Here is a 71,465-nt window from a genome sequence, read left to right as displayed (position 1 = left end):
CCATCCACATAAGCTTGAAGGTCAATGACCCAAGGGTTTCTGAAAGGTTTAGTCCTCTCCCATGCCCCAAGCCAATTGCCAATCTAGGGAACGAGCGACATGTCCTAGAGGAATATGAAGGTACGGGGACTCGGGGGCGTTTCGGCAGGCTTGCCCTGGAAGTCAGTACGGTGAGTCCAAAGAAAAATCCCATGCCCTTGACCAAGCTTTCCTACTTCCAAGATGAGATAGAGATTAACGGAAGAAGGATCCAGCAGTACCTGACTCCACTCAGGACCCTCTTGTCCTACAACTTCTTGAGGAAGTAAACAAGTTGAAGGCCGAACGTCAGGCCGAAATACCTGACTGGAACCAACCTAGGCCTGGCCCTCTTACAAGGAGGATCCTCGACAGCCCCTCCAAGCAAAGACAAAGTAGAAACTTGGCTTAAACTCTACATTGGAAGGAAGGACCCGATTGAACACCTCAACCTCTTTGAGTTCACCATGGCATACCGGATGCACACTGATGAAGAACGATGTCTTCTCTTCCCCTCTACCCTCTATGGCGGAGCTCTGAATTGGTATTGCCGTCTTCCACCTGAGATAGTAGACTCATTTGAGGAACTGAGGAAACTATTTGTCTCTCAATATATCTTCCAGACAGATCGTTTGCATTCCGCAGATGACTTATACATTATTCGCCAGAAACCGGATGAGTCACTATGAAAGTATGCTGGCCGCTTTAGCCATGAGTATTCTCACTGCGCTGAGGCAGATGACAAGACCGCCCTTAAAGCCTTCACGGCAGGCCTACGCGATTGTTTCTTCAAGTACATGATCAATGCTAATACTTGGAAGACTTACTTTGAGGTAATGGCATAAGCTTATAACCATGCCTCCACCGAGGTAAGGACATATCAAGGGAAACTCTCTACAGCCATCCCTTATCAGCAAATGGGGAGTAGAAGTCAAATCCAACCGAATGAGAAGACCTCAACCTTCCAAACAACAACGACACTTCCCCCTGCCCTACCTAATACCTCGCCAAGTCAACATGCGTATCATTCTCAGGGCAAGAAGAAAGACTTCCATCCTCACCAGTCTCATTTTAATAAAAAGAGTAAGGGGCACTATTGCGATAACCAAAGGTATCGCCACGATAATACCCGCCCCCAGGCAGTCAATGCAATGGGCCAAACACGTGTCAAGAATGGTCTTACCCCAAGGTATAAGACATACACACCTTTGAACGCCACATGCACGGCCATTTATCCCAATATAGCTCATTTGATACTAAAGCCAAGGCCGAGGGAGCCAGATTTCAAGTCCACGAAGAACACAGACATGTTTTGTGGTTACCACGAGTATAATGGTCATGATGGCAAAAAATGTATCACCCTCCGTGATCATATTGAAGCTTTGGCACATGAAGGAAAAATTGACCAGTTTCTCCTTCACTCTCCAAGGGATAACCGTAACCAACGCCAAGTGAATGTGATATATTCCATAAGCAGTGGCACACCCATATCTGAATCTTCCAACAGGGCCATGAAAACAATGAACGAACGTTGAACCCTAGCCACCAAGTGTTTCACGTGGAAGACATCAGGGGAGGCAAGTATCAAAAGCCTAACTAGGATCCAATATGTTTCTACCATGAGGAAGAAAGAGGTATCATCTATCCTCATAACGACCCACTGATTGTGGAGGCTCACATAGCCAACTTTGATGTACGACGAATTCTGGTAGACACGGAGGCGTCGGTCAATATCATGTTTGCTGAATCTTTCAAAACACTTAATGTAGCCGAACACTTGCTTGATCACTCGATTTCTCCTCTGATAAGCTTCTCTAGTGATGTCGTGCAACCTTTAGGGAGCGTACATTTAGCCTTCACCATCGGTACAGGCCCGTACACAGCCACCATCACCACTAACTTCTTGGTGGTTGACTGCCGAACAACATACAATGTCATCTTTGGGCGTACAGGCATTAATGATCTCAAGGCCATGGTATCCACACATATGTTGTTGATGAAATTTCCAACCCCCTATGGCAATGGTTACATCAGAGGAGATCAACTTAGTGCACGATCATGTTACAACACTTCAGTCAAGCAACAACACTTGTATGTACCCAAAGAAACACTTTCTATACATGACCAAATTATCAAGACTAGTTCGGACAAAGCCAACTTGAATATTCACAGTGGTAATAATCAACCTGACGATCCTCGAGATGACTCTTTCACCCAGCAAGTACAACCTGCTGAAAAGTTGGAGAAGGTCTCTATTTTAAAAGATTATCCAGATCGCATAGTGAAGATTGGAACCACTTTGTCACCACCTATTCGGTTGGCATTGATCTCTTTTTTGCAAGAGAACACTGAAGTCTTCGCCTAGTCATACGAGGACATGCCAGACATCTCTCCCGATATCATCTGTTATCGCTTGAGTATTGATCCCAAGACCAAGATGGTGAGACAGAAGCGAAAATCTTATGATGTTGAACAATATGAAGTAATGAAGGCAGAAGTTGAAAACCTCAAAAGCATAGGTTTCATCCGTGAAGTCAATTATCCAACATGGGTAGCAAATGTGGTCCTTGTTAAGAAAAATCCGACCAAGGAAAGTCTCTTGCTTCAAAAGATCTTGTGGAGAATGTGTGTCGACTACACCGACTTAAACAAAGGATACCCGAATGATAGCTTTCCCCTTCCTCTCATTGATAGACTTGTAGACTCTAGAGCAGGGTGTGAACTCTTGAGCTTCATGGATGCTTACTCAAGGTACAATCAAATCCTCATAAACCCTTCGGACCAAGAACACACGGCCTTCACCACTGATAGAGGACTATATTGCTATAAAGTCATGCCATTCGACTTAAAGAATGCAGAGGCGACTTATCAAAGATTAGTCAATTCAATGTTCGCTGAACAGGCATAGAAGTTTATGTTGATGATATGTTAGTCAAAAGCAAACATGCTGACCAACACATTGCCAACTTGTCTGAAACCTTCTCTATCCTGAAGAAGTATCGAATGGGGTTGAACCCCAATAAATACGCTTTCGGTGTGGGCTCTGGAAAATTCTTGGGGCTTCATGATTAGCCAACGAGGTATTGAAGCTAACCCCGAGAAGATCAAAGCAATCATGGACATGAAAGAACCAGTAACCTCAACAGACATCCAGAGCCTTACTGGCAAAGTGGCAGCCTTGACCAGGTTCATCTCTAAGGCCATAGACAAATGCGCTCTTTTTTTTAAAACACTTAAAGTAAGTAATAAGTACATCACGTGGATCGATGAATGTGCTGAAGCATTTAAGAACCTCAAGGAGTACATGAGTAAAACCCCTCTGCTTTCCAAACCTGAAGTTGGCGACAGCCTAATTGTCTATCTATCTGTCTCAGCTTCAGCAGTTAGTTCCGTCCTCATTCGTAGGGATGGTAGTATCGAACGACCTGTCTACTACGCTAGCAAGGCTCTACAAGATGCGGAGACACGATACTCCAACATTGAGAAATTAGCTCTAGCATTAGTCATGTCTGCTCGAAAACTTCGCCCCTATTTCCAAGCATACTCCATCATCGTGCTTACCAATCACCCCCTTCGACAAATACTTCAGAGTCCTAACACTTCAAGGCAAATGATCAAATGGGCCATAGCACTGAGAGAGTTTGACATCTCCTACCACCCAAAGCTAGCTGAAAAGGGCCAAGCAGTTGCAAATTTCATTGCGAAATTCACTTATCTCGTTAACATTTCTCCTACACCTGAGGCAGCAGCTTCATCACCCCTGGAAACCCGGAAGGTAGAACCAACACTCCCAGTATGGACTCTATATGTTGATGGCTCATCCAACCAACAGGGTTGTGGAGCAGGACTAGTCCTGACTACCCCTGACAAAGTGGTAATGGAGTATGCTCTTTGCTTCAAATTCAAGGCGTCAAACAATGAAGCCGAGTATGAGGCCCTTTTAGCAGGCTTACGTTTGGCCAAACACCTTGGAGTTAAACAAATTAATATCTTTAGTGACTCCCAATTGGTGGTTAACCAAGTCACAAACAACTTTGATGATAAGGATAACTCTATGGTAGCGTATCTTGCGCAAATGCAGCTTTTGCTCAAGCACTTCCACTACCAAATCTCACAAGTCCCTCGAGCGGCCAATAGTCATGCAGACACTTTGGCTCGCCTCGCCTCAGCAATGGAAGACAAGATTGGGAGAAAAATTCATGTCGAATTATTGGCAACAACACCAAGCACCATGGTCACAGAAGTGTAAAACTTGCAACAGGGGGATAGCTGGATCACCCCAATTTATAAATTTCTTATTCATGACACTCTCCCAAATGATAAAATCCAAGCTAAACAGATTCGATACAAGTCTATCCGCTACCTGATCATTAATGACTAACTCTACAAGTGAGGTTTTAACCTACCATACTTACAATGCCTCACACCTGCGGAAGCGAAAATTGTCCTTCGAGAAATACATGAAGGAGTCTGCGGAGATCATGCTGGATCTCGATCCCTAGCACACAAGGCTTTTCGCCAAGGATATTATTGGCCAACACTCCACTAAGATGCCATCAGAATATCTCGCTCATGTGATAAGTGTCAATGCTACGCAGCTATTCATCACTCCCTCCCGAGCCTCTTACTCCTATGATCAGCCCTTGGCCCTTGGCCTAATGGGGACTTGATTTCATCGGCCTAATGCCTGCAGGAAAGGGCAAGGTCCGCTATGCAATCGTTGCAGTTGACTACTTCACAAAGTGGGCCGAAATAGAACCCTTGGCAACCATTACTGAGGCAAAAATAGAAGACTTCGTATAGAAGAGCATCCCTTGCAGATTTGGCATTCCTAATACGATAGTCACGGACAATGGACGACAGTTCGACAATAAGAAGTTCAGGATGCACTGTTCTAAGTTCAACATCAACTTATGTTTTGCCTCCCCAGCTCATCCCCAGTCTAACAGACAAGTTAAGGCCATCAACAAAATAATCAAGCGCACTTTGAAAACCAGCTTAGACAAGGCTAAAGGTTGTTGGCCAGAATTTGTACCCCAAGTTCTTTGATCATACTGCACTTCATATCGAACTTCAGCAGGAGAAACTCCATTCTCACTTGCCTTTGGTATAGAGGCTATTGTCCTAGTTGAGCTTGAGCAAGCAACGTTCCGAGTCCAGAACTACATGCAAAGTGAAAATGACAAACAACTCACCCTCAACTTGGATCTAGTCGAGGAACACAGAAACCAAGCTCACTTAAGGAATGTCGCCTACAAGCAACGCATCTCCAACTACTATGACTCAAGAGTCAAACCTCGCTCTTTCAAAGCGGGAAACTGGGTATTGAAGAAAAGACTACTCTGCGACAGAGTCCCGAGTGAAGGCACGCTTAGCCCAAATTAGGATGGACCGTTTGAAGTTATTGGCATCAGTCGTCCTGGTTCTTACAAGCTCAAGAACTCCGATGGCAAGACCCTTGGCCAGAAAATTCTTAACACTGAAAGCCAGAGAATCCTTAACAGCCAACTCATCAGATCGTTTGGAAAGTAGTCTGTTGTCTTTGGGAGTGAAAAGATTCTTGGTCACCACCGCAGCGATCATATCATTCTTCATCACAGAGTCCCCAATAGTAAGGGGACCAGTAGGAGATAAGAAAGATGGACGCTATATGTTATCCTGATGAGAATGGCTACCTTTTTTACAACATTCAAGTCCAAACGACGGTCGGACGGGCCAGACATTCTTAGAAAAGATGAAGAAAAAATAAGGTACAGTAAGTCTCAAAAATACGAAAATAAGGGAAAAATTCCTACAAGCAATAACTTTCAGAATGGACTCCTTGAACTTAATTGGTGCTCCTATAAAAGAAAGAGCCAGATCTTTAATAAGGCTGCTTGTTCAAAAATCGAAGAGGCACCACTCTCCAAATTTTGAGAAGCGGATTTCCTGAGTTAAAATTTATTAGCAATCTCACACGCGACATCAGTTCCTCGGATACCAAGGACAACTTTGCCAAAGAACTCTGACAAAGTTAATACAGGTAAATGTTGAAGGCCCAGTTACCCTACTATTACCCACAAGGATAAAGGAACAACACCATTACTTGATTATTGGAAAATCCTTATGTGTGCCAACTTCTGTGCTCCGTGGCAAAGCGGACTTGCAAAAATGCCCAACCTTTCTTCACATCTGAGAAAACACTCCCAACAAGATTGCTTTCCCAAAAAATCAAAGAGGCACCACTCTCCAAATCTCGAAAACCATATCCCCAACAAGATTGCCTGCTCAGAAATCGAAGAGGCACCGCTCCCCGAACTTCGAGAAGTCGGATTTCATTGGATAAAATTTGTCCACAATCCTCACACGTAACATCAGCTTTCTGGATACCACAGACCACTTTTTCAAAGTGCTCTGACAAAGTTAAAACACGTGAACCTTGCAGTGACCACTGCATTGCTCTGACTGAGAAGGGTAAGGAACAACATTACTACTCGCTGTTAGGATAATTCCTATATATGTCGACCTTCATCTTCCACAGCCAGGTAGACCTGTCAAATAAAAAAAAATGCTCAACCCTTCCTCACATCCGAAATGTCACTCCCAATCTAGCCTTTCGGAATACTCTGTCTCCTTCTCCCTCGACAATACCCATGCCAACTAGCCACATCAGAGCAAGAATATCTCATATCATAAGGGTTGAAAGCAAGAATATCCTATATCATGCTTTTTTCCTGTCTTTTCATTTGCCCTTGCTTTTACCTGCAAGACAAGGAGAAATAATGCAATCAGTCGGAACCTGAAATCAAACTTCCGATCTAGAACTGATTGCCCGGAACTTTTGCCTGGTCACTTGCCTAGCATTGCTCTCGAGTACTCATCCTCAACTGTTGTCAAGGTCACGAATTCCTTCGGCAAATACCTCAGAACAATTGGTACGATATTGGCTCTTTACACTGAAGCTGCCAAGCATGGAGGAGTCACTGAGAAGTGGTGCTCTGAAAGACCATTTAAATGCAAAGGTTGCACACCATTTCGGTTATACAAAATATTGAAGCAGAAGGTTTAACGGCGAACTAGAACAGATCACTACAGCACGATGCCCTTCTTGTGGAACCGCACAATCCAGATGGAAGAGTCTAAGTCAAATCCAAGCTCGGCATCATTGCTCTAATTGAAGAGATCGAGAAGCCTCAACAGCCTTTTGCTAGCACCATTGTCGAAGAACAAAGCTTCGCCATACCACATCTACTACTTTGTCGAATAGCAAAAGTATCCCATATCATCAGGATCGAACATACTCCAGGTTTGACAGACTTGTTTTGACCCTCAAATTCTGGAGTCGGCTCACTCATTTGGAGGAAACCAGTAAACCCTCCAGCCCAGTTCAAGAATACACTTGTGGAAAGTCAAGTACAACAAAGTGCATGCCGATTCATCCATCTTCTCAAAAAACAAGAGTACCTCATATCATCTCTCTCCCCTGTTTCTTCTCTTTATCCTTGTTGTTGAATGAGAGACAAAGAGAATGAGTACAATTAGTCGGAACCCAAGATCAACCTACTGATCTGAGACTGATTGCTTGGAACGCTGATTACCTACCTTGTCTGTCACCTCCTTCGGTAGATCTCCTCGCTTAGAGACTTGGGGGATTCTTACTATATGGTTTGTATCGCACTTGACCAAACCTGAAACTCCAAGTAAGCTTCAAATGAAAATGATACATTACCTTGTGCGTCAACGCCAACTATAGATACCACTCCTGGATAAAGGAAAAGTACTTCCAAAAGAAGATGTCACATCTACTTACAGGACAGAGAAGGCAAGTGAAGGCGATACCACACTTCGGTACTTGGAAGTTTCGTGATTACTCATTGGCTTGGATCTTGCAAGTCCCCAACCGAGGAGCTTCCCTCACTCGGGAACTTAGGGGAGCACTATTTGTACCATACTTGAACAATCCCGAAACTACTAAGCACCAGTCAACATCATACTGTCAAGGACCCACAAGACTTTTCCTTCAACTAGGAGGCCAATCACAACGCGACACATGTCGGTATCAGAGGCCAATCACAACACGACACGTGTCAATGTCAGAACAAAACTAGAAAATCTCTTCTATAAAAGAGGATCATTCTCCCACAATAATCCCTAATGTCATTTGTACTAAACTATTCACTAGAACTCGCTAAAAGAGAGCTTGAACCTATGTATTTGTGTAAACCCTTCACAACTAATAAGAATTCCTCTACTCCGTGGACGTAGCCAATCTGGGTGAACCACGTACATCTTGTGTTATTTGCTTCCCTGTATCTATTCATTTACATACTTATCCACACTAATGACCAGAGCAATCTAGGTCACAAACTTGACACTTTCTGTTGTATCAAAGTCCTCGCCGATTTTGTGCATCAACAGCTTTAAATGCTATTTGGTTTAATTCTGTAAGGAACGGATGTTATCGAGGTTTTTCTCTTTAATGTATTGTTTCTTTTGGTTAAAAAAAAATGTAATTGGTTAGCTGCATTTAAAAAAAAATAAAATAAGAATAATGATGGCAAAAAACAGTTTACCTCCGATCCTTTACTTTTGGTTTTTAAAGTAGAGTGTTTCATTATCAAGGCCAATTAAATACAAGAGGTATCATATGAATACATTTGCTTTAATAACTAATTTCTTGATCTAGAGATAATTCACACAAATCAAAAATAATTTTAAAAGCCCACACGGTACCACAATATATAGACCAACATAACCAAGGATCCCTAAGGGCTGGTTTGGTATTGCTGTGCTTTGAAAAAAAGCTACTTCTGCTGTGTTGTGAGAATAAGCAGCTGTGAAATAAAGCAGCAGAGTGTTTAATAAATTTTTTTGTAAAAGTGCTTGTGAAAAAAAAAAAAACAGTATTATAGTGTTTGGTAAACTTTTATGTAAAATAGATGTGAAAAAAAGCCGGTTTTTCAAAGCTGGGTTTTGCAGCTTCTTGTTTTTGGCCTTTTTTTCACCCAAAACTGTGAAAAAAAGCTGAAGGTGGATGTTTACCAAACACAAAAATAGCTCCCAGCTTTTTTTTTATACCAGTTTTTTTCAGAATCACCTCAGTACCAAACCAAACCTAAGTCGATCAGTCATAAAAACAGATGAAAGCAATAGACTAAGCAACAACGCCCTCACATAAAGCCATTGGAAATAACGAGGCCACCACAATCACCGAAGCAACACAAACAAATCGTTGACGCAACACAAAAGCTACTAAACTAATTCGCTTCAAGCGCTACAAGGAAAATTAATACATAAAAAAAAATAAAAAAATTAAAAAAAATTAAAAAAAAAACTAATTAAAGGCGGTAAAGTGTCCACAATGAAGCAGCGGTTACAAATGTGACATGCAGTAAGTGTTGTAGGGACATAGGGTCGAAAATAAACAGAGGCTTGGGTGGCAAATGACTTCCATGCCAGAGCCACCCTCGTCGCCACCGCATCACGAGCCTATAACCTGCATAAACCGTCATCGCCATCGCCTCACAAGCCTATTCCCTGCCACCACCACAAGACCCAAAAACCAGCTGACCGAGCCATAGCCTACAAGGGCAAGGCAGGAAGCCCAAGCTACTCGAGAGGGAGCCGCAACAGCTTTAGATGTACAAATATAACCGTTACGAAGACTCAAACAATCACTTTCATAAACCACGACTAACACGCTCAATAGTTCAAACCAATATAATTAGGCCAAAATCATTAGGATAGATCATAGCCTGACTGAACCAAACTAGAGAAACAAACTGACTTTTTTTTTTTGGTCAAACATAGTGACCATATCCTTAATTATTGTTAAATTTGCCTTATCTTGCTCACTTTTCTGCTTTAAATTTTGTTAGGAAGTATGAAGTTTCTTTATTGTTTTTAAAATTTCGTGAAATTGCTTTGTTGAAGAGAAACAAAGATTAGGTCGAACCTGAGTGACCGAGTCCACTTGTTGTGATAAAGACCTCATAAGAAAGAAAGGAAAAAACAGTATTATTTACACCTCATAATTAGGGTAAGTTTTTAGGTGCGTTGTACGCAGACCACTTGATAATGGGACCATATTCACACGTATGTGAGACTTTTTTATTTTGAGTCCACCTATTATGAGTTGGCCCCATCTAATTATCTCCAGTGTCGTATGCAAATGTTCGAATATTAGTACGATAATTTCCCATAAATAGACCCGTCTTAAGATTTTGTGTTCAAGGTGGACCATCATTTTGTTTTTCTTTAGTTTGCAATACCATTGAGATTCACTGTATATAGCATGCGCAACCGTGGAAAGTCATGTAATGCTCCAGTTCTAAAGATAAGCACACAACACGTGAAGGCTTACCAAACCTTTTCTTGTAACGTGCAACTGTGCAAGTTGGCGGGTTGATAATCACTCAAACCCTATCCACTATATTATTCAATTCGGATTCCTATAGTTTGAGAAAATTGAAACCTCAAATCTCTTAGAGAAAAATATGTGTATTAAACTTTGAAAGAGTTTCAAGTTCTAATTCCGAACTATAGGAAGCAAAGTGTCACTAAACAAAATCTAGCTCGTGATTCCATTAACAAGCTTAAACCTCTGGATTAATATTATTGAGCACACACCGCTTAGTACTACAGTTTGGTGGTATTCTTCTTCACTTGTAAGTGAGAGGTTTTAAGTTCAAATATTGTAAATAGCGAATTTGATTCCAAATTAGGTTGCCCACTGTGTAACTTAGCCCAACGCCGACTCACCTCAGTGTAAAATATATCGTTGAACTTAAAAAATATATCATTGAGCACACAAAACATTGGGAGCTTTTAGTTTAAATATTTAAAAAAAAATCTAAACTAAAATACCGTATTTTTAATTTAGGTACTAGTTGCAAAAGTTAAGCTAATTTGTTAAAATGACAATAATACCCAATCCTACCAATAAGGCCATATCTATTAACATTCCCAATGAATTGTGACCAACATGCAAACGTAAAACTTTTTTAGAAGAAAAAAATTCCACTGTGTAAATCGTTTAGTGCCTAGGGTATAGTTCTCGGATTGGGCTGTGTCCAAAACTCGAGACCTACACCCTAAGCCCTAAGCTTCCCTTAAAGACATTCTAAAACTCTAAACTTAAAATGATCAACCCCAAACCTTATGGACCTTCTTAAACATTAAACCCTCAAAGTCAACCCCGGACTCTGAGGAAACTGAGAGTGCTGCCTTTGTTGGAGAACAAGTACGGTGGAGGCGGCCCAACTATAGGGTATTAAAGGTTAATTATGACGGTGCCTAGTGTGGGAAGTCCTTTAAAGGGAGGATATAGTTAGGTTATGAGGGACTTTGCAGGGTTGTTGCAAATTTTTCAACAACACGGCTATGGCTGAAGTTGTGGGGATTCGAGCGGCGTTGATGGTATGTAGCGAGATGGATTGTGTTGTGGTGGATATCAAGTCTACTTTTCAATTATTCATTAGAATGCTTAATGGGGAGTATGCTATGTGCTAGTTTGGAGTGTTTTATCTATTATATTAGATACTTGGTGTCTCAACTAGGAGATGTGAGGTTTTTGTTTGTCAAGCGGAAAGGAAATGTCGCTGCTTATGTTGTAGCCTCATATGTTACCTCACATGGAGGTGCTTTCTACTGGGATGCTCTTGGTCCCGAGTTTCTATTTAATATTCTTACTGAAGATGTAAACGTTTCTATTAGAATTTAATAAAATTTATCATTTGACCAAAAAAAAAAAAAGAACTCAGATGGTAATCTGCCATGTCTTTTATCATCTCATAGGCTCATATGCAATAAAATTTGTGGCTTGTCCTAAAATATTTTATTGGACTTGGTAGTTTTCCTCAAATTTGGTATTTTCCTTTAAAACCTATGCTGATATTTAAAATGAAGGGTTTGTTTTAGCACCCCTAAATACTGTTGATAACACCTCACAAAAGAATGTAAAATATATAATCACTATTTAAGGTCATAAGATTTTTTATTTAATATATATTTTTAGAAGGGTCGAGAAACTGACTATGGTATAAAATTATAGAGTAGGGTAATTGAGAAACAAGAAATGCTGCGTTTTGCAAGATGTACCCAAATTAATAGGGCTTATTATCTTTCTTGAAATGGCGGTGATTTCCTTAGGAACTTTAGTTTATACGTTTATACATATCAAACAAGAGATTAAATTAAATTGAACTCCAAAAATTATATATTTAGATGGAGACCCAAGAAGAAAGAAAGCAAGCTTATGGGACGAACACACAATTTTATTTTATTTTCCATTTTGAAACAAACATACAGTTTGTTGTGGGTGGAAAGTGTGGGATGTGAGGGTAGTACTGAAAAATATGTGTAGTGTTTATTAAGATAAATTGTAATTTTAAAATTACCTGTGAGGTGTATTAAGTAAGTGGGGGTGTATCAACAATATGTGAGTTGTGAATAAAACAACCCTAAAATAAATTTACCTCACAAATGAACTATCCAAAATCAAATATGAGTATTGTTTTATATGAAGTTATAATTAAATAAATGTAACTTACATAATAAGTCTAAAGTCTTTGTTTTCTTTTTAATAAAACCAAGATTAAATATCTAAAGTTTAACATATGTAAATTATGCATATATATAATCAAATATAATTTCAAAAGTTAATTCTTAGATTTAACTAGTACTATGTCTAGTGACATTTCTCTTCATCTGCAATAAAAAAATTAAGTTCAATTGTTGTAAAAATTGTTGGAAAGAATATCTTTTCATTCAATGAATAATTAGATTACAAGATTATTGTATATATATACAACTCATTTACACATGCCACTACCAATCACTCTTTAACTAACAAACCACACACCTCAACAAACAAAACAAATGTCCAACTAACTCTAAGTGTTATCCAACTGAATCATTTACACAATTACCCTCAATATCCCCCCATTCAAACTGAGCTGAGGATTACGAAGGGAGAGTTTGGATCGTAGAAGTTGAAATATGTCCTTAGAAAGAGCTTTAGTACAGATATCTGCTAGCTGATCCTGTGTGCAAACATAATGAACAGAGACTTCTTTGGCCAAGATCTTTTCTCAAATATAGTGGTATTCAATCTCAACATGCTTGGTACGAGCATGAAACAACGGATTCTTGGCCAAAGAGATAGCAGAAACATTGTTACACTATAGTTGAGGAATAGAGGGAGGTTTGTAGCCAATATCAACTAACAACTTGTAGATCCAAGTGATTTCTGCAGCAGTGTTGACAAGTGATCGATACTCAGCCTCAGTGGATGAGCGAGCAACAATGGTTTGCTTTTTGGCACTCCAACTAATAATGGATGAGCCTAGAAAGATGCAAAACCTCCAGTGGACTTTCTGTCAATTGAACAACTTGCCTAATCAACATCGGAGAATGTTGTAATGGATGAAGTGGATGAACTTTTTGAAAACCACAATCCTGATAGGAGCATATTTATACAACTTTGTTAGCTTGTTTCTTTGCATTTAGTAAGTTAGTTTCTATTTATTATAGTGTTTTAAGCTATTTTCGTGTGTTTGTAGGTTTAAATGACAAAGTTGGCAAGAAAGTGCAATTTGGTGCTATTTGGAGCAGTTTTAGGCTTGGAATGGATTGCATATGCATGGAGATGGACTAATTTGAAGATCAAGAAAGGCTAGGAATGTGATTAACATCTGGAAGAATTAAATTGAAGACTTGGAAGATAAGGAATCAGCTACAAAGAAGGAATATTATCCAAACTTCCTTATCTTATCCAAACCTTATCCAACCTTATCTTATCTTATCATATCCTAATCTTTTCCTACCTTAATTCCAGATTCAAAGAGGACTCCTTTTCACATTAAATCACCTAAATATCAGGTTCTAGAAGCCCTATTTTCGTGCCCTAAGTTTATGTCACATGTAACCCTTCTAGAAGTTCTAGAATCTGCCATAAGGACCATTCCTTGTCCTCCTTGGAATCTGATTGAAAGTGTCCTTGTTCTTTGGTGATTTGGAGTCCTAATTCCTCTCCTTTTCAGCCCAATTTTGTGCCTTCCCTTCACCCTATAAATACATGATGCCGCAACACTTATAAACCACCACCCTCTACCCCAAATTCACACCACACCATCCACCATACCTCAAGAGCCTAAATTCAGAAAATCCCCATTATGCGCAGCAAGGAAGGAAGGCGAAGCCACCTGGAGTGTTTCTAGGTGTATTCTATCTTTGTTTTTAATGTTTAAGTTTAATTATCTTTGTTTTGCGAACATGAGGAGCTAAACTTGTTATAGCTAGAGGAGACTTTGAGACCATGATTATATTTGCAACATGAATTGATTACTTTTAGTTGTGATTTCATAAATTGTGAATACAATTTACTTAACTGTTTGATTAAGAAGTTATTCTTATGTGTTGATTAAAAGGGCCCGCTTAGTTTGCATGCAGGAATTTGATGCTAGAACATAAGGGAGTTTCACCTAATCGTTATGAACTTCTATTCATAAGTAGTGGAGGTTGCTAGTCACAATCGTGTTAAGTAAATTCCTGGCAAGAGTATCATGCTTTTCATAGTTAAGAATGCCTTGTCAATGCTTATGATTTTCACAAAGCTTAATGATCTTTGATTGTATCTCTATTATGTTGTTCATATAGGGAACTATTGAAGAATAATTTGGTTGCCGATGCATATTCCATCCAATTCAATGACATAAGGAAAATCTGAGGGTTAATTATTGCTATTCACAGTTAATCTAGGTTGTTGAGGTTCATGGTTTATTGGAAAAGCAACTGGAAATCAATTTGTATGCAAGTGTGTCATGTGTGGAGAAAGACCCTTTAGCTAGCTTATCACCCATATTTTTCCCTAATTTTGTCCAAAGTTATTTAAGTCTTTAAATCTGTTTGTTTTTACCTTAATTTCGTCCAAAATCCAATCCCCCTTTACTTGGTTGTGTCTTTTAGTTAGAATTTGTCCAAATTTATGTTTTTAAGTGTTTTGAGTTAAAGTTAAGTTAGAATTCGTCCAAATCACCCTTTAGAGTCTAGTTTGAGTCTATTTGATTGTTTTGTGCTGTTTTAAGTCTTTTTAGTTTGTTTTGAGTCATATAAGTCTAGTTAAGTGTTTTTTAGTCTAGTTTAGTGTTTTAGAGTTTAATTTAAGTAGATTAGCATCCCTTCTAATCTTCAGCTTAGAACGATCCCTACTTACACATACTACAATCATAGGATTTTAATTTGAGTGTTAGAATATTTCACATCAAATCTCATATCAATCAAGCCCTTAAGATACCTGAAGATTCTTTTCACTGCTTGAAAGTGAGATTGCTAAGGACTATGTATGAATTGGCAAACAAGATTCACAGCAAAGGAAAGATCGAGCCTTGTCCAGGTTAAGTATTGAAGAGCTCCCATTAGAGATTTATATTCTGCAGAATTTTCCAATAAGGGAGACGTGTGATCCAATTTGGAAGTCCTCAAAAGAGTGCCACAAGGTTTGCTTCATCCATTTTTGCTTTCTTCAACAGATCTAGTATGTATTTGGTTTGAGAAATGTAAATGGCCTTGGATGATCTTTTCACCTCAATACCAAGAAAGTAGTGCAGAGCACCCAAATCCTTGATGGCAAACATAGAATTGAGCTAAGTTATGACCTGTTTGCAAGTTGGAGGTGAGGGTCCAGTGACAGTGATGTCATCAACATAAACCAAGATAAACACCATTGGATTTGTTTTGACAAATAAAGATTGATCGAATTGAGAACCGGTGAATCCCAGAGAAGTCAAATCTCCGGAAGTTTTTCATACCAACCTCTTGGAGCTTGTTTTAGTCCATAGAAGGACTTGTGGAGATGACATATATGAGTAGGATGAATAGGGTCTTCAAAGCCAGGTGGTTATTGCATAATCACAGGTTCAATGAGATTACCATGCAAAAATGCATTGCTTACATCCAGTTGATCGAGAAACCAGTCATGTTGTGCTGCCAAAGTAAGGAGAATTCGAATTGTGATAGGTTTAGCGACTGGACTAAATGTCTCAGTGTAATATAAACCTTCTTGCTAGTGAAAACCTTTGACAACTAAACATGCCTTGTATCTGTCAATAGTACCATCAGGTTTCCTCTTAATCCTGAAGACCCACTTGCAGCGTACTATATTGGTAAAATGACAGTTGGGTACTAAAGACCAGGTTTTAGTTTGTTTCGGTGCAAGGAACTCATCTTGCATAGCTTTAACCCAATATGGATATTTGGAGGCTTGAAGATAAGTAGTGGGAACATAATCATGGGAAATGTGAGAATGTAAATGGTGGTGCTCTGTTGCAGTGAAAGCTATAGGCTTGTAAATACCAAATTTTGATCTGGTTTGCATTAGATGAATGTTGATTGTAAGATTTGGAGGTGGTGGAGATGCACTGGTTGAAGAGGCTGGAGAGAATTGAATATGCTCAGGTGGAGAGACTTGAGTATGCTTTTGAGTAGAGACACTTAATGATACATGAACAAGTGTGAATTTTCTTGTAGAAAATGTCAACTGAGATAGAATAGAGTGACTAAGAGAGACATTGGATGATGTTAATGTTGAGCTTGCTGCAGGAACTTGCTTGTGAGAAGGAAAGCTTAATTCATAAAAAAAACATGTCTGGAAACATAGATCTTGTGTGAGGTAAGATCTAGACATTTGTAACCCTTGTGATTAAGACTGTAACCCAGAAAACACATTGTTTGCTTTTAGGATCCAACTTGGATTGAGAATAGGGCTGCAACCAAGGAAAACAACTGCAACCAAATATTTTTAGTGTCTCATAAGAAGACGATCTATTGAACAACAATTCCCATAGAGAAGCCTTGGATGCAGTTTGCATTCTATTGACCAAATAAAATGCAGTAGCAAATGCATGATCCTAATAGATATGAGGAACTTGAGATACTATTAATAAGGTCCTTGCTGTCTCAACTAAGTGTTTGTGTTTGGGTTTAGAACAACCATTTTGTTATGGGGTGTGAGGACAACTGAGTTAATGATTGATGCCACGCTCAACAACAAAGTTGGAAAATTAGGAGCTCAAATATTCACCACCAGAATTAGATGGCAGAGTCATAATTTTGATACACATCATATTCTCAACATGAGCTTTGAATTTTACAAAAATACTGAAGACATCAGATTTGTATTGCATAGGAAAAAACCAACAATATTTTGTAAAATCATCTACAAAGATGACATAATACCTATGGTGATGTACAGAAGAAATAGATGTTGGCCCCCAAACATCTGTGCGAAGTAGTTCTAAAGGTTTACTTGTATGACAAGGTACGTATACAAAAGGTAGTCTAGAGCTCTTACTTAACGCACAACCAGTACAAAATGTGGTGTCTTTATTACCAGAAAGAAAAATACAAGACTGAGAAGTCAACTTATTTATGATCTTAGCAGAGGGGTGGCCTAATCTTTGATGCCAGACATCCCTTGAAGCATTAACAGAGGTAGCAAATGCATGATGATTATCAATCACAAATCCAGAGTCGAGAGGTTGAAAAGGATAAAAGCCATTTCTCACTGGTAAGATTCTGGCATCAAAGATTAAAATATAAGAATTGGCAAAGGATAAATGCATGAAGAATTGGCATACCTTTGCCATCTCCAATATAAACTTGCTTAGGTCTTGTGTAAGATTCTGGACTCTAGAGATTGATGTACGAGTTGGTTATGTGATTACTAGCGCCAGAGTCAACAAGCCATGTTGGAGAAGGTGCATTGGTACTGGCAACCATAGTTGAAAGAGAAGAGTGACCAAAGAAATTTGGATTCATACGCCGAGGACAATCAAATGCCTCATGCCCAAAATGTTGACAAATTTGGCAGGGAACTTTCTTACCGGAGGAGTTGAAGTTGGAGCGACCACCATGATTGTACCTTTGATAGCTTTGGCAAGTGGAATTCTATTGAAAATTGTTGGATCGAAAAGTGCCTTGACTCTGAAAATTTATAGGTTTGAGAAAAAGCCTCAACCTTGAGCATTGTTGCGATCCAGACCACGGCCTTAGGAAAAAGGAAAATTGGAGTTATGCGACAACACAAAAGCTTGAAAAGTAGGTATTGGAAGAATACCAGAAGAAGAAGAATGAAAGGCTTGAAAAAGCGAGGACTGAGTTGTTTTCTTCCAATTGGTCAATTGAATCTCTTTATTAAGAAAAAAGCCATGGAGTTCATCAATTGTTTAGAACCAAGGCGAAACTCAATCGCATCAACAAATGAATCATACTCTAGTGGAAGGCCGTGAAGTATGATAGAAATCAACTTGAAATCTTCAATCGAAGATCCGACACTAGCAAGAGCATCATCGATCTCTTCAATTTGTTGAAGGAATTGTGCAGCAGAGGAATCTTCTTTAGTTAGGCTTCAAAGACGAGATCGGAGCTCATGAATGTGCGATTGAGAGGTTATCGCAAGTCTCGATTCCAATTTAGCCCACAGTTTTCCAGAAGAATTGACTCCAATAGTGTAAGGAATCAACGAATCAGAAAGTGTGGAGTTAATCCATTTGAGAATGTTCTATTCATTCTCAAACCGGGTAACATAGGCTGGATTCAGAGTGCCATTTCCATTTGAATCAGTGAGAAATTGAGGCGGTGGAGCAATCGAGCCATCAATGATGCTAGTTAGAGCGAACAAGGCACTCCTGGTCAAGTAATTCAACGTGGTCAGCTTGATCGACACCAGAGATCCAATGTTCTAAATCATAATTGAAGGAGTTTGAGATGCTCTAGAGAAATTAGGGCTTGAATCGATGATCGGAGGAGGATGAATGTGAGAACCAAAGTCAGAAGAGGGAGAAGCCAAAGCTGCAATTGAAATTTACAAAAGAAATTAAGGTTTACAGGTGCAATAAGCTTCAAGAAAGAGGAAGCTTGGGGATGAAGATTTGCAAGAAAACTGAGCAGCAAAGGCAGAGAGGATCTAGTTGCTAGACAGAGACGGGTGATACCATGTTGGAAAGAATATCTTTTCATTCAATGAATAATTAGATTACAAGATTGTTGTATATATACACAACTCATTTACACATGCCACTACCAATCACTCTTTAACTAACAAACTACACACCTCAACAAACAAAACAAATATCCAACTAACTCTAAGTATTATCCAACTGAATCATTTACACAATTACCCTCAATAAAAATAACAAGTTCGATAGCACATTATTATGGGGAGTCGGGGACCCATTATGTTGATTAATCCAAATCTTCCCACTTTTTTTTTAAATTTTTTTTTACAAAAAATATTATTTACACTATGAGGGTGGGAGAGTGAGTTAAGCCTCACAATGGGTTAACAATAATGAGGTTCAAATTCGTCTTTGGCGAGAACCAAACCTAAGACCTCTCACTTACAAGTGAAGAGGAATACCGGTAGACTGTAATGGTATTCCTCTTCACTTGTAAAAATGAAAAAGAGATTACACGTAGATAGGAGAAGTGGGGGAAGAAGGTCCTAACCTAAGGATCGGGAGGTTTGTTAATATCGACCGAAATAATATTCACAAAGACGAACAAAGTTGTAAGGAGGTGGGGTTCCTAAAAGATGTGGTTTTGTATAAATAAGAGAATAATTTATTTTTTATTTTGGCTTAATTATGAGAGAATAAGTTTGAAATTGAGCAGAGAAAAAAATTAGGTTTTATAAAGGTAGAAAAAGACAATACAATGGACTAGACAAAAGAAAGAAAGAAAGAAAGAAAGAAAAAAAAAAAACCAAAAACCAAAAACTGGCCACTTGGCTTTTGTTTTTCGAACACCCAAGTGTGTCATCTCCCTTGTCTTGGGTGGATTTCACACGGAAAGTGTGAAGAACTCAAAAACAAGTGGGAAGCATAACACGCACAAAAGCTAAGGGAAACAAACACAGCTTGCACCACTAGTTGGAAAATAAGACAAGGGGAGATGGATCTATTGCATGCCAAGCATTGACAAAAGAACCATGGTTCTATTTATCACATTCCATATATAGGCAAAGTCAAGAGGATAAAACCCTAGATGATACTAATCCCAATTATCCCTTGGCTTGAGGGATTGGACTACTACTTTAATCATTATCCCTTATCTTTATTCCAACTAATTGATAATTATCCTTTGATGTTGGCTGTTGGTGGAATCACGATTCAGTTTAGACGTTAATATTCAAACTTTCATTCGGATATTGATGTCGGATCGTACAATTTTCTTCTCGGCCGGTCAATTGACAATGTTTAGCATTTGGCATTATCAATTAACGACACAAGTTTTTGCCTTAGGTTTAGAGTTCGGATTTTAAATGTTGAATTTATATAAGGTTTTAAGTTTATTCTATATACCAAAAAAAAAAGGTAACTGAACCAGAGCAAGAATTGGGGTCACACTATAATGTATCAAAAGCAAGTTGCGATTGACACTTATTATACAATTAGCTGGCTCACATAAAGCGTTGAAATGAAATTCATAAATTAAAGTCCTACTAAAAGATTTTTTTTCCATTTGTTTATATATCGATTTATCAAAACTTATTGTGTTGTAAAAGAGAATAAAAAAGGGTTTTAAGTTACCAACATGGTATGTTTAAAAAAAATAAGACATGTTTGATATTGTTTATGAAATAACTGAAAGTATTTTAAGGCAACTAGTACTGATTATAATAGTCTTTGATAGAAAAATATAAAAATATGGCATAAAAGTACTTTTTGAATGCTGAGTAAAATTACTTACTAGTTGTTTTCTAGACAATTTCAATTTAAAATTTTATTTTAAATTAAAATAGAAAAAAAAAATTATTATAAATTAATAAAATGATCATGGGTCAGGTACCTACTTTTTTCCATTTTTTCCAATATTCAAATAACGCAACAGATTAAGCTTCTTTTTATCAAAATGATTTTATAGCATTTTGATTTTTTTTAATCAAATTTTTTGTATGCTTCTAATAAAAGTGTTTCATAAAAAGTAATTACTAAGTAAGTAATCCCAACTAGGCTCTCTTGAGATTTAGAAATAGAGAATAAAAAGTACAAAGGGTTAAGGTTTATGGGCGATGAGACTTACTAGTACAAAAAAAAAAAAAAAAAAAAAAAAAAAAAAAAAAAAAAAAAAAAAAAAAAAAAAAAACAGCAACAACAACAACAATAAAAAATTTGAGAATAGTCACTTACATTATATGTGTACATAATGAAGCGGGTAAACAGCTTGATGGTGACTATTGGGACCAATTAGTCACTAATATGTCTTTTACCCACCCAATTAACCACTAATCGACCTTTTATTCATCTCATTTTGTACAACTAATTTTACTATTTCATCAATCATATCACTTGGTTTTAAGTTTATGTCAAATAAGAAACTCTTTAATAGGGATTCGAAAACCAATTGGTAGTCATTAAGGGCTCGTTTTGTAGGTTGGATGGGATTATGCATTAGAGATAGAATTGGATTGGTAAAGACATGTAAGACATGATTTGTAATCCATATACAACGATATATTAAATAACCCAATTTATTTTGTATTCAACACCAAACATATGAGTAAGAGACCCTAAATTCCTACTGCATAAGGTCCAACTTGAAAGCTTGAGAATGTTTGTAAAAGCAATATTATCATATGGTGTTAACAATTCATGTTTTATATCATAAATAAGTGAATGAGTTTATACTTTGTAATATATTATGAATAATTTTTCACATTTTATAATATGTGTGAATTAATAAATGGGAAAACTAATAGAAAAATGATTGAAAACTTTGAGTTTTAACGATAAAGATAAAATAAAGGATAAAGTGAATAGTACCAGGATTGACTTTTTAGTGTAAAAATATGGTTTTTTGTTAAAGTGAATAGTACCGTAAACTTTTCGTTAAAACTCCCATAATAAATCTTGCCACAAAAAGGTTCAAAATAAGGAAATGGAAAACAATTTATCCAAATGTCCAAATCTCTCCCAATTTGCTATTGAGAGGTGACGAATCATAGACTGCATTCTAGAATATTTTAAAGGGAACTTTAATAAAAAACTCTTGGTACTGTTCATTTTAACAAAAAATTATATTTTTACATTAAAAAGTCAATCTTGGTACTATTCACTTTACCCTTTATTTTGTCATTATCGTTAAAATTCAAAGTTTTCAAGTCATTTTCATTAGTTTTTCTATAAATAGGGATATGCTCAAATTTAATGTATTTTATACGTTAAAGTATACTAAAATTTTAACTATCTTATTTATAAGGTATTTTAATCAAAATAGTTCTTGAAATTGATATCTCCTTACTTTGATCTCTGAAATTTGAAATTGATAGAAATGATTCTTGAGTTTCTCCACCACCAATCATTTTGGTCATTTCGTGAAAAACTTCGGTTAAATAAGAACCAAAATAACAAAAATATCCTTAATTTAATAAACAATGAATCAAAATGATTTGACAAATTTTGAGAGTATTTTTGTTATTTTAGTCTTATTAAACGGAGAATTTTCACAGAATGACCAAAATGATTGGCGATGGAAAAACTCAAAAATCACTCCTATCGATTTTAAATCTCAGAGATCAAAGTGAAGAGTTATTCTGTGATGACATGTCCCTAAGTTTCCATGTAATTTTCTCCCCAAGTGTGTAAATTGACGTTTATGCCCTTTTTGGCAAAGTGGAACTTGATGTGGACATAGTTATTCGAATCAACTTTACTCCCACATTTTCTCACACACACACACACACACACACACACACACACACACACACACACACACACACACACACACACACACACACACACACACACACACACACACACACACACACACACTCTCTCTCTCTCTCTCTCTCTCTCTCTTTCTTATTCTTCTCTCCCTCACCTGTCACTCTCTCTTCTCTACAACAATCTTACACCATAAAAAAACTTCACAGATCAAACCTCAAACCACCACCATTAAACTCCACTCATCCCCACGAGTCCATTCATACAAACCGATACACACACACACACACACACACACTCTCTCTCTCTCTCTCTCTCTCTCTCTCTCTCTCTCTTATTCTTCTCTCCCTCACCTGTCACTCTCTCTTCTCTACAACAATCTTACACCATAAAAAAACTTCACAGATCAAACCTCAAACCACCACCATTAAACTCCACTCATCCCCACGAGTCCATTCATACAAACCGATCTTAAAATGGACGAGTTTTGAGCTTCCAACTTGGAGCAACTCGGAGCTCCAACTAGGGTGGAGGTTCCCCGTCAATTTCCAGCTCGTGTTACAAAGTTTTGGGAGATTTGAAGGCCACAACACAACTCCCCGTGACCACTAACCTAAGTTGGGATAGGAGCCAACGTCAAAACGTGCAGTTTCAAGGAGTTGAAAATAGGTCCAAGACTTTCGAGCTAATTTCAGTCCATTTTCGTCCACTTTTTGGACTTTTAAAGGTATAGACTTGTTCTACTCTTGATAAGATTCATTTCCATGTAAAGTACGTCAAAAATGGTTAAGAAATGAAGAAGATATGAAGTTTTAAAACTTTTCTAGAATCTAGTGAAAATTCTCCAATTTCCAATGAACCAGATGACGGCAGCAGACGATGGAGGACAACCGGAGAAGAAGGAAAATATTTCATTAAAGTTAACAGAATATTCTGAAGCTGTTAGGTAACGCCGTTAATATTTAATGGAATATTCCGTCAAATCTGACGGAATATTCCTTTGTCATCTGTCAGTGTGTCAGGCGCGTGGCATGCGCATGGGTGCACGTGTGGCCGCAACCTAGCGGTGCGTGAGGGCGCGTCTGGCCTCCGAGCAGCGTGTGCTTAACGTGTACGGGTCCGTGATGTCGAGTAGAATGTTTTCGTATATTTAAACCCTCCGTTTAAGCAAACTATGGGGGATTTTCCTAGCCTTTTAGTGTATGTCCTAATTAATTTATTAGTAAAGTTATTTCACATATAGGTGAGACTTACCCCGAGAAGGTACGAGGACAAATAAGGTTAGGAGGCTACGATTCATCAATGTATCAGTGAGTGGACATTTGTTTTTATATATTATATATAAAGTTTATAGTTTCCACATATGCTTTTGGATTGATTTTATGCATGTCATGCCATGTTCTATTTAATTTTAAAAATGCCATATTATTGTTGAGATTTTTATATGTTGTCATGGCATGTTCACATACATTATACTTGCTCATCATGCATGCTTGGACTGGTGTTGTACTCGCCTAGGCTAAGACCAGGCTTTATGTGTATGTTCACATCGCACCGCACACTAACCTTGGATTCATTGTAGGTGCCAGTCCTGTCATACAGGTTGCAATAGGCAACTCGGACTCGTATGTGATGAGCCTAGAGCCAGTCTTCACGTGATTGTAGTACTATAGTGTATATTATGATTACACCCAGTTCTGTTCGTATCAGATTCCCTCTGCATGAACTCGTGTGTTAGCATAGATTGATGAGCACTTGATTTTATTATGCTATTGCTGAGATATTATGATTGGTGTATTCCTGGATTTATTATTGATTTACATTTGATTTCACACTTATAGGTAGTATGATTTTCTGAAAACTATACATGTTTTACCACGAGGGGTTAGTATGTTCAGAAAATAAATATGTTTTATAAACTTTTGTTTTTACTCACTCACCCTTCTATTTTTCGCCCATCCAGGACCTAATTAGCTGAATACCCTGTGACGTACGAGGAATCTCCGGGGTATTTTGACATTTCCATAGATAAATGTAGGGGCTTTTTCCCGATTGTGTATTAAGTACTTTAATTAGTTTCGACTGCACTACTTATGTCGTATTGTCATCTATGCTCTGAACAATTGTGTTTTATAAGTTTTTCCCACTACTGCGCACTCTCTACTTTAGATTAAATAAATGTTAGTTTTGTTTTAAATTTATCCATATTTTGCTTATGCATCTTTTCTTTTTGGTTACGTCATTCTCGGTTATTCGCCAACATGCCTCAACTCCGGTCGGAATGTGTCATATTCCAATCATAATATTCAACTGCATTAAAATAATGTGAAAAATGATGAATGATCTGTAACAGTCATGGTAGAAATTAAGCAAAGGAGGCAAGTGGGCATCATCCCCAACCCCACTCCACCAAATCTCGACTTTAAAAATCATCCACTTACTCAGTGGCTAATAAAACAAAAGCCAGCAGAACCCATCCACTCAACCCAAAAAGCTAGCTACCCAATAAAAACCATCCCCACTTCACCACCCAACAAACCAACCCAATTCCAAGCCAGAGAGTGGACTGTCACTACACAATCCTTCACCACCATGTAACCCTACACAAAATTTGGGGACAATTTCCAACATTTTCCTATTATTTTACTAATAAAAAAAACTGACAAGGGCTTAAAGCACTTTTTCAATCCGGAATTATAAATCACATTTAGTACTAATATTGATAAAATCAGTCTAGAAATAAAGGATTGAAGGGAATCGAGCTAAAAGAATTAGGCTAACTTTGTCTTCAAAACAGACAACATTTAGCCCCAAGGCAAGTTATGTTTGGTAAAAGAAAAACAAAGTAAAAAAATATGTAGGAGAACAAAATATGGCCGAGGTTAGAGATGAAAAGTTTAACCATAAAGTAGTCTTTAAAATATTTTAAATGTAAAAAATATAGTTAAGGGTTACGTTTAGTCTTTATGATTGAAGATAAACTTACATTGTCATTGTAGTCTTTATTTGTAATTTTTTATTTACTTGTAAATTAGTATAAATAGACCCAATGGAAGAAAAAAAGGGCTTTGGGCTTAATTTTTGGGACTAAAAAATTGTCCTGTCGGTGGGAGAGAGTGGACTCTCCTCTCATAGTTTTTTGATAACCCGCCAAGCTAAGCTACTTTTTTCACACCAAAAGCCTCTCTCTCTCTCTCTCTCTCTCTCTCTCTCTCTCTCTCCTCAAGAAATAAAGAAAAGCACTTTTTACTCTCTCTCTGGAAGCGTCTGTCTTGTATTGCCTTCTTCTCCCGGTGTCCTCGTTTATTTGTAGAGAAAAAAGAGAGGAAGGAACGGTTTGAGGGATTGAGAGATTGAAGGGAAACAATACTTAATCGGAAAATGAGCAGCGGCGGCGGTGATTCGATGGAGGCGGAGTACATACGGAGGCACCACAGGCACGAGCCCAGAGAGAACCAGTGTACTTCGGCTCTGGTCAGGCACATCAAAGCCCCTGTGCATCTCGTAAGCCTCTCTCTACTCATCTCTCTCTGGACTGTATATCGAGCTTCGAATTGTGGTTCTTTCGATTTTGGGTGGTGTTGATTTGTTTGACTTTTTGTTAAAGATAGGATTTTCTTGGTGGGTTTGACTTTTTTTGGTTTTGGAGATCTGGGAAATTGTGGACTATGGGAATTTTTGGGGGTTCTTTTTTGTGTTTTTTCTTCTGGGTTTTGTTATTTGGTTCAATTGGGTCGGATTTGCGTTCAGATTCGAGTTTGATTGTTTGTTTCAATGAATTTGTTGTTGCTGAAATGTAATATTTGTGTAGAGGATGGTAATTTATGGCAAAATTAGGATGGTAATTTAAGTAATTTTGTTTTCGTTTGTGATGATTTAAGAAAATTGAATTCCAAGTGGTTTGGCTTAATAATTCTCCCCTTTCAGTTTGTTGTAATTGTTTTTGTAGTCGCTGAAAAGTGTAAGAAAATCCTAAGGAACTATGAAAATTTGAATAAGGGGTGTTTCTTTTTCTTTTTCCATTTTTTTTCTTAAATTTTAGCTTCCACGCAAAGAAAATGTTTCCTTTTTTGCACTTGCTCTGTAGCCAAACAAATTGTTAGTTTTTTTAATGGCAAAGACCTAGTGGAAGCTTGACGCTTGCCTTTTGGGTTCACTGTTGCTATGTTTACGATAAGACTAATTTGTTGATTTAGTGGTGTGATCAAGTTGGTGTCTTTGATCAGGTGTGGTCATTGGTGAGGAGATTTGATCAGCCCCAGAAGTACAAGCCGTTTGTTAGTCGGTGCACCATGAAGGGGGACCTTGGCATTGGGAGCGTTAGAGAGGTGAATGTTAAATCTGGGCTGCCCGCAACGACCAGCACTGAGAGGCTGGAGCTTCTTGATGATGATGAGCACATTCTTGGAATCAAGATTGTTGGCGGTGATCATAGGCTAAGGGTAAGAAGTTTTCTTGTGCCTTTGCCTACTGGTGTGTTCTTGCTTTTATCCATTTGATCGTCAAATAGGAAGTAAGCTTGTCTCTGTTGCTGTGTGCCTGCTGTGTTTTATGCCATTTCATGTATGTTCTTTTGTGTCTGTTCTTTAATCAGCAGAATATATTTTAGGGTTCTCTGTGTGTGAATAGATAATGAGTGGCTGTTTAGCTTGGAAATGCTTTTGATAATGTTTCCTTTTGAATATATTGATTTTCGAAATCAAGTTGTCAATAATTGATTTGTTTCACTTTCTATTTTTAGAAAGAGTGAAGGTAGTTTGTTTTTAACTGGTAGCAACAGCTGCTTGTTCATGACAGCCATGGTCACTCAGACGTTGATGGGGCAATATGTATGGATAGGTCCCATCCAATTACCTCACATGCTATGTATGCATGGTATGAGGAGTGCATGTAATATGTGCCTGCAAATAGGGTTTAGGGTTCCTTAGTGATTGCCTGTAACATTCTCAACGTATCTCAGAACTTAATCTTAAAACATGTAATATTGGTAACGGCAACATTTGTCTGGTTTTCAGTATACAGACAACGCTGCCAGCATCCGGCCATCACATGCATGAAATATGTATTTTGTCAATTTATTTGCTCAAATTAGTTTACAATTTTTTCATTGATGTTTGGAAAATATTCTTTTTACACCTGTATTATTATGTGGTACACGAACGCCTTCCTAACCTCATTTCTATATGTTCTTCGAATTTGCAGAACTACGCTTCAATTATTACTGTACACCCTGAGGTTATTGAAGGAAGACCGGGGACACTTGTTATTGAATCCTTTGTGGTGGATGTGCCTGAGGGGAATACCAAGGATGAGACATGCTACTTTGTTGAGGCCCTGATCCGGTGCAACCTCAAGTCTTTGGCTGATGTCTCAGAGAGGATGGCTGTCCAGGACCGAACTGAACCTATCAATCATTAGTGGAGTTGGGGAATGGCACAGGAGCACGATAGGCTATAGGTAAACCAAGCATGTGGTTTTTTTGTCTCAAATGCTGTGTAGAGATAGTCGGAGCTTTCCTTCCATTCACAGAAGTTTTGGATCTTTTGCATTTCTGACTGATGAACATCCTTCCTACCCTCTTTCCAATTGCTCTCGCATATATTCTTCTCACACTGGAAATGATTGTGCGGTTTCTCGTATTCATGTCTGATGGACGAGCTTTATAGGTTTTTATAAGCTCTCCATGGATGGAAAGGGAAAGCTACTGTGAGTTTTATTGTTCCTGTGTTTCGTGCATGGTGATACTGATGTTAGTAGACTCTGATCTGTAAATATTTATCTTGGAAAGAGATGGTATCTATGGAATTGGGGTTTTCATGTAGTGCAGGGAGGATTCAGGGCTTCGAACCGCCGTTGCGTTGTTGTTTGTTTTTGTATATACCTTATGTATTTGCATTCTTAATAAATTATCGTAAACGCGTTACTTATGTCTTTCTACTTGGTGGATTATATGTCGATGCCTCAATAATAATGACCTATTCTTTCGTATATAACTTCAGTGTTGTGGAATTCAATGAGAATACACTGCACAGATTGATGAGAACATGCAATGGAGCCTTTTTATGTGAGCTCTGTGTAGGATTCACTGTTACAAAGACTGGCCTTAGCAGTCCTCCAAACCTCTGTGCATTACAAGAAGCATTCACCGAAAACTTGACCAATTGGGGTGAAGTTCTCACCCCATTTGCCTTGATCTTAGCTCCGTCTGAGCCGGTTGAAGCATTTTGTAGCCCTCCCTCCTTACCAGCAGTCATTGCAGGTACACTCGCTTTCCCTGAAATGGTGAAACCGAACACCGTCCTCAAGTAAAATCTCGCGTTTACGCACTAACTAGATGTATTTTGCTGCTGTATGGTAATCGTAACAAACTCGTGTGTTCTTGATCACCCTGATGGTTTCTCCACTTTTCGTATTCATCAGTCCGTAAGCAATGGCCAACTTCTCCGTGCCACTTTTCGTATTCTTCTTTTCCACCTCATACCCTAATTTCTTCATCTCATGAACCAGATGATACAATTCAAAATATACCTATCCTTCATCGGTATGAGGTTTTCCCTTGTGCAGAAAACATATGAATTGTCTGATCAATTTGTATCCAGCTCAATACAGGCCCATTCTTCAGGCCGGCGTTCTTCATCGAATCTTTGAGACGCTCCACATCCTTCCATCTGTTTGACATCGAATATAAGTTCATCATCAAGACGTAACTGGCTGGATTATGAGGTTCCAACTCAAAGTGATTCTTTGCTGCAATCTCTGCAAACCTCAGGTTTTTACGGATTCGACAGTATGTGATAAAACCACCCCATATAGTTGCATCCGCTATAAAGATATGTTGAGCATAAACTACAGTTATAGGACCAATTAATTTGATTTGAGGGTGCATTTTTACCCAGCATGAGCAAGGGATCCTAGCATCACTTGTCATCTCATGGGCCGGCTTCCACATCTTCTTGGATTCTTTGCTCACATGTATACATTCTTCAACCTAGCTAATTATATCTTTGCAGATAATACTAAGGAGATCAAATTTTTAAACTAAAATGCAACCCAAATGACGTGTCACTAATAAAAGATAAGCATGTTAACTGATACTTAATTAATAATATAATCATCTACAATAACATTATTTAATTTTAAAAACTTGATCTTTTTAGCATTACCCTGCACTGTTTGCCGCATCTCACCCCTAAGCTTCACTTGAAAGTTCAGACCAGCTTAACTATAATTAATTGGTTAACAAGAACATGAACCATCAGTGGAGGTTTACATAAGAATAAAAGGGCCAATTGTATCTATCGACCTCATTATCTCTTTGTTTCATTCGGATTGTATTATCTGCTTAGATTTTTATTATTTCTTTTTGGTGTTTCCCTACCTGCTTCAATCGATTACTTCACCGGATCCATCTATTCTCCTCAAACAGGGTGACGAGTACAAGCATAATCTACTTAGTTAGATTATCTTTTTTGTTTTATTCAGATCGTACTTTACGATGCTTGAAAGATGAATCATTAGGCCATCTCCAACCAAAAGAGATATGTTTAGCCTCCGTCCAGATTGCTCTGCAAGAAATTATTTTTTAGTGAACAATGTCAGTCTATATTCATATACCATCTCCAACTGAATGAGGTTATTTTTTAGTCCCCTTAATAATTTATTAATTTTAAGTTTGTTCTTTAATTTTATTGGTTAATTGAATTAAACTGCCATATTTCTAAATGAATAACTCTTCATATTTCTTATCTTTATGTAATTTTAATAATTTTTCGGAATGCTCTGTTTGTTTGGCTTCAAAAAAATAATTAATTAATTTTTCGGATAAGAGTTTAAAGACTGTGAAGAATTGAAATAAAATAAGGTAAAATAGTGTGGAATGGTGAAAATGATGTGAGAAATAGAGTAGAAATGACTTATATATTTATAAGAAACAAACTAGAATTTTTTTTTTTTTTTTTTTAAATTCATCTAAAAAAAAAAAAAATCAAATCCAATGGCTAGCTGATGTCAGCTAGCAAATGGGTTGCTGACAGCTAGGCCCAACATTTCGGGTTGGTTGGCTAAGAATGCCCAGCCCACTGGCCATATGCCTGGATTTTGGCCCGGTGGGTTCCAATTTTTTTTTGGCCTAGCCCTCCATTGAAGATGAATTTTGTGTTAAAAAGAGCCATGTTTTGGCCTATGCCCTTTGACCATCTCGGGTTGCTCCATCTGTGCATACTAGTTTCAACTCGTAGTTGTACCATGTACAACCATTTACCCAATATGACGTAGGACTATAAGAGCAATTCAGATCGGCGAATTCTAGATGTGAATGGTAATGTTCGCACGAATAGTGTGTTTATGTGATGAACAATGTTTTTGGAGTTTTTAGAGTTCATCTACGTCTCAAGTATATATCGTTTCATTCAATCAAATTCCTATAGTATCGTGCCTTCTTCTCAGAGTTTGGATTCGTCATTTTGGTTTCCTAGCAACAAGGTGTTTTCTCTTCGGCTTCTCTGTGGAATTGCATTTGCAGAGTTTGGATTTCTCATTTTGGTTTCCTAGCAACAACGGTATTTTCTCTTCGGCTTCTATGTGGAATTGCATTCGTTGTGTGGCTCTGAAAATTCCTTGGGATCACTTGGTGTGGCATAATGCTTGTATTCCGTGTGTGAATTTTGTGTTATAGTCAGCCGTCAAGAATAAGCTAACTACGCTTAACCGCATTGGTCAATTTTCTTCTCGTGCCAATCTCAACGGTGTGCTATGAGATTTTGACTTGGAATCTCATTCATACCTCTTCATTGAATGCCCCTTTACTGAAGGTCTATGGTAGCATGTGTTGATGAGGTGTGGGGTTCCTTGGTTTCATCCTCCATGGCCTTTTTATGTGGACTATGTGGCAGCCCATTGGCGTGGAAAATCCCTTCCCGTGGTGGTTAGAAAGCTCTCTCTTGCAATCACTGTCTATTACATATGGTGTGAAAGGAATAACTGCATGTTCAACAATTGTAGAAAAACCCCCTGCTGCTATTCTTCAGTCGATCACTAATATGATCCGGTATCGGCTATGTACTTTGCATGTTACGCTCTCCACCTTTAACATGATGGTCCTCCATAACAAAAAAAATGTTGTTCCTTAGGCTCTAGGCCTTCTTGTCATCTTTCCCTACGTGGTTTAGGCTTTGTTTTGGGATTCTTTTCCCTTTCGTTTGTGGGTGCTTTGAGAGTTTCTCTGTGCCTGCTTTATGTTTCATGGTCTCTTTGGGCTTTGCCCCGTTGATATTACTCTTTATTTAACAAAAAAAAAAATTGACATAATTAAGATTGATTTCAAGCGTTTAACAACGCCCAATCACACACATCACTACAAGAAAAGTTGGCAATAATCACTAACATTGGTTAACTTTTCTTGTCATACATGCATGAACATCTCCAAGGTATACGAGTTATACGATTCTCCAAAATTATAGTTTCTACAATAACCTAAATCTTTTTTTTTTTTTTTTTCGTCAAAACCTAAATTATTTAATGAAACCAATTAATTTGATTATTTTCCATTTGGTTTTGAGAAATGCTAAGGAGACTCTTAAAGTGTGACTTTTCATAGACTCTGTCATCTCATAATTTAACATTAATTTTCATGTCAATATTATAAAATATTATGCCAAAAACATGATGTGGTAAAAAATTTATCGAGAATTGTACTTTTAAGAGAGTGACTCTAAAGGAATCGTGGACTGCATAACAAAAAAGAGTGTTAGTGTTATGTGGAAAATTTTCTCTTGGAGGCTTTGGTCGTTTCGCAATGCTGTCAGATGCGCTGGGTGTCACGGCAGACAAATAGAGCAGCTCATGCGGCTGCAGCGAGGGTGAGAACCCACAGATGGGCGTTGGTTCTTGTTCTTTCAAGAGATGGGCTTCCTTGGCCCCTTTTAAGTAGGTTTTTTTTTTTTTTTTTAACTGGATGGCTTGGGGCCATCCTTTTGTGCCTTTTGAGGCTTGGCAGTGCTTTCCTCTTACCCTTTTTTATTTTTATTTATTTTTATTTATTTATTTATTATTATTATTATTATTATTATTTTCTTTTTATAGGAGTTTAAATGTATCAACTATTTGAACATGGGATATCATTGTTCATGTTTAGTTCTGTTTCTTGAACATGGGATATCATTGTCCATGTTTAGTTCTGTTTCTTGAACATGGGATATCATTGTCCATGTTTAGTCTCCTAATTAGCATTTCTCTTTGGTTTTAGTAGTTAATTACTGTTGTATCATCATATTATCGAAAATCAAGAGTCAACGACTGTGGAGCGTCCATTAATTGCTTATTGTATAACAATGAATTCTAACCTTCTCATTTACAATACTTAATCATTAATAAAATAACGTCTAGTGAGATACATATCATTTGTGCTAAAATGGGTCTCCAATGATGACGACCTATAGCTCGGATAAGCTATGGCTAAAATCACGGCTCCGATAAGTTAAAAGAAAAACCAAATTTCAGAAAGAAGCAAACTCGTCGATCTCTCATATCTCACAAAGGCTATCCCACGAAATCACATGGAAGAACTTATAACAGAAAGATTGTAAACAAGAAAGCAAGAGAAATGAAGAAATTGTGTTTCAACTATATACTCTTTTCGCAAGTTCCGACGAGCTTTTTATATTCTCCCACATATATATACGCAATTCCTTTACTTGTGCTCGAAGGCTTTGTTGCCCGATGTCACATTGTATATATAAAAAGTATTAACCCTATCAATGAAATCCATCTAATTATATCAAATCATAAATATGGTATCAATGAAAACATTCTTGTGTTCGGCCTCCCTCTCTCTCCTTTTTCACGTCAAACACTTACTCTCAAAGTACTTAATTTCAAGCCCTAAAAGATTATCAACTACATCCGATTGGTGTGCTAGAGAAATGTAATGCGGAAATAAAGACAAAATAGCTAGGTTGGAGAAATACAGCAGCAAAAATCAAATTGTGCCAAATTGTGCACCACCGTTTGAACAAATTGTCCTCTATCGCTCTAGTTTTTCTCAATTGTTGGAGAATTTGTGAGGAGTCAACCATGCTTAGGAAACAATATCTATCGTATTAAGTGGAGCATTTTGTTTAATTAACAAATATCTTGTAGAGCCACTTAGTACTGCGGTATAATGTTATTTCTATTCACTTGTAAGTGAGAGGTCTTAAATTCGATTCTCGCCAAAAGTGAAGTTGAACCACATTATTTTGGCAGACCCATTGTGAGGCTTAGTCCACTCCCTTACGGTAAATACTATTGTTTAAAAAAAAAAAAAAAAAAAAAACTGTCTTATAGTTTACAAAACCGAACATGATTTGGATACAACGATTATTTGAAAACTGCACGTCACACACCTATTTGGTTTGTGTCAATTAAAATAAATATTAATTAAAGGTATCTTTATTTCATTTGCCTTAACTGGCATAGGGTCAAATAAAATTTCAAAGTCGGGATAAACTCTATTGGGGTCAGTAGCCGCCATTGCTCCATATCGACTCCGCTACTGTTGTACCCGTATTTTTAATTTCACCAATTTAGTACTATTACCTTCCAAAATTCCCGCAATTAGCCATTAGGTGCGGTCGGCCGTTACTTAATTGGTAACTTTTCTAATAGTATTAGTTACTTCAGCATGCATGTCATCAATGCTGAAAATGCAGTGCAGATGTTTTAAAGAGTTGATGCAGCAAAGAACATTTGGTATGAACCTGTTTGGTCAATTGAACGGGATTGGACCTTAGAAATATGATTGGATTGGTAAGGGTTTGTAAAACAAGATTCGTTAGACAACCCACTCTATTGTAGATTCATAACCCATCATACCAATCATGTTCCTCTTAAATTTTGACACACCAAATAGCTGATGGGACTCAAGTTCATTTTAATTGATCACAACCTATCTCATCCAGCCAACCAAATGGGAGCCTAAGGTCCTATATACATCTCAAGTTCTCTATTATATTTTTTTTTACCATTTTCTATCCATCTTAAGGAAACATGCTTACAACTTAAGAAATCTTTGGTAAAAATATGAAAGACTTTAAAGGGCAGTGACTGAAAAAGTATAATTATTGGATAGTGAGAACAGAGAAGCTCTTACACAAAAGAAGGAAATGTTGTTCACTCTCCGCAAAGAGTTTGATAAACTATTGTCAAGTGCATGGAAGATCTCGTGAGCTCCACATTCGGATCAAGCAACAACGAACCATATATGGAAGCAAGGCACGTCTTGTTCCATACCCCGACAATGGCCTCCGGCCATGTCTCACTTGGTCTCGTAGAGATGTTGAGATGGTAAAAGTCGGAAGCCCTTGAGGGGGAGAGAACAACCAGTGCTTTGAAGCTTGATGTATTAAGAGACCTGCAAATACTTGTTATCCTTCTAAATTTTGAGCTACGACCATGCATATTTATAGGTTGTAGATGTGTAATTATTGTAAGCGCCGATTATATATAATTGTTCTTTAACAACATGCAGAGGACAGGTATCCTAGTACATGTTACGCAAAACATGATAAATATGATCGGCACATACAATAATTTTTCGTGCGATGGAAAAGAGATGAAGTTGGACATAGACTATGAGCAATTTTGAGGATGTGAAAGGGAAAAAACTCACATCAGTTAAAAGAGAAACACTGCAAGAGCTTATAAAGGTTGGGCTACTCTCCCGAGGTATTGCTAATTGGTTTATGGTGGAACCATGATATTACCGTATTAGAGATTGATAATGTATGAAGTTCAATGGCCACACATGCTCCACGTCGCCTAATTCGTGTTGTCCACGTATTTGGCTTAAAAATTCATCACACGTAGGTGAGGGGGCGTGTGAGGATTTGAAGGAAAAAAAGTCCTATATTAGTGAAATGAGAAACCTTGCAAGGGCTTATGTTGAGTTATTCTCTGTATTACCAATTGGTTTTATGATGGAACCCAACTTTCTTTAGCAATGTGGGTGGAGACATGTGCTGCACTTGATATGAGTGGCATAACAAGAGATCCTTAGTGATTGTCTCCCAAAACCAAATGGACGAAAGCAGGTGGCTCTTAGGAGCCTATGCAAATGATCAATCACCAGAAATTCAGAACTGAAGAATAATAACAGTGGTTTATTGTATTAGGTATCGATTGTTGACTTGTATTAGGATTCCTGTAATTATGGGATTCCTACTATATTAAGTTTCCTAGTTTAGGATGTAATTATTCTTCCCTTATTCTTTCCCATATTTGTATAGGGTTGTATATATACCTGTTTTAAGATGAAATACAATTATCATTGAAAAGCATTATTTCTTCTTGGTATCAAGAGCCAGATTAGAAAGAAACACTGAACCCTAATTATTTTTTTTTTTCTTTTTTCTCTGCCGTATACCTGATCCATTGCAGCGAGCAACCCTAGGGTTGTTGCTGCCCATTCTCTGACCCATTGCAGCGAGCCCCAGATTGGTGGTTACTGCCCTGTTGCTTCGTCCCACGTGTTCTAGATCTCTTCCCTGCTGCTGTTTGGTTTTCTGCCGAGTCTTGTGTCAGTCAACACCGGAGTGGACATATGGCTGAAGAAAAGGGGGCTGGGTCTCAGATTGTTTCAGTGGCTGCTCCAATTATGGTGCAGTCAGAGAATTCAAGCTTTAATATTGGTATGGTTTTGGATGAAAGGAACTATGATTTATGGGCTCCTCTCATTCAAATTCATATTGCTGGAAGGAAGAAGATGGGATATCTTCGTGGGTCTATCAAGGCACCTAGCGAAGACGATCCTAAATATGATGATTGGTTTTCTGAAGATCAAAAAAATTAAAAGTTGGCTTTTGTCTTCAATGAAGCCTGAAATTATGAAACGGTACATTCGGTTGTCTACATCGAAGGAGATTTGGGACTCCTTGAAGGCAGCCTACTTTGATGAGAATGACGAGGCTAGAATTTATTTGTTGAATCAGAAGGCATCCCGTCTTCGTCAGCATGGCCGGTCCTTAGCTACCTATTTTGGGGAGCTCAATGAGATATTCCAAGAGTTGGATCACTTTAACAAAGTATCCATGGAGTGTGAGAATGACATCAAAGTGTTTCAGAAATCCACTGAGAGACAACAGGTCTATGTGTTTCTTGGTGGTCTCGATGATGTTTTTGATCAGGTGCGTGGAGAAGTGCTGCGGAAGGATCCCCCACTTGGCCTGCAGGCTTCTTATGCATATGTTCGTCGAGAAGCCGATCGAAAGGAAGCAATGAAGCCAGAGGTTGAAAAGGGGGAGCCCGCTGCCATGGCAGCAAGGGCCCGTGGCTCATCTCTTGGGTCGAACCGCGAAGGGGTACAACACCGGCCTGGATCATCTCGGCCTAGCCAGACAAGCCGGGATCGTCCACAAGGTAAGTGCCCACACTGTGGCCTGACGGGACACTCCAAGAGTCGTTGTTTTGAGCTGATTGGATATCCCGAGAATTGGGATAAGACCCGTGATCCTCGGTGCAACCAATCTCGCGCCTCCATTGCCGAAACTAAGAATGATTCGGATCAGATAGCAGACAAGGCCTCTGCCATGATAGCTGCGGCAGGAAGTGATGGTAAGGCCCTAAGTACTTCTACTTCTGTTATGAATAATACATGGATAATTGATTCCGGAGCTACTGAACATATGACTTGTGATTCTAGACAGGTTCCATCACTAAACACATCCCCACACACCGAGGTCAATGTTGCTAATGGTAATGCCGTCCCTGTTATTGGGGAGGGCACTGTTTCCCTTTCCGATACCATGAAACTGGATACTGTTCTTGTGGTTCCCTCTCTAAATTATAATTTGTTGTCCGTTGCTCAAATAACCCTTGCCTTACATTGTTTGGTTATTTTTTGGCCCTATTTTTGTGTTTTTAAGGACATCCGGACGCGGAAGACGATTGGTTATGGTATTAGAAGAGGGAAACTTTACTACTTGGAGTTGACCACCAGTAGTTCTAGCTTGCTGACTCAAGCTCTTTCCGTTGATGATCCTCGAGGAGTTACTAATAAAGTGTCAGACATCTGGATGTGGCACCGGCGCCTTGGGCATGCTTCCTTTGGTTATCTACAGAAGTTATTTCCTAGTTTATTTGTCAAGAATGATGTTTCTCAGTTTAAGTGTGATGTTTGTGAACTGGCTAAGAGCCATCGAACCTCTTTTCCCCCCAGTTTAAATAAAAGTACCATTCCTTTTATGATTGTGCATTCTGATGTATGGGGACCGTCAAAAGTAGCTACTCTTGGTGGTGTTCATTGGTTTGTTACTTTTATTGATGATTGTACCTGAATGACTTGGGTTATTCTGTTAAAGTCGAAGAGTGAAGTTAGTTTGGCCTTTCAACGGTTCCACAAAATGGTTGCTGTACAATACAACAGGCATATCCAGGTTCTTCGTAGTGACAATGGGGGAGAATATGTTAATATGGAACTTCATTCATTCTTAGAGTTGCATGGCATTGTTCATCAGACTACGTGCCCATATACTCCTCAACAAAATGGTGTTGCAGAGAGGAAAAATCGACACTTGTTAGAAATGGTTCGTGCCTCCCTCATTTCGGCCCATCTGCCCCTCCATTATTGGGGAAAGGCACTTACGTCCGCCGCTTACCTTATTAATCGTCTTCCATCTCGGACTCTCACCTTCCATACGCCATTTCAGGCCCTCACATCTCAGACTAGCAGCCCTCCAACTCCCAATCTTCCCCCACGGGTCATTGGGTGTGTTGCGTTTGTTCACCTCCATCCACCTCACCGGAAGACTAAACTGGAACCTAGAGCTCTTCGTTGTGTTTTTTTGGGGTATGCTACTACCCAGAAAGGGTATCGTTGTTATCATCCTTCGAGTAAAAAAATGTTCATTACTCAGGATGTGAGTTTTCACGAGGATGAGATGTTTTTTCGTTCCTCCACGTCCTCACTTCAGGGGGAGTACCGAGAGAGTGAAGTTCTGACTCGAGAGGGTGATGTTCTGACCTTTGATTATTTTCCCGTGACGAGAAATGAGCTGTGCGAAGAGCAGCCCTCGCAGTCTGCACAGTTGGAGCCCACGGCAATTGAAGGGCAGCAGCCCATGGTTGGTGATCAGCCCATGTTTGGTGAGCAGCCCACTGAACAGCGGGAATTAATTCAGGAGGTGGACCAACTCACGGGTTCCACAGGTTCTGGGTTTGAGATTGAGCCCACGGGTCCCACAAATTTTGGTCTTGAAAGTAAGCAGCAGCCCGTGTTTGGCAATGGGACCGAGCAGTGTTTTTCACAAGATTCTTCTTCAGGTGTCATATCAGGTCAAGGCACAAACTCGTCTTCTATTAATTCTCATAACCAATCGTCTCCTACACCGGATGCACCTCAATTTCGTCGCCTTCCAGAGCGTGTTAACCGAGGTATCCCCAAACCCACTTATGAGGCAGATCCTAAGTGTAAACACAAGTATTCCTTGAGTGAACTAAATTCAGATTCAAAGGTCAGATACCCATTAAACAACTATGTGTCTACCTGTCACCTGTCAGAATCAAATAAGTCATTTGTATATCAATTATCTACTGTATCTATTCCTAACAGTGTGCAGGAGGCTTTAGCAGATTCTCGCTGGAAAGATGCAATGAACGAGGAATTGAGGTCATTGAAGAAGAATGCTACCTGGGAAATAACTGACTTGCCAGCTGGAAAGAAATCTGTAGGATGTAAATGGGTTTATACAGTGAAATACAAAGCCGATGGAACGGTAGATCGCTTTAAAGCACGATTGGTGGCAAAGGGGTATACACAGAAATATGGCATCGACTACACTGATACGTTCGCACCAGTGGCAAAGATCAATACAGTTCGTGTTCTACTGTCCGTAGCAGCAAATCTGGGTTGGCCTCTGCAACAGTTCGATGTAAAAAATGCATTCCTCCATGGAGATCTAACTGAGGAGATTTACATGGACCTTCCATCAGGGTGCAATGATTCGGACATACGGAAACGGAAGGTATGTAGGCTCAAGAAATCTTTGTATGGGTTAAAGCAATCTCCAAGAGCTTGGTTTGGTAGGTTTACCAAGTCTATGAGGGCATTTGGGTATAGGCAAAGTAATTGGGATCACATGTTATTCCTGAAACGCCAGAACGGAAAGGTTACAGTTCTCATTGTATATGTGGATGATATGGTGGTTACTGGTAACGATCTGGTTGAGCAAGCAGCCTTGAAGAATTATTTGTCCACAGAATTTGAGATGAAAGATCTTGGTTCTTTGAAATATTTCCTTGGGATTGAAGTATCGAGATGCAAGTCCGGGATATTTCTATCACAAAGGAAGTATGTTCTTGACTTGTTGGAAGAAACCGGTATGACGGCGTGCAAGCCGGTGTCTACTCCTTTGGCCGAAGGAGTGAAGTTGGGTATCGATCAGAACCAAGTACCGGTTGATAAAGGGAGGTATCAAAGGTTGGTAGGAAGATTAATGTACTTGGCCCACACTAGGCCGGATCTTGCTCATGCCTTAAGTGTTATTAGTCAATATATGCACAATCCAGGAGAACAACACATGAGTGCAGTTATGAGAATATTGAGTTACTTGAAAGGGAGCCCTGGTAAAGGAATTTTATTTCGAAAAATTGGGCATTTCAACATTGAGTGTTATACTGATGCTGATTGGGCAGGATCAACGGATGATAGGCGCTCAACGTCCGGGTATTTCACCTTCGTTGGGGGAAATCTAGTAACGTGGCGGAGCAAGAAGCAGAATGTTGTCTCAAGGTTAAGTGCAGAATCCGAATTTAGAGGCATGGCACTCGGTATTTGTGAACTATTGTGGCTTCGGTTTCTGTTACAAGATTTGGGGGTCAAACATGATCAGCCGATGAAGTTGTTTTGTGACAATAAAGCTGCTCGTGATATTGCTCATAATCCCGTGCAACATGATAGGACTAAGCATGTAGAGGTTGACCGGTTCTTTGTTAAAGAGAAGCTGGATAGTAAAGTAATTGAAGTTCCTCCCATAGGAACGGACGACCAAGTCGCAGATATTCTCACGAATGCGGTTTCTAGTGACAAGTTCTCCAGGTTTCTAGACAAGTTGGGCATGTGCAACATCTATGCACCAACTTGAGGGGGAGTGTTGACTTGTATTAGGATTCCTGTAATTATGGGATTCCTACTATATTAAGTTTCCTAGTTTAGGATGTAATTATTCTTCCCTTATTCTTTCCCATATTTGTATAGGGTTGTATATATACCTGTTTTAAGATGAAATACAATTATCATTGAAAAGCATTATTTCTTCTTCGATCTCCTACCATAGAAGGAAATAATATTATTCCTCATCATTTTCATATAGATATATTCAACACTAATTCCACAAACGAATATAATGTGCAATTTGGAACTTAAATATTTTAAAGCTATCAGTTTCTTCATCCAATCACAAAGGTTTGAAAACATGAGCCAGCTTCCAAAACATCTTGAATCCTTTGCTTTCACACCTCTTCGTCAATCCCAAATGACATGTTCAGAAACTGCACTATGTGCCGCATCTCACCCCTAAGCTTCACTTGAAAGTTCAGACCACCTTAGCTATAGTTAATTAATTGATTAACATTAGCAAGAACTATTAATTAGTGGAGGTTTACGTAAGAATATAAGGAGGACCAAGTGTCTCTGTCCACCTCATTATCTCTTTGTTTCATTCGGGTTGTATATATCTGCTCAGATTATTGTTAATTTTTCTGGTGTTTTCCTACTTGCTCGGATCGATTACTTCACTATCCATCTATTCGCCTCAAAACAAGTGACGAGTATAAGTATAATTAATCTACTTGGATTAATTATTTTTTATTTATGTACTGCTTATACTTCACCATACATGAAACCCTACCTTTTGTTTTGGTCGAAAACATATGAAACCCTGGCTACTACTAGTTTGGAACGAAAATGAACAGTGAACCTGCGTGGCGGCCCAAAATCTAAGAGTTACTGGTTGCTTCATCTATTACATATAAAGCGAATATAGCAATGAACAGTGCCGATTTGTTGCTTAATCAATTACATATAAAGCGAATAGAGCAATGAACGACTTCGACAAAAATATGAGGACAAAATTGCCGCTTAACCAAAAAAAAAATCCAAAAACAGCTCAATATAATATATCAAATAATGCAGGGGTAATTTAGTAATTTGATTATCATAAAATATAATATAAATATAAGTAGGAAGAGAGAAAAGAATAAAAAAAAATAGAAGGATCAGTGAAAGTTGATGGTGCCCACATGAAGGGAAGAGAAAAATATAATAAAAAAAAAGGAAATTCATGAATATTGTGTTCAAAACAACAATAGGCTATGATTCAATAAGTTGTTTATTAAATATTATTTTCTCAATTTTTAAACATGTTCAAAACATTTTGAGAGACGTGTAATGCTAGTTATAAAAAAAAATTCTTTCACAAGCGGATAATAATGTGATTAAATTACATTAAATCAGTTGTCAAATGATTATTTTTTTTTTCTTTTAACAAACGATATTATCTACACTAAAGGGGAGGTGTGGGCTGAGCCTCACAATAAACTAGCAATAATGTAATTCAATCAGTTGTTTATTACATATTATTTTCTCCATTTTTAAACATGTTCAAAACATCTTAACTTACAAAATAAAAGGTCTTTCACACGCGGATAATAATGTGATTAAATTAGTTGTCAAATGATTTTTATTTTATGATTTTTATTTTATTTTTAACAAATGATATTATCTACACTAAGGGGGAGGAGAGTGGGCTTAACCTCAAAATGGGCTAGCAATAATGTGATTCAATCAATTGTTTATTAAATAGTATTTTCTCTATTCTTAATGTAAATTCTATAGAGATCGATTTTATTATGTGAATTCACCTGTTTTAATTGGTCTATGAAGGGTTTCTTCTAGCATGATATAAGATTATTCATTTACTTCAAATATTTGACTTTCCTTTTGTCAATTTACGTATATAAATACATTTAAAATGTATGAGTCGCTCGTAATATGTTGTGGTTCAAAAAATGCCTTCGTCATTTTAATTAGTTTTTTTGTGCTTTTTTTTTTAAATTAATAACTCACAATAAGATAGTAATAATGTGATTCAATTTCTCTACTTTAAAACACGTTCAAAACATCTTAAGAGGCATGTAATACCGGTTATAAAAAAAGTCTTTTCCACACGGATAATAATGTGATTAAATTAGTTGTCAAATGATCTGTTTTTTTTTTTTTTTTTAAACAAACGATATTATCTACACTAAGGGGGAAGGGGAATTGTTACATGGAAGCTGTGGGCAGTAAACCTACTCATAATCAGAGTATGAGGGAATTTTGCAGGAGGTTTTTGCAGGAAAAGTACTTTTTGATGACAAAAACTCGTAAATTCAAAGGGATCAAAGAAGGCTGTTCAAGTGGGAACTCGGCTCTCGCCAACAATCACATCAGCCACTTGGCAAATAGGGGATGTACTAGAACTAGAAAAGCTTAACTCTCCATGAAGAAAGCTCTATAAAAGCTGCGGAAGAACGAGAAATGACACTCATTCAACTCTTAGAAACACCCTTAAAGGCTTTGTCACTTTCCTTACATTCCTTTTGTAGTCCAGGCACCACCTTTATAGTCTTTAGGTCTGCTACATTCCATTTGTGGTATCGATTCTATTGTTATTATTTTCTTTGTTCTCTCTTCACCAAGCTTGTAATTTGTACCTAGGAGAAGTGTGTCTGACATGCAACTAACCTTGGCCAAAGAAGTTGAAACTTTGTTTAAACCCTTATATTTGTTGCCTATCGTATCAATTATCACTTTTACATACATTGTATTGTCATTTCCCTTCATTTTTTATGGATTATTACCAGCTTTTCATTCTGAATAACGACTTAGTATTTGCTTGTCTTTACTTTTGTTTTATTTCTTTTTAACTAACCATGATGAATTAGTTCACATTGGTGATGTTAATTCATATCAACTTAGCATTTAGCACAAACTAAAAGTCCTTGGCTTCAAGGCAAAGAAAAGAACTTATTATAGACTTAACCCCTCTGTAAACAATCTTTTGGTTAAAGAGGTTTAGGTAACTTATGGTGCAAGTAATTGATCCACTTACACACAAAACAACTTACAATCTGTTGGCCTTGACCAATGATGGCACACCCGACATTCTATTAACTTTGTAAGAGAGCCTAAGATCCTAACAAAGGCTTCACTAAGGCACCTTTCAAATTTAACACCAGAGTCCACCATTCATGCAGGAGGAGTTATGCGAGGCACATATCCAGCCGAACATAATTTTGGCACGCCTGGTGGGACTAATCATGTTGCATGTCAAGAAGCAAAAGGAATAGAGATTCTAGAAGAAGATACAAAGCATTACCTTACCTTCACAAGGGGGGTTCAGATAGCAGACCAACAGGAAGAGCCAACCTCCTCATAGAGTCCTGAGATGGCAGGGAACCCAATTCAATCAGAAGGATAGGGCAATAGAGTGACAAATGAAGATTTGCAGTCTACCATGATCCAAGTGCTAAGGAGCATGAAAAAGATTTCTGTGGAAACTTGAGGAGAGGTTAGTAGGTTGTGTTCAATTACTAGGGCTTTACAAAGGAAGTTGGAAGTGGAGTTTTCCACACCAACTTATGCAGTAAAAAACAACTTAGCTGAGGAAGGTCCGTGATTGAGTCTGGAGAAATAAGATATTGCAACAACTATTCCACCTTTGACCAATGAGAGAGGGAGAAGAGGAAAAGCCAAAGAAGAATTAGTGATCATCTATGGTTTGACCTTAGAAAAGTCAGTGATCACCCATGGACCGTGTTGAACCATATATTTTCACAAAGAAAATAAATAATGGACCTTAACAAAAAAAACAAAAAAAAAAAAAGTTTTTTTAGGGGGGGAGGGGGATGGGATGGTGGGATCAAAGAAAAAAGTGTAGAAGTGTTTTACGGGTCAAAAAAAAAGGTGGGTGGGTTGGGGGGGGGGGGGTGGTGGTGGGGGTGGGGTATGGTGGGATCAAAGAGGTGGTTGGCTTCTAGAAAATCTCAAAGTCCCACGCCTTCAACTAGAGCCAATGTGTTGCCTCTTCCAAACGGCTCCGCTTTGAAAAAAATGAACAAGGGTTAACATGTGTCGAGTGAATTATTTGTTCTCGTAATAATTTTTTTCTCAACATAATTTTTGGCACGTTTGGTGGGACCCATTCATCTTTTCATCTCTAATTATGAATAAATGAAATGTGCACTAGATGTTTTCTTATAGGAAACAAGACAGCACCACAAGTCCTTATTTACTTCTGATAAGATTAAAAGCACACCACAAAGTAGCACACAAATGTTCTATTGATTTTCCTTAATAACATTAAGATTTGTCAATTGTAGCATATGAAAATAAGGGTCTTTCCCGCAAAAGATTGTTTTATCTAACTACTTAAAATGTCACAAAAATTGGGCTGCTGTCCTTACTGGCCAGCCACCGAAAAATAATTATTAGACCAACTTACACTTATCTAAAGTCTACGAAATTTTATATACAAACACTAGACACACAGAGCTATATTCACACAAAGTTTTGGAATTTTTGGAGTTGATTTGCTATTTAAATTAAATCGAACAAAAACAGGACAAAAATAGATTTTAAGTAGTTCGCAAATTAAGAAAAACGAGTTAGGGGTATTGCTATCCACCACCAAATAATCATGCAAATATGTTATGTTTCATTCAAATTCCTTTTATTTCCGGATGAAAATGCTCAAGTTGGCTCAATGTTAGAACTCAACTTATTACTCTTTCTTATGTGATATGTTAAGAGAATGGCGTTTTCAACTTAACTTAATCCCTAGCATGCAATCTAGAATGGTGTGTTCATAGATTTAACAAGTAGAAATCATTAAGAACGAAAAGAGTTTGGGTCATCACAAGGCATCGTAAGTACTAGTGTTGTTTTACTTATCCTAGAAATTGATTCACATGTTAACCGCAATTAACAAGTACTACTCTAGAACATATGTAGGTTCTCATTTGACAAGGGCAGGCACACACATATTCATAGCATTAGAATCCTAGATATGCTTACTAAGTATGCATCCGGAGAAAACACATAAAGAATTCATCAATGAGACAAGTAGTGAACCAATTTTCATCCATTCATAAAAGTAATTCAAACAAAATGTCATAACTAACTTGCAATCATATTCGGGGCTTCAAAACAGCCCCTAACTACTAAAAATTTAGTTACACAATCCTTAAGTTAAAACAAAAGATAGACATGAGTTTGAGAAAATAGAACCGAAAGAAATCGACTGAGGACATTTTAACTCACCCACTAATAGCCATTTAGTGATGACAATAAGTGAGAGGAAATGGTAAAACAATTGTAACTCCTTGGGTAGCCTTTATGCCAATTACTCCCTCTTAATCCTCATCTTTAATTCCATTCCCTTTTATATTTGAATAAGTGTCAGCTGGTTTGTTCTTGACTACATCAGTTTTGGCTGCTAGATTTATTGGATTTATTGCTTTCAATGCTTTCTTGTCAGTTATAAACTGCTCAGCCTCTTGGGAACCTTTCAGTGTTAAAAAGGCCATAACTTCTTCTAGAAAAATGATATGAATAATCTGTGAATTTCTCCAGAAAATAGACATCTGTAGCTTTCCAAGCATATAAGGCTCATTCTCTAATTCATTCTGAGCTGTCCGTAACTTGCTTCCAAAGTCAGCTGACCTGCACATGCAGTTTTGACGAAATTGTTACTTAAAATCCCTCTTGTGCTATTTTTCTTTTCTTTGCTTGACAAATCCTACAAAACACAAAAACAAAGTAAATAGCTTAAAAATATAAGGAACTAACTAAGAAAAGACAAGTGAATTTGATGTAAAATATATATAAATATGAGCTTATCAACTTCCATGAGCTTCTCACAACTCATTTCAAGGCTGGACGTGCACCAATCTCACTCAATGTCCAAAAGCTAACTCCTGGAGTCGAAGCCAGCAAGGCAACTGTCAAATTCGTGAAGCCTATGTAGAAGAAGATTCCATCAAAGATCCCAAAAAATGCGAAGAATCGAGTTCCTAAAAGCTCTTAGGAAGAAAATATGTGAAGATGCTCTCATGGAAGCTACTGAAGGCATCTCAACTGTAGCAAGGCTCCATTTGCATCAACCAAAGCCGTGAAAGCCAAAAATTGCAGAGTCATCAAGACCAACGCACTTGCAGATGATAAAGCTTGCACCACAACTAAAATTGTGATTGGCTCAACCCAATCACGTTTATCACTGCGGAGCTTGTGAGGGTGGCTTCTTGTAAAGAAGAAGAAAAAAATACCACAAGGTGCAAACAACTTGCCAAGAGAGATAATACCATCTCAAATACCCAATCGCAAGCACAATATATTGAGGGTAAAGTGATAAATCATGTTAAGTTAAAGAAAAAGGATCCGGAAAAATATGTCAACAATGAAACAATGAGAGTTCAAGCCCACATACAATGGCATCTCCAAAATCTCAAGTCAAGTAATGGGACTTCATGCTAGCTCAAAATCATAGGGGGCATTCCTCGATCTCCAAGCCAAGCCACGACCATGTATAGGAACTATCAAGCAATCAATGACTTAAGCAAGACTACATGAGTCTCGTTACAAGGTATTTACCTCGAACAACATCTCTAAATGGTTGAAGAGCAAAAATGAAGACGCCGAGTCTATGCCCGAAATTGCAGCATTAATTGCATGGCTAGCTGCTAAGGCTAACAATAATGCTGACAAATCAATTGAATTTATCCACAACACACGACCAGGGGCACTTGAAATAAAAGACCGGGGTAAGCTACTATTGATGAACTTCGACACTAATTGGGACTAAATTCTTCACAAAATGTGCCTATGAGCTCTCTAATGCCAATGGGAAATTCATATACCCATGCATCAATGGAAAGCTTATGAAGAAGCTTTATGCCTAAATAGTGCCTAAAGAACTCTAAGAGGAAGGCATATATAGAGGACGCAAGCAAAGGAAAAAATCATTTCCTCTGAACTAAGTATGGCTTAATCCTTCAAAAGGGTATGTAGGCAGCCTAGCATTAAAGCTAAGTGCAGCAGTAAAAACCAAATTCCTAAAAATCAAGGCATGAACTGCTTTTGACTTGATTCCTTAATGGGGTAGTTGTCACATCTCAGTTTCAACTCTGCCGTAGCACGATATTGTCCGCTTTGGGCCTCGGCCACGCTTTCACGGTTTGTTTCTGGGAACTCACACGAAAACTTCCCAGTGGATCACCCATCCTGGGAATGCTCTTGCCCGAACTCGCTTAACTTTGAAGTTGCCATGGAACTCGAAGCCAGTGAATTCCCAAAAAGCGTCGTGCTATATGGAGGTGGGCATGTATATATAAAGCACATCACCCCCTCTCCATTGGTTGATGTGGGATGTTACAGTAGTAGGCAATCTAACCCAAAAATTAGATGCAGCCATAAATCACCAAAAACATATTCCTTCCACCAAAAGTATTGCAAGTAAATTGTTGCCTAGTTAGAAGAATGTGTAAATATATCTCATTCATAGTGAAATCAAATTGCAAAAGGAGTTTGCTATGCAAGTCTTCATAGATAAAAAGCTCGAGGGGGATAAGGGTTTTGTGTCTCTTTTCAGTATCACCATGCTCATTGTGGTTAACATTCATCAGTGACCAAGCATGAAACTTTTTGCTTGAACTCTACAAGCTTTGATAACTCCATCATCTGGGGAAAAAACTCAAAAAAATTGGAATTCACTTGGCATACGTCCGCCACCTAACTCTACTTTCCATAGGGACAACGAGCTTGATAAAGTCCAATGGAAGATATCAGTCTTACGTTTGGCCCTTAGAAAATGCTCTTTCTCTCCTGTCAAAAGCTTGCTTAACAGACGAATGTCCGTGCAGATTCATATCTGCAAAAGAAAGGCGCAATACATTAGTCCAAGCCCATAAAAATTATCAAGGCTCATGCATATGAAAATTTCTTATACATGATGCTTGAGGGGGCAACTGTTGAACCATCTATTTTCATAAAGAAAATAAATAATCGACCTTACAAAAAAACGTGTACAAGTGCTTTACAGGTCCAAAAAAAAATAAAAAAATAGGGGATGGTGGGATCAAACCACGTTTTGAGACTTAAGAGGTGGTTGGCTTCCAAAAAATCCCAAAGTCCCAAAGTCCCACGTCTTCAACTAGAGCTAATGTGGTGGCTCTTTTAAATGACTCCATATTAGAAAATGGAATGAGGGTGAACCTTTGTCGAGTGAATTATTTGTTCTCGTAGAATTTGCTCAACAATCCGATCTCAAAGGAGAAGGGGTCTACTGTTAACCTACAGAAAATGTAGTGAGAGAAAGAAGATAGTCGAGAGATTCTAGAGAAAGAAAGAAGTAAACAACAGAAACTTTCAGTATATTGACTTTCTTCCTAGCTAAGTAATCTCATACAACAGTATTTATACACTTCTCAAAGATCCTAACAAACTCTCTAATACGAATACAAGTGGCAGTATCTCAGCCACACTAATCTCATGTTTGGATGATCTTAACATGAGATTGTTACAATGAATATGAAACAGTGGGGAGCTAAGGCCTTTGGTTAAGATATCAGCAAACTGCTCTTTTAAGGACACAAACTGCAGCAAAAGCTTGTTGGTGGCAACTCGCTCACGAACAAAATGCACATTAATTTCAATATGTTTAGTCCGTTGATGTTGTACTGGGTTGAAAGACAGTGCTATAACAGAAAAATTGTCACAAAACAACACAGGAGTTGCAGAAATCGGAAAATGCAGAAATGTAAGGATTTGTTGAATCCAATTAAGTTCTGCTGCAGTAGAAGATAAGGCACGATACTCTGCTTCAGTGGAAGATCTGGATACAGTCTATTGCTTCTTAGAGGACCATGAGATAGGGTTATTTCCTAAGAACACAACTGAGCCTGTTGTAGATTGCCGATCATTGGGATCTCCAGCCCAATCGACATCACTAAAAATATGTATTGCCAAGTCCCCTTTAAAGTAGGTAATGCCAAAAGTCATAGTGCCTTTCAAATACCACAAAATCCTTCTTACAACAGTGAAATGAGAGACCATGGGATTCTGCATAAATTGACAAACTTGATGCATAGAGAAAACTATGTCAGGCCTGGTAAACGTGAGATATTGTACGGCACCTACCACGCTCCTATATAAGGTAGGATTAGAATAAGGTTCACCATCATCCTTGAGTAATCTATTATAAGGCAAACATGGTGTTTCATAAGCTTTGGAGCCAAGCATTTATGTTTTAATATGTAAATCCTGCAAATATTTCTGTTGTGACAGAAATAAACCATTGCCAATCTTGGAAATCTGAATTCCCAGAAAGTAGTGAAGAGGACCTAAGTCCTTGATATCAAATTCAGAGGTTAAGTCACTGATGACTTGCTGCATCTCAGTGGTTGCACTGCCTGTGATGATAATGTCATCAACATATAACAACAAGATCACAATATTAGTACCAGTAGTTTTCACAAATAAGGAGGAATCAGAATATGTGTTATAGAATCCCAACTTAGGCAAAAAAGAAGTAAACCGGTTATTCCATGCCCTCGGGGCTTGTTTTAATCCATAAAGGGATTTATGCAATTGACGTACCAAAGTGGGATTTTAGGGAACCTCAAAGCCAGGTGGCTGAGCCATATACACCTCCTCTTGCAAGATTCCATGAAGAAATGCATTCTTGACATTGAGTTGCTGGAGTGACCAATTAAAGTGAGCAGCAAGTGCTAAAACAATCCTCACTGTGGTGGGTTTAACAACCGGACTAAAGGTCTCACTGTAATCTAGACTAGGTTCTTGACTAAATCCCTTGGCAACCAATCAAGCTTTATGTCGTGCAATTGAACCATCTGAATGTCTCTTGAGTTTGAAAATCCATTTACACCCTACTAAATTCTTGTTGGCTGGTAAAGGAACTAAACTCCATGTTCCTTGAGTATGCAAAGCACTTATCTCCTCCTTCATTGCTTGAAACCACACAGAACTCTTGAGAGCAGTTTTGTAAGTTTTGGGTTCACATATGGACAAGTCAACATCCATAGAAGGAGCAAGTGTAGACAAAAGAACCTTCTTCTTGCTGATACCACTCTTACTCCTAGTCTGCATAGGATGTATATTTAATAGTGATATGGAATGAACCACTTGCAGTGTATTAGGACTATGATCAAGTGCCACAGGGATGGGATTAGTGGTTGAAACTGCACCAGTAATGGACTGAGTAGAGCTCTGTGTATCAAGTAAAGGGGATGTGGGTGGAATGAACGTATTAGATAGGGGAATGGTGACTACATTCTGTGAGGTGACCACAGGCAGATATGGCATAGTAGTAATGGGAACATGATTGATAGAATGGGTTGTGCGTTGTGTCAATAAATCTGTATAAGGAAACTCATGTTCGCTAAACACCACATGTCTAGACACAAAGAATTTATGTTGAGAAACTGCATAACAGATGAACCCTTTGAAGTTTAATGCATACCCCAAAAATACACACTTTGTAGTCTTAGCTTGGAGTTTAGTAGCAGTATATGGTCGTAAGAAAAGATAACAAGCACAGCCAAATGTTCTCAAGTGATGAATCACTGGAACAACACTATATAAAGCTTCAAAAAGAAACTTGTTATGGAGGAGGGGAATAGGCATTCTATTAATGAGATAAATGGCGGTTTAACATGCAAATGACCAAAACTGGGAAGGTAGTTTAGCTGTTTGCAACAAAGTAATTGTGGTTTCAATAACATGTCGGTGTTTTCGCTCAGCCATGCCATTTTGTTCGGGGGTATAAGGACAAGACTTGTGATGGGAAATGCCCTTTTTGAAAAGAAAGGATTGAAGAGACTTGGTAATGTACTCACCCCCACCATCACTTTGCAATATTTTAATGTTTGCAGAAAATTGAGTGAGAACATAAGCATGAAAACCAATAAAGGTGGCACAAAGATCTGATTTATTAATCAAAGGGAATATCCAGGAATACCTGGTACATTCATCAATGAAGGTAACATAGTACCTACATCCATCCACAAATTTACAAGGTGCAGGACCCTAAAGATCACTATGCACTACTTCAAAAGGAGTTATAAATTTATTGACACTTAATGCAAAAGGAAGTTTGCAGAATTTACCCTTTAGACAACTTTGGCACATAACAGGACTGGATTCTTTGGTAAATGCAACTTTTGACTTATGCAACATGAGAGACACAACAAAATTAGATGGATGGCCTAATCTATTGTGCCAAGTAGTAGAGATAACAAGCTGACCAAATAGAGCTTTATTTGGAACAATGCTTTGAGAAGTTGCAGGATACACATTGGCTAGAGATGAGATTAGGTAGAGTCCATTACTGCACAACCCTTTATAGAGCACTCTCCCTGTGACCTTGTCCTGGATCCAAAAACAGAAGGCATCAAATATAAGCCAACAATTATTATCCAAACAAATTCGATGTACTGATAGGAGATTCTGTGTTAATTTGGGGACATATAACACAGAATTCAATTTTGTAGGATGTATAGATGGTTTTAGAACAATACTACCAATGTGGGATACAGGCAAACCTTCACCATTGGCAGTTTGAATGACTTTATTAGTGGGATAAGGAGAGGTGAGAGACAGGTTGAAGAGATCATCAGTCACATGATTTGTTGCGCCGGAATCAGTTATCCACACTTGGGAATTAGATGAAGATGCAACTGGAGGAGATGGGTGTGTCACCATAGTATGGAAAGCCTACATTGGTGCTTGAAACTGAGGTTGTTGTGGGGCATGAAACTGTGATAAGGATCCTTGCTGTGGATAAGAAGACATCGGAGAATATTGATTCCTGTGTTGTCGATAAAAAGCCATCTGAGAGTGGGATGAGCTATTTCTAGCACCAATATAGTTAGGACCCTTGTCATTGTAGAAGCATAACCATGTACTGTGATTAAACCTGCCACAAATTTGACATCTTAACTGCGCAAGAGAATTTGATGGACAAAATGACGCAGAATGGCCATCACTGTTGCAAAGCTGACATGATAATAATGGTGGAGTAGAAGGACTGGATTGCTGCTAATGAGGAAATGAACCAAGAACACCCGGGCTTGGAGTTTGAAGAACATGTGTTTGAGTGGGAAAATATGGCTTGGATGAATAATTCCTGTTATTTTGATGAAACTTGCCCTTGCCCTTGTTTTTGTGAGCATTAAATTGATTGAATCCACCAGATACAAAATTAGATTGATTAGGGGCCCTCTGAGGTGAATTATTTGCAACCATAGCAGTCATAAATGGCACATTAACAGTAGATTCCAGAATAGCTTCTTCAGCAAGTAATTGTGTCCTAAACTATTTTAGAGATATAACATTCTCACGCCCCCGGATTACGGTTCTAAAAGTATTATACTCTGGTGACAAGCCATTTAGTGTAAGAATGACAATATCTTCATCAACAAAATACACCCCAGCAGCAGATAGATAATCTCTAGCCTATTTGATTTTCTGTAAATATTGTGCAACAGAATCAGATCCCTTTTTAATAGTTTGCAGATTGGACTTCATCTGGAATATGCTAGTCTTGGAGACAGTGGAGAATTGTTCTTGCAATTGAATCCAGAGATCCCTAGAGCTTGTACTACCAATGGCACAAGACATAGCCATAGGACTCAAAGAAGCAGTAAGTAACTGCATCAGAGCTTTATCATGCATCATCCAAACCAAATATTCATCACTATCAAAAGAAATTGTGGAGTTGGAAGAATTATCACTAGTCTCCAGATTATCGACGAGGACAAGGTTGAGTGCCGTCGACAAAACCTAGAATTCCATTACTCTCAACCAGTAATTTCATTTGAAAGTGCCAATTGAGATAGTTCGAATCATCCAACTTAACATTCACAGATGTAGAAATTGATGAAACTAGGGCAGTTATTGGAGATTGAAGAAGTTGAAGTTGAGAAGCAGTTACCATTGTTGATGAATTACACGTTGTACAACAACCAAATCTCTGCAGAAATTCTCTGAGACAATGCACCAAACACCTGGAGTGCAAGAATTGAAAAAGGCGAAGACGCAACCAGATTGTAGTTACAAAACACCAGGGAGCAAGAAAACCCTAGAAATCAGAGAAGACGAAGTCAAATCGATCAAGACACTCGTTCACGAAGCAAGAATTCAAAGGAAGACGAAGAAGCTGCAGAAGACTCGGATCGAAGAAGCTGATCAAGCTTTAATGGTGATTGATACCATGTTAACCTACAGAAAATGTAGTGAGAGAAAGAAGATAGTCGAGAGATTCTAGAGAGAGAGAAGTAGACAACATAAACTTTTAGTATATTGATTTTCTTCCTAGCTAAGTAATCTCATACAACAGTATTTATACACTTCTCAAAGATCTTAACAACTCTCTAATATTAATACAAGTGGCAGTATATCAGCCACACAATATATGTCTATCACCTACATGGGTGAATTTGTCCGAGGTAGTCCTAGTCACAAGCATGTTAAGAAACACAATCGAGCAAAATGGAACTAATGCTTTAACATCCAGTTCAAATGGAGGAGCTAGTGGAAATGGTATGCCCGCAATAGTCACTAAACCACTTCCTTATAGGCCTCCACCTATGGTCAATAAAATGAGAGGTGGGACAACCCGATGCAATGCTTGAGATGCCCACTTACTTTGAAAATAGCCCGAAGTAAGGAATATCTCCATCCTTGCCAAGTAATGTGGTAAACAAGCAACTCAGGAATGAGTTAGCTGACTTAAGGAGACAAATAATGCAGAATGCTAGGCCATAAGCCCACTTGATGTTCAGGGTGACCTACCAAAACCCTTACCTTGCATACATTGATGAACAAAAGCTAGCAGCTACAAGCTGAGGTTGTTTGGGGATTCTTTAGTTGGGCTGACTTCTCAATGGTATTCTCTCCTACCTCCTAACTCCATTGCCAACTAGGAGCAAATGAAGATGGCTTTCCATGAGCAATTTTATAGGGTGGAACCTAAAGTAATTATCAATGACATGGCGGAAGTCAAACGGTATGAACATAAGTCCACAAAAGACTTCATGATGAGATTCAGGAAGACTAGAATGAGGTGCCAATTTCCTATAAACCATGGGTAGCTCATAGCCATTGCTCAAAAAGCTTTGAGGTCACCTCTAAGGAAGAAGTTCTATGATGTACATTTCACTGAACTACAAGAATTGGTGAATGTAGCCACTAAATATGATAAATTTTTGGTTGAAGAGTAGCAAATAAAGCATTCTTCAAAACTTGTCCCTTTCTACCAAAATAAAGTTCCAATACACCAATTGGAATTTGAAGGAATATAGCAAGGGAAAGACACGGAAATATATATCGTGAGTTTTTAATCCCCCTCGATGAGAAATATCTTGCAAATTCTCTAAGTTCATTGGGAGACTATTTATGTATTTGCCACGGTGAAGTCCTTCCATATGATGTTTGGATTATGAAGGAATATGGAGTGATAGAATCTTGGACCTTTCTTTCTTCTGTTGAGAAGTCCGTGCACGACACATTGATTACCTTGATCGTTTCACACCTTTAGTGTTATCCAAGGACGGCGACATACTTCTTTTCGAGATAGATAGTGAGAACATTTTTTGGTTTAACTTAGAGAAAAAAAGTGTTAAAAAAGTTGAAACTCTTGGTTGGCCTTGTTACTTTGAAGTAGTTTGTATTTTGTAAAGGTTGGGGAGCCTCTCCCTTCTTCTTGAATCTTGATGGTGAATCTTGTAGAAGATGGTGATCATTGATTTATATATAACAACATTACTTTGTTCATTTGTTAATTTAGTTTGTAATTCTACGAATCATCAACGAGTGGGGATTGAACTCCAACGACAGGGCGTTTTATTGTACCTACACACAACCGCATGAACAACGACATGTCATTTATCGTCAACAAACCATCTTTCTTGCTCGTGCTTCTGTAAACGTCCGTTGAACTTTCCGGGCCTTCCGACTCAAAAATGGCCAAGAAAAGAGAGCGCCGAGTCGCACCGAGTTCGAACCGCGGCCAAGACCGAGTAGAACCTTCGGGACAACTTCGCGACGCAAACCGGCAGCACATAGTCACCTTCGTCCTCTTCTTCTGCGTAGCTGTAGCAACCGCCATGCTCGCCTACCGCATCAAATATGCTCCGACGGCGAACCCGACGGATTACGCCTTCTACGAGCGCGGAATCGTGAAACCTGATGTGAATTACCAGGAGATCCTCACTGCAAGTACCCTCCCTACTGATTTCTGCAATTTGTCTGTTTGATTGCCGAGAAAATGCGGGAAAAATTAAGACGAATTGAAGTTATCGTTTACTGTATTTTAGCTGTTATTAGTCAAGAAATGCACGAAATGATACGAAACCTTAGTGTTTATAATTATTTTTGGCTTCGATTCAAACTTTTGCTCAGCTGCCAAACAGAAAATTTATGATCTTACAGTGTTTTTATTGATAATGTGGTTTGAAAAATTCAGGAAAATGGAAAGGTTTCCGAAAATACGAGTGGCAGGCACTTTGCATATCCTGTATTGGCCTACATCACTCCATGGTATGCCATGTCTTTCAATCTGTTTGGCTATATAAGAATTTATGGGATTGTATTATTTTCTAACAAGCTGTTTGGATTGGAATGAAATACAACGAGAATTTCAGTTAACGTTTCAAATACGAGAAAAAAAATTACTTGGAATTGAAGTATATGTAAAATTTGAGGAAATCATTTGGTAACGAAATACACTCGGAATCATAGTAAAGAAAGTAGTAGAGTTTGAACTGATCCATTAGTCTCTCTTTGAGACAAACTACAAAGTGCCGGTCCTTTTGGTTTAACGTAGCTTGGTGGATCTAATGTGATTATGTAAAGTTTTCCATTTTAAAGTTTGTTGTTCTATAATACCTACGTTAGTAATTTGTATTGGTAGGTTGCTCATATAATCATATTAGACGTATTTGCATTAATTAGCTTGAAATTTTTGCGAACTCCTTCTCACATGTCAAATTATACAGGAATTCTAAGGGCTATGATATGGCCAAATGGTTCAACTCCAAGTTTACTCATTTATCTCCAATTTGGTATGACCTAAAGAGGTATGCTCCCAGTTTTCGTGGTTGGACAAAGTGATATGAGTAGTTGATGTACTGTTTGGTACCATGTTTTTAATTGTTATCATTGCCCACATAAGCCGATGGTAACTGTCAAAACTCTGCTCAGTTATTTGATTATATACATGACCATTGAGGTGTCTATTCTCAAAACTCTAGATTAGAACTGTCTGCTAAATAAAGTTGGCTCGGAATCAAACTTAATGTATGATTACTTTTTGGCTGTGGGGGTTGGGGATAATCCTCTCATTTATGACCTTCAACCTCTAGAGATAGTAGGAATATCTGTTAAGATTCAGTAAGTCGTAGATTTGTGAAAATTAAGCGATAATTAAGATTTGTGTAGCTATATTATTTCTGGATAAGTTTTCAGTATTTCACCCCTTTTGTCAACAGCCAAGGCAACAGCTTAATTCTGGAAGGTAGGCATAATGCTGATATGGGATGGATCTCAGATCTTAGGATGGCAGGAGATGCTTGGGTATGAAGAAGAATTCTTTAACTCCCTTCTCACTACCTTTTTGTATTTGACTAATATTGAACAGCTGTGACATCAATTGTTCACAATCGAATGTGGGAAGACATGTAATAAAATTTAAGAGGTCTTTTCAACAGTTAGTCAACTTAGAAACAATTTAAATTCTTTTTTATAAGTCGTCGATATATGTCCTGCGCTTTTATATGTAGTTGTGGCACACTTTTTATCTCAATCGGTTAGTAATCTCATCTGTAGCATACCTCCATAATGTATAGGTATTGCCTAGAGTTGTTCTGGAAGCATTTCCAGCAGAGCTGCTTACAAAGAAGAAGCAGAGGAGTAAAGCTATTAATCTTATAGTAAACGAGTGCAAGTAGGCTTCCAACCTAGAGTACTTTTTATACGTTTGTTTTATTGAGATATTACGTCCTAATTCTACCCCATTGGCTTCTGATCCTTTTGAACTTGTTTACTATTTAATGATTTCTGTAGTCTGTATGTACCAAAAAAGGTCGAAAACTTTGGTCATTCTTCTTTATATCTAACGCAGATAAGGTACTAATTTTGTGGGGGGCTTTTTCGTTGATCAGGGAGATGGGATATGACGGTATTGTGCTGGAATCTTGGTCAAGGTGGGCAGCTTACAGAATTTTGCATGATCCAAGCTTGCGGAATTTGGTAAAGTACTAATTTTGCATGACCCAACTAGGCAAATGATGGCAATGTTTCATAAAAGTCATGTTTGTTGTCTGTTGAAAATATTTTTATACCTTTCACAAGTATATAGTATTCATATATGTTGACGTGTCAGGACTTTGATCAACTGTAACTGCAATGTTCCAAATTAGAATTCCATTTGCTATTTTGAGATGCAACTGTTTAATATACATTCCTCAATACAAAGATAAAGGATATATGAAATTGTATTAGCAGGCTAATGAAATCTTTTGATCGGAGTCAATTTGTTACCGAATATAACAAGAACTTGTCTTCTTCGTACCTACATCCAAGTTTGCTGAAAGTCACTATTGTTTGGAGGTGTAGATGTTGCCTAATGAACTTATTTGTTGTGGCTATTCATTGGTGCTGTTTTCTAGAAAGTGATACCATGTATCTTCTCCTCAAATTATATAACATCTGAGAATCTTTGTTATTCTGCCCGTGCAGGCATTGCAGTTTATAAAAGAGCTTGGTGATACATTACATGGTGTGAGCTTAGAGAGGAATGATAAGCAATGGTTGCAATTAGTCTATGTTATTGGTCCGCCACATTCAGAGAAGCTCCAACCGCATGATTTTGGACCTAAAGATCTTCAGAGCGTGGATGATGCTGTGGATGGATTCTCACTTATGACGTATGATTTCTCGGGACCCAATAATCCTGGTCCCAATGCACCTCTGAAGTGGATTCATTCTACCCTGCAGCTGCTCCTTGGTACCAATAAAAACAGTGCTCTAGCCCGCAAGATATTTCTTGGCATCAATTTCTACGGCAATGATTTCGTCCTCACAGGAGGTATTATTCTGTTTCTTTTCTACTTGTACAATTTGTGTTGTTCATTGGCGTTGGAGAATCTATATTTGATTTACGGTTTCGTGTTATTGCCCATGGGGAGTGAAATATGATGGGTCAACTCATTATGAGTTCCCATGCTGTTTGTCCTATGAATCTATTGGCGGTTGTCCTAGAATTGGAAGGGAATTGAACCTAGGTGAGTAAATAAACTTAACAAGTCTTGTATGACGACTATATGGCGTTTGGATTGATCATCTTAACATTGTGCATTTGATAATTTTATCTAAGCATCTGCTATTGTCTCCGGCTTCCAAATCGTTGGTAATTCATTTACGAGGACATCTCTTGAAGTTTTTTTTTTTGCTTGAATGTGTTTGAATTCTCTAGTAGTTCCACATTTTAGGGAGAGTCTTTTAATGTTATCGAAAATGCAGGTCCAGGTGGTGGTGCTATCACTGGAAGGGATTACCTGTCCTTGTTGGAGAAGCACAAGCCCGAGTTGCAATGGGAAAAGAACAGCGCAGAACATTTATTCTTTTACTCCGATGATGAAAGTAATTACCACGCTGTGTTCTATCCATCACCAATGTCAATTTCCGTGCGGCTAGAGGAAGCTCGCAAATGGGGATGCGGCATCTCAATTTGGGAAATTGGGCAAGGTTTGGATTACTTTTTCGATCTTCTGTAAAGCAGTCATTTGATCATCCAGATGTAACATAATTTATACATTTTGGGTATGTGCTCAGTCTGACAAAGTTTTAGTTAGGGGTGACAAGAATTTGAAGAATTCAATTTATCATGTATAACTGGTTCGACATTTCAAGAAAAATAGCACGCTAGGATTACAGCTTACTGCAACTACCTGCGACATTTTGGTGCATGTAATGAACATCTTTTATTTTTGCTCTTCAAAAGGCGTTTCTATTACTGTTATTTGAAAGAAAAAGAAAAAACGTTCATTTGGTGAACCAAATGAGCACGGATTACCAAACTTGTCATGTGTCTTAATCTTTTTGTATGCTGGTATGTGGTTAACTTGGAATACTGTAATAACGAGTCCAAGTTGTAGGGACGTTCTTCGGGAAATCTCCACCAGGCAGCCACCATCAACTGTACCGTGGTCCGTACTGCACCCGCGGAGTGTACTCTAAACGTATTTTTCCTTGCGGAGTTTCTCAAGACTTCTAGTGACATTATTCTCAGCCACACAAAACATTTACAACCCAAAGTCATCATCCCAGCCATCAAACAATATAAAGTGATCGCAATCCATACTCGCCACGTGTCAATCGCTCAATGGGCAACCTCTCATCTTGCATGACACGTCAGCACCACCCTCCACCCAAAGAAACTTCAATCTCAATTTTTCATCAATTTTCTGAGAGACCAAAAAGAGTCTTTTTCTTCTGTTTCTCTCACTAGATTCTCTCGCTAGAATTATGCCATGGAGGTCTTCAATGCAGCAAGCTTGACCCCCATAAGATCAGTTCTTGGTGACAGAAGAAAAATCCCATCACTGCCTTCCATTTCCCTTCCCAAATTCTCCAATCCCACAAGTTTGAAAGCTTCACAAGAGTCTTCATCTCGGAGTTTCCACGGCGGCTTGCTGCTCTTATCTTCAGTTTTCAATGCCGGGTTTGCCAAGGCTTTGACATATGAAGCATTGGGGCAGACTGTGAGTGGTGGAGGTGGAGACTTGGAAGTAGGTGGGGTTCTTGACAGTGTTATCAGTTTTGTGACAGATAATCCTGCAGTTGTCGCTGGCGGTTTCGCAGTTTTGGCGGTTCCATTGATTCTGTCTCAGGTTCTGCCTAAGCCGTTCGGTGTTGAATCTGCCAGAAGTGCTTATGTAAAATTGGGTGAGGAGGCCAATGCTCAGTTGCTTGATATAAGATCGCCAGCGGATTTTAGGCAGATTGGTACTCCGGATGTCAAGGGTTTGGGGAAGAAGGCGGTGTCGATTGTTTACAAAGGTGAAGATAAGCCGGGTTTCCTGAAGAAACTCTCTTTGAAGTTCAAGGAGCCAGAAAATACCACATTGTTCATCCTCGATAAGTAAGATTGTTAACCCGATTCTTTAGTTTTCGTTTCCTCATTGTTTTACGAATCATGAATTGTCAATTTCTGAGCTTATTTCGAAGCAGTTGTTCGCAATCAAGAGCTACTATCAAGTGCCTAGAATTGACATCACCTTAGAATGTGTACATTATGCAATTGGTTTATGTAGAGATCACTATTTGGACTGCGAAAGAAAAATTCAGTTCACATTAGCATTTAGTTTCGAAGAGGACGGTTGAGTAGAGAATTCTCACAATAAAACTCAGTTACCAGTATTACATAAAAGACGTTGGTTTTCCTAGAATTTCATACAAATTGTCATATGTTAGCGCAAAAATATCAACTCCGGTTTGTGCACATTCCAAATCCCTTTCTTGAAAACAATGCTTCTATTCAGTGGCGTGAAAGGGGGCGGAAGAAAGCTTAATTGAATAACTTCATGAAGAAACTGCTTGTTGACATTTCCATTTCTAGTTACCGTAAAATCGATTCTGATTATAATGTTCTTTCCTTGACATTCATTTTTCTCATGCTTGTGACGTTTGTGTTATTCCCAAAGCTAATATGTGAAGCTAATCCTGCAAATGTTCTGATGGAAGCCAGATTTGATGGGAACTCTGAGCTGGTTGCAGAATTAGTCACTGTAAATGGGTTCAAAGCTGCTTATGCTATTAAAGATGGTGCTGAAGGACCACGAGGATGGGTGGTCAGTCCCATTGCCCTTCTACATCTAATCTTTGTTTCCTTTCGAGTCTTATTGAGCTTCAGTACTTGACATGAAATATCATTTTGCAGAACAGCGGTCTTCCTTGGACACCACCAAAAAAAGCACTGAGTTTTGATTTTGGCAATTTAACAGATGCTCTTAATGGTGCAGTTGGAGTAATTTTCTTGACTTCCATATTTTGATTGATATTTCACATGTGAAAATCTATTGTCTTATTGAACAGTAAGGTGCTATTTGGTCTCCTACTTTCGAGCAAGGATGTTATATTGAACTTTATATATTGAACACAAATAACAACATGTTGGTTAGTCTAAAAAGTTTAGTAGAAAATCATAAACAAAAAGCCGGATTGATCATGATAGAAGGATATAAACATTTGAAACATCCCCCCGCCCCTAGCTTATATATTTCATCAAGATGGGACAAGAAAGCTGTTGATGTGTGCCATTCCGAAAATGGGTTGGGACGAGCAAATTTATTGGTTTTCAGTGATGGATTCCCTCGTTGATGATTATGTTCGAAAGAATTTTGATGTACTTATATGATTTTAACAGGATTCTTATATGTTTATGTGGTCAATTATGTGCAGGAGGACTCAGGTGCCTTGTCTCTTTCCCTTGGGGTCGCTGCAGCAACCGGATTGGGTTTATTGGCTTTTACTGAAGTAAAGTCCATCCATGCTGATTTATTTGTTTTCCTTTTGGTGTAACATGTATCCTTCTCAAACATCTTTCGAACTGACTGTTGCACTCTCATCTTTTTAGTTAGAAACAATCCTCCAAGTTTTAGGCTCAGCTGCACTAGTTCAGTTTGCGAGCAAGAAACTCCTTTTTGCTGAGGTGAGTCTCCTATTCTCTTTTATACTTCCAAGAAGTTATTTTGATGGAATGTTTATTGGGGTCGATAAGAAAATTTTACGTCTCTGAAATAACGCGTAGTGGCCAAAAGTTATATTATTCCATGTTTCCTCTTAGTTATTTTGTTCTAACAGACAGCCTTTGCATTTTAGTAATTATTGTGAAACACATCTAGCTCGTCATAAATATGAAGGTTTATTAATCAGAAACATCTGTAACCATCGCGGCCTTGAAAGCATATTACATTCTGATCCCAAGGATTAGCATTCAACTTCATTGTCATAACCTAAATTGCTTTTATGACAGGATCGAAAAGAAACTCTACAACAAGTTGATAAGTTCTTGACCACGAAGGTTGCCCCTAAGGAGCTCGTCGATGACATAAAGGTATGAGACTAAAAATGACGGATTCCCTCATCACTGCCTCACAGACTAGTTATTTTGACAATTACAATATACTAAACTCCGCTGTTTTTATCCTCAACCGCCTTGAATTTCAGCAAATTGGGACAGCTCTTTTGCCAGTAACTGTTAGCAAGGCTCTTCCTGCACCTGTAGAACCAACTCCAGAGCCTACTGCTGCTAGTGATACTGTACAGAAAGCAGAAGCTGTGGTCGAACCAAAAGTAGAAGCAGCTACAGAAGCCACCCCGGAACCAAATTCAGTACCAAAACCAGAAGTTAAAGCAGAATCACTTCCTGGGATTTCGAAACCACTTTCCCCATTCCCTTATGTAATTACTCACTTTATTTTCTATTTGAATTTATGTTCATTTATATCAACCCTCATGATCAATTATTTTGTGCAAGAACTAACCAAATCTTTCTTTCTTTCATGTTTTTTTTATGGTTGCAGTATCCGGATTTCAAGCCTCCGGCATCTCCCAGACCGTCACAGCCCTAGAGGCGTTGTTTAAAGCTTGTTTCTTCGACAGCAAGCTGTTTACGAACGATTTTGGAGGCTACACTCTTAGCTTTGCTCCTGATAGTGTGATACATGAAATTTTGGAGGCTACATCTGTCTGAAGATATATCACTGTCATGAGTTGGATAAAATAGTTTTCACCAAGTATCCCTCTTGTTTTTGACTTTTTACTGCTTAAATTCAAATGTACTGTTTGTGATCAGGTGGATCTCTGGGTAGATGTGATTCATGGGTAAGCTCTGTTTGGATTGACTATAAATATGATATCTTTAGGACTTTTGGAATGTATATGTGTGTTTAATTGCTAGCCTAAGAGCTAGTTTGTTAGTTATTCTGGTCCAATACTAAAAATAATAAGAAGTACAACAATATTTTATTGGATCAAGACAAATAATAAGCTTCAACTTTTGAGAAATGAGATTCAGCGTAAGTTAAATGAAGAAATGAACGCCAACTTTTTCACGTTGTCTAACTTGAAAAGCAGAAGATGGAAAAGTCAGGAACTAAGCTTATTTTTTCTGATCTCCATTATTATGAGGGATGTGGTTCTTTTACCTTCAACTTATACAATATTTAGAAGTTGACGTCTATTCTTTTTTCTTTTTTCTTTTTTCAATCAGCATATAATGAATCTAGCGAATTATCTATTTTAATCAAATCATTGCCACCAACCAAGGCGTTGGTCTTTTGAAAAAGAATTTTTGCTAATGTCAATTGCATGTTAGCCGTTCAAACTGTAAATTCAACCAAGTCACATGTGAGACTAAGAAAGTTTTGAAATATCTTCGCATGATTTTACTAATTTAAATTTATAATATGAATGAACGAACTAAACACTCTAAGGCTTATTATATAGTATTAATTAATAAATGTAAGTATTACAACATTAATAATTTAATAATATCACGTGACAGTAATTCAATTTTTTCCACCGCAATAAGCTTACCACGTTGTGAATGCAAACTTTGAAAAAATTGGAATTGGATCCTTAGTGTCTGAAACCTAAGGATCAATACATCGGATCACTGATTGGTTTGTAAAAGAAATCAAAGTTGTTGATTGTGTGTGGTGATCTAGCAAAATGAGTTACCAGAGACCGTCAAATTCAATTTCTATGGCCTAGATATGTTGATCTTTAGGCTCCGGACATTAAGGTCCAGAGGATCCAATTCCTGCCGTAGTCACTGTTGAAAAGACTTACCGGTTGACTCATGTCGTTTCGTACAACGTCCAAATGTTACCGTTGGAGACGATTTTGCTGCGGTGGCTCCCAAATAATTCGTCCGGCGTCGTTTTATGCCTCACCGGCTACGAAACGACACACAGTTGGAGCGGGAAGCTTTTTAATTTTTCTGAAATTTATAGTCGGAGCCGACGACGCATCTCTGGATCTGCAACAGTTAGAAACAATCAGCGAGACGACGTCGCTTCTTACACCAGCGAAGAAGCTCCTTCCTCCTCCTTCTGACCAGAACTTCAATGGCGAGAGTCAAACACACCGCCGGAAGAAAAGGCAAGAAAGCTACTCGCGCACAAACTGCTCTCTCTCTCTCTCTCTCTCTCTCTCTCTCTCTCTCACTCTACAATGTATGGATGTATGTGTATTTTGTTGACGATTGTGATTTTTGCGCTTTCAAAAACCCTAATTTTCTCTGCCTTCAGCTGCAGGCCGAAGCTCGGTGGCCTCACCTGCTCAACCGGTACTCTTTCTCTCTCCCACCCCCCCCCCCCCTCCTTCTCCCTCTATCTTTCTCACTCTTCAATTTCTCGTTAATTTCGGATTTTTCTTGTCCTATGTTTGGTTACTGAGAAACTGTGGGAATGAGGATTGGGAGGAGGGGAATTGGGAGAAATTTGATTTGGAAAATTCGAAAATTATTAATTTTTTTGCCTAAATTTCTTATTAGTCAAACGGAGCTTTACCCGTTTCGTTATTTTCTCTGTTGTTTAATTTCTTGAAAATAGCAGGAAGCTGTTAAACTTGTCACTCATCTGTAATCTGGTGAAGACAATTCATATCTTTAAATCTGGCATTCCTAATGTGTTTTATTTTAACTCTTTTTGTTTCAATAAACTGAAGGAATCTTCTAGAGGCACGAGGAGGTCCGAGGCAAATCCGACAAGTATATATGTTTTCTTCATTGGTGCTGGTGGTGATGATGCTATAGTGGAAGTAAGTTGTTTCTGAATGATTATTGTTGTTATGTTTATAGGTCCAGGAACGCAGCAGAAGAAGCGGCGTTACAGGCCAGGAACAGTGGCTCTTCGGGAGATTCGTCACCTCCAGAAGACAGTTAAGATGATTATCCCAGCTGCTCCATTCATCAGAACTGTGAGTTCTTATCTCCCTGTTTGTTATACATACAGAATTGCACCCACACATGCATGTGCGCATAGATATACATGAGGGCGTGCACCGAAGGATATCAACAAACAGAAAAGAAATGTTGGGTAGTGTTATTGCTAGTTCTGGCAATTTTCTCTTCACACAATCAAGAGAACGTATTTTTTTGTTGGCATGGAAACCCAGAATCATTGTTCCAATTTATTGATGTCGATTTGATTAACTCATTTCGTATTGTATAAACAAGTTGACCTTGACATCTTGGCAATCTCAGTGTTTAGCTTTTTTTAGTGAGGCTAGAATTGGATTGTGAAATGGAATGTGCTTTGTTTTTGTGTGGTTCACGTCTGGTGATATTATCTATTAGATTTTAAGCACTAGTTATGCGCAAGGTTTGATCACACAAAGTCGACAATCTTTTATTTCCTTGTAGGTAAGAGAAATCACCAACTCTGTATCTAGAGAGCCTAAGCGTTGGACGCCTGATGCTTTACTAGCAATTCAAGAGGTGAATATATGTTGTTATTTATTTTATGGCAAGTGAATTTAGTTGTATGTAAGAGATTAACCTTGCAAATACTACTTTTCTTACCCCACCTCCTCCTTTTCTGTCTGTTTGATAAACTGGTACATTTCTGCATTGTAATTTCAGTGAGTTGTAGCATAATCTTTGTTTATCCATCCGTTAAAATATGCTGGCTGGATGAGTGATGATAATGCCATAAGTATTATTAACATCTATGGAAGTGCATTGGATGCTTCCTCAGCTGCCCATCTGCTTCTTGCTATGCTTTGATCACACAATGGCATTGCTGTGCCAACCCAAGATCTTTGAGGACTTACTCGTTCTATTGCAATAAAAACTGTTCTTGATAACAATCAACAGTTTCTTGTTACCACCATTATTGTTCTACTTCGTCATCAAATCAACTCAACAAATGAAGCCTATAGAATGAATTGCTTGGATTTGGTTGCCGGAATTTTGTCTTGTTATCCCAATCCAAGCATACCATCTAACCATCACCCTCTAAATTGCAGTCCATCGGAGGAGTTACTATGAGTTATTTGAGACAAATCAGTCATACCTATTGGAATTTTGTTCTTTTGCAGGCAGCAGAGGATTATGTCATTCAGTTGTTTGAAGATTCCAACCTCTGTGCAATTCATGCAAAGCGGGTCACTCTTAGTAAGTAAACTTGAGATCTAATATCTGCATAACTAAATGTTATTTTCCCCTAATCCCCCTAATGCTATGTAAATTTGCAAGCTGCAACCAACTGATGCTTGTAGTGAGATAACACCTAAACAATGAAAAAAATTGCACTCTTTGGGGTAGTGGATTTTGACAAAACTCAAAGGGGATGTCCTCAGATGCATTATCTTATTGTATGTCTTGGATTAACCGTCTGTTTACTGTTTCATCTTCCACTTCAAGTTTCAGTTAGTCTTTGACAGTTTTTACCATTATTGTACAATATAATTGTTAACAAACCTGCTTCTTTTACTTTCGTATCCTCAGTGAAGAAGGATTTTGAGTTGGCTCGTCGGATTGGAGGGAAGGGGAGGATCTGGTGAGAGCATGACAACAGTAACTGACTCCATAATCACTAATCGTAACAATTTTAGAAACAGTCAGCATTTGCTCTCTCACGGTAGCCGTATTTTGTTTTTCTCGTTGCAGTTAGAAATTCTCAGAACTAGGAAGTAGGCAGATTTCATTCATAGTAGTTCGAATCATCTGTATTTCCATGTCAGATTTCAATGATAGGACGGTTATTGCAATTGGTGGACCGATCATTCATCGTTTTGGGATTAAAATGTTATTCGAGTTGCTAATAGATTATAAGTATTATTGAATTCGACATATGTGGTAATTTTCGAAAGGATGTTGTAACTTGGGTGCAAAGGTAACTCCTGTGTAAACATATTTGCTGTATAAACGTAATTAAGCTTACAAACGTGTTTAGAATACTTGGCAGAAAGTCCAGAAAGACCTGAGTTCCCGCCAGCTCTATCCAACTCAAACCCTAGTTAGCTGTACCAAACCTCTACGCCTCTACCCCCAATATTCTCCAAAACCTCATAACCGCAAGCGAGAAACAAACTCTTCTACAGATGCAAGCATACGGGATAACGCTTACAGGAAAGAGCATTCCTCTCGGAGTTGAGAGGCACCATACCATAGCCAATGTCAAAGCCCTGGTTAAGGATAAGGAGGGATACCGTAAGACCAGCAGTGTTATTTTGTCGGGAAGAAACTCGAAGATGGTAGACACTGGCAGACTATGACGTCCAGAAAGAGTCCACTCTGCATTTGATTCTGCCCTTCAGGGGCGGCATGCAGATATTTGTGAAGAGCCTTACCGGCAAGACTATCACCCTTGAGGTTGGGAGGGAGCTCAGATACTATCGATAAGGCAAGACCAAGATACATGACAAGGAGGAGAGTCAGCCTGACCAACAAAGGTTCATATTCGTTTGAAAACAGCTGGAGGACGGAAGGACCTTGGCCGATTATAACATCCAGAAGGAGTCGACTTTGCATCTTGTTCTACGTTTGCGTGGTGGAATGCAGATTTTTGTTAAAACACTGAGAGGAATGACTATTACTCTCGAAGCGGAGGGCTCTGATACCATAGACAATGTTAACATGAAGATCCAAGACAAAAAGGGGATTCCACCGGACCAGCAGAGGCTCATATTTGCTGGAGAGCAGTTGGAAGATGGTAGGACACCGATTATAACATCCAGAAGGAGTCTTCTTTGCATCTTGTACTATGCCTACGTGGTGGAATGAAGATCTTTGCTAAAACGTTGACAGAAAAGACAATCACTCTTGAAGTGGAGACCTCTGATACTATAGACAATGTTAAGGCAAAGATCCAAGACAAAGAGGGGACTCCACCAGACCAGCATAGGCTTATATTTTCCGGAAATCAGTTGGAAGATGGTAGGACATTTGCAGACTACAATATCCAGAAGGAATCCACCTTGCATCTTGTTGTCAATTGCGCGGTGGGATGCAAATCTTTTGTGAAGACATCAACTGGAAAGACTGTCACTCTTGAGGTGGACAGCTCTGATGCTATAGACAATGTTAAGGCGAAGATCCAAGACAAGGAAGGAATCCCTCCTGATCAGTAGAGGCTAATTTTTGCAGGAAAGCGATTGGAAGATGGTAGGACGTTGGCTTACTTTGCATCTTGTTCTTCGATTGTGGGGTGGGATGCAAATCTCTGTCAAGACTTTTACTGGAAAGACTATCATTCTTGAGGCTCTGATACTATAGACAATGTCAAGGCGAAGATTCAAGATAAAGAAGGAATCCCACCGACAAAGGCTAATTTTTGCTGGAAGCAGTTGGAGGACGGAAAGACTTTGGCAGATTGTAACATCCAGAAGGAATCCACCTTGCATTTGGTTCTTCATCTGCGAGGTGGTATGCAGATCTTTGTTAAACTCTGACTGGGAAGACAATCACTCTTGAGGTCAATGGACAATGTGAAAACTAAAATCCAAGATAAAGAGGGTACCCCGTCCGATCAGCAGAGACTCATTTTTTCTGGGAAGCAATTTGAGGATGGGCGTACGCTGGCTGATTATAACATCCACAAAGTGTCTACCCCGCACCTCGTGCTTCGTCTTCGTGGAGGCAATGTTTAAGATTGGATGGTGTCTGTCAGTATTTCTTATTTGGTTTTGACTTCTTTTTTATTCCCCTTTTAGCAGAAGGTAATTTAGAACATTAAGACACCTTGTTGCTTTGGTAGTGAATCAGTGATTTGGGATTGGAATGTGGTTGACCATTATGTTTTTTTCTGATGATGTCTGTTATGAGATGATTTGATTTGGTAGACTATCTGGGTCTCATTGTTTATATGTTAAGTTTGTTTTGTGATGATCCTGCATTTTTTGACGTCAAATTGATTGATCGCATATAGAACTAGGATTGTTGGATAATTTTGTTTTCTTTGTTGTGTCGGGCACAAGAGTGTCATGTATGTTAAATTGAGTGGTTTGAGGGGTAGGCTTAAGTCAGTTTGAAGTTATTAAGTTGGGATGAAAACTTTGATAATGCGTGAGATTGTTTCTGCAGACGGCGAACTGATTTAAGTAGGGCTTAACGGGATAAGCTAGAATGCTGATGGCTTAGCAAATTCGTTCATGTTTTATCGTACAATCTCGATGGATGAATAGAGTTGATGCCGTTTTAGAATGTTGATGGCTTACCTTATATCCCTCTATCCCATTGTGGGCCTGTGGCAATGAGTTCACCAATCTCATATCATATCTGTATAAATTCCGGAAGGATAGTTCATGTGCCAGGTTCTAGTTTAAGCATCCGTGTTCTTACACCGTGCTGCTAATCGTCACATTTTTGCACTATGACATCTTTGGCATGTGATTGTTCTGTAGTCTTTTTTTTTTTCCTGTAATTTCCCTCCGATAGTGGACCTCAAAATGTGAATGAGGATGAATTTATAACCTTCTAGTATGATTTTTATGTGGTTCGTTATCAACTTATTAGTTATAAAAGTTAATCCTGATCTTGTTAGTTTTGTAAAGCCCCGACCTGAAAATTTTATTTCGGAAACTAATTTTCGTGATAGGCCAAAATTAAACTCTTGTTTAACTAACTACTGTTAATCACAATTCTTTATTTAAATTTATTAATCACTCACAAAATCTATAACCATAATTTACTTACCAAAAACCTAAGATTAAAATCTCAAATAATTCCCCAAAATTTCTCTTCTTCAATCAAATTCCCAACAAAAGATTAATCTCAATTATTTAAGGCTGCATCTAGCCCCTGTTAGACTGCCTATGTACCTTTGATGCGGGATCAAGCATTTCGTAGTTCACCATTCATTCTTTTATCAATTTCCGAAAATATTCTAGTAATGAAAATATTCAACATTAGCTTTCACAATTGAATCACCTCAAATGGGTACCAATTATGGATTTAAAATATCAAAATTTGCATGAAAGGGCAGCATTGGCCCACTGGCCACGCGCCTCCACAATTGGCGGTTTCTGACGAATGAAAACCCAATTTTCCGACTAATTCTAAAAATTACCAAATTTTACAGGCAAGTAGAGTTCAATGAGTGGAACAACTTTCATACCTGGGCCGAAGTCTAATTCGGCCGAGAAAGGCTCCAATTTCACTCGAACTCGCCGGCAACCCTAGAAATGGATGGCTTCGATCCTTCACCTTCGGTGCTCCGCCGCCCCTATAGTTGTTTGGGCTTTGTTCCAAGCCTCAAGAGAAGTGTCTTGGTGGTGGTGATTGAAGGAAATCATTTCATAAATGGAGGATCTTGGCCAAGGTTTCCTGTGGCACCCACGGTGGGTTTTCCACCAAACTTCAACTGAAGTTCTTCTGATTTTGAGCAAAAATGGTAGAGGAAAGGTTGGGTAGGTGTTCCCAAGTGATGGATGGTGGCAATTCGCCGTGAAATGAGGCAAATGACGTCGGGTTGCTTGCTGCCAGGTCAGGTTGGGAAGAACACCCGTTCTTCCTTTATTTTATTTTATTTATTTTTCCTTCCCTCCTTTCCCTCCTTTCCCTCCTTGCTCCCCCTTCTCATTGGTCACTCTCTCTTTTTCCTTTTCCCCGATTGGGCAACCCTCTCCCCTTCTTCCTCATTTCCTTTTTT

At 38.4% G+C, this 71,465-nt stretch overlaps 5 protein-coding genes and 2 pseudogenes across 6 annotated transcripts; all 7 read left to right on the top strand.

The window, feature by feature from the left end:
* Positions 1-3,133: 3,133 nt before the first annotated feature.
* Positions 3,134-4,267, top strand: LOC137734345 (uncharacterized). Its single transcript, XM_088697412.1, has one exon. The coding sequence runs from the start codon at positions 3,134-3,136 to the stop codon at positions 4,265-4,267; it is 1,134 nt and encodes a 377-aa protein (XP_088553538.1).
* Positions 4,268-25,786: 21,519 nt separating this feature from the next.
* Positions 25,787-28,645, top strand: LOC137733666 (abscisic acid receptor PYL3-like). The gene is made up of 3 exons (XM_068472816.2): positions 25,787-26,222; positions 26,945-27,160; positions 27,921-28,645. Exons 1-3 carry the CDS (start codon positions 26,100-26,102, stop codon positions 28,134-28,136), a joined length of 555 nt encoding a protein of 184 aa, XP_068328917.2. The 5' UTR covers positions 25,787-26,099; the 3' UTR covers positions 28,137-28,645.
* Positions 28,646-36,294: 7,649 nt separating this feature from the next.
* On the top strand, positions 36,295-37,653 carry LOC137740491 (uncharacterized; annotated as a pseudogene).
* A 17,931-nt stretch (positions 37,654-55,584) lies between these two features.
* Positions 55,585-59,882, top strand: LOC137733311 (uncharacterized). The gene is made up of 8 exons (XM_068472471.2): positions 55,585-56,018; positions 56,270-56,343; positions 56,802-56,882; positions 57,294-57,378; positions 57,651-57,748; positions 57,966-58,053; positions 58,543-58,891; positions 59,326-59,882. The coding sequence occupies exons 1-8, from the start codon at positions 55,767-55,769 to the stop codon at positions 59,577-59,579; spliced, it is 1,281 nt and encodes a 426-aa protein (XP_068328572.2). The 5' UTR covers positions 55,585-55,766; the 3' UTR covers positions 59,580-59,882.
* Positions 59,883-59,960: 78 nt separating this feature from the next.
* On the top strand, positions 59,961-63,742 carry LOC137733310 (rhodanese-like domain-containing protein 4, chloroplastic). Its single transcript, XM_068472469.2, has 8 exons — positions 59,961-60,946; positions 61,553-61,655; positions 61,745-61,831; positions 62,266-62,340; positions 62,441-62,515; positions 62,840-62,920; positions 63,034-63,267; positions 63,390-63,742. The coding sequence occupies exons 1-8, from the start codon at positions 60,336-60,338 to the stop codon at positions 63,435-63,437; spliced, it is 1,314 nt and encodes a 437-aa protein (XP_068328570.2). The 5' UTR covers positions 59,961-60,335; the 3' UTR covers positions 63,438-63,742.
* An 867-nt stretch (positions 63,743-64,609) lies between these two features.
* Positions 64,610-67,584, top strand: LOC137734707 (histone H3-like centromeric protein CENH3). 2 transcript variants are annotated; one of them, XM_068473969.2, is made up of 7 exons: positions 64,610-64,971; positions 65,121-65,158; positions 65,539-65,581; positions 65,672-65,790; positions 66,236-66,310; positions 66,913-66,988; positions 67,322-67,584. In XM_068473969.2, the coding sequence occupies exons 1-7, from the start codon at positions 64,938-64,940 to the stop codon at positions 67,375-67,377; spliced, it is 441 nt and encodes a 146-aa protein (XP_068330070.2). In that variant the 5' UTR covers positions 64,610-64,937; the 3' UTR covers positions 67,378-67,584. The 2 variants fall into 2 exon arrangements, with proteins under 2 accessions (XP_068330070.2, XP_088552586.1); XM_088696460.1 differs by having other exon boundaries at positions 64,636-64,971; positions 65,127-65,158.
* Positions 67,585-67,727: 143 nt separating this feature from the next.
* LOC137734706 (polyubiquitin-like) lies at positions 67,728-69,710 on the top strand (annotated as a pseudogene).
* Positions 69,711-71,465: the final 1,755 nt, after the last annotated feature.

This window comes from Pyrus communis, chromosome 7 (assembly GCF_041283825.1).
Source record: "Pyrus communis isolate YQ-2024b chromosome 7, ASM4128382v1, whole genome shotgun sequence".
Taxonomy (NCBI): domain Eukaryota; kingdom Viridiplantae; phylum Streptophyta; class Magnoliopsida; order Rosales; family Rosaceae; genus Pyrus; species Pyrus communis.
This window is presented reverse-complemented; position numbering and strand designations above follow the sequence as displayed.

Excerpts from the sequence above, each read along its gene's own strand:
- LOC137734345 (XM_088697412.1), top strand. The coding sequence starts at position 3,134 with ATGGACATGAAAGAACCAGTAACCTCAACAGACATCCAGAGCCTTACT.
- LOC137733666 (XM_068472816.2), top strand. The coding sequence starts at position 26,100 with ATGAGCAGCGGCGGCGGTGATTCGATGGAGGCGGAGTACATACGGAGG. Across the intron at positions 26,223-26,944 it reads TCAAAGCCCCTGTGCATCTC|GTGTGGTCATTGGTGAGGAG; the intron begins GTAAGCCTCTCT and ends GTCTTTGATCAG. Across the intron at positions 27,161-27,920 it reads GCGGTGATCATAGGCTAAGG|AACTACGCTTCAATTATTAC; the intron begins GTAAGAAGTTTT and ends TCGAATTTGCAG.
- LOC137733311 (XM_068472471.2), top strand. The coding sequence starts at position 55,767 with ATGGCCAAGAAAAGAGAGCGCCGAGTCGCACCGAGTTCGAACCGCGGC. Across the intron at positions 56,883-57,293 it reads ATTTGGTATGACCTAAAGAG|CCAAGGCAACAGCTTAATTC; the intron begins GTATGCTCCCAG and ends TTTTGTCAACAG. Across the intron at positions 58,054-58,542 it reads ATCCAAGCTTGCGGAATTTG|GCATTGCAGTTTATAAAAGA; the intron begins GTAAAGTACTAA and ends CTGCCCGTGCAG.
- LOC137733310 (XM_068472469.2), top strand. The coding sequence starts at position 60,336 with ATGGAGGTCTTCAATGCAGCAAGCTTGACCCCCATAAGATCAGTTCTT. Across the intron at positions 61,832-62,265 it reads CTCTTAATGGTGCAGTTGGA|GAGGACTCAGGTGCCTTGTC; the intron begins GTAATTTTCTTG and ends AATTATGTGCAG. Across the intron at positions 63,268-63,389 it reads CACTTTCCCCATTCCCTTAT|TATCCGGATTTCAAGCCTCC; the intron begins GTAATTACTCAC and ends TTATGGTTGCAG.
- LOC137734707 (XM_068473969.2), top strand. The coding sequence starts at position 64,938 with ATGGCGAGAGTCAAACACACCGCCGGAAGAAAAG. Across the intron at positions 65,582-65,671 it reads GTCCGAGGCAAATCCGACAA|GTCCAGGAACGCAGCAGAAG; the intron begins GTATATATGTTT and ends TTATGTTTATAG. Across the intron at positions 65,791-66,235 it reads CTGCTCCATTCATCAGAACT|GTAAGAGAAATCACCAACTC; the intron begins GTGAGTTCTTAT and ends ATTTCCTTGTAG.